This window comes from Aotus nancymaae, unplaced genomic scaffold (assembly GCF_030222135.1).
Source record: "Aotus nancymaae isolate 86718 unplaced genomic scaffold, 86718_ANA_hifiasm-v0.15.2.pri h1tg000016l, whole genome shotgun sequence".
NCBI lineage: Eukaryota > Metazoa > Chordata > Mammalia > Primates > Aotidae > Aotus > Aotus nancymaae.
In genome coordinates this window covers 61651636-61723724 of record NW_026988428.1, presented here as the reverse complement: position 1 = coordinate 61723724, position 72089 = coordinate 61651636, and the positions used below count along the sequence as shown (strand labels likewise).

General features: G+C 39.6%; 1 pseudogene; it reads left to right on the top strand.

Moving 5' to 3' along the window:
- Positions 1–32991: 32991 nt before the first annotated feature.
- Positions 32992–34797, top strand: LOC105721373 (guided entry of tail-anchored proteins factor 1-like; annotated as a pseudogene).
- Positions 34798–72089: the final 37292 nt, after the last annotated feature.

Sequence of the window (72089 nt, the reverse complement as noted above, 5' to 3'; positions counted from 1 at the left end):
TTGCCCACCCGTCTCCCTGGACAGATGGTGAGCATCCGGAGGGCAAGAATCTTTTCTAAATGTTGTTCCTCTGCCTAAAATGCTTTCTGTACTTGCACCTGCCTGGAAGACTCCTGCACACTTTATGTGCAGCTCATCAGGTCTTCACCTGGAAGAGGCTTTCCCTCCCTCTGGCAGAGTTGTTCTCTCTCCCCTTTGTGCCAGTTCTTTACCTTGTGGGTTGTATTAGTCTGTTCCTGTGCTGCTATAAAGAAATATCTGAGACTGGGTAATTTAGAAAGAAAAGAGTTTTCATGGGCTCACAGTTTTGCAGGCTGTACGGAAAGCATAGCAGCTTCCACTTCTTGGGAGGCCTCAGGAAACTTAGAATTATGGTGGAAGACAAAGGGAAAGCAGGCACGTCTTACATGGCTGGAGCAGGAGCGAGGGGGTGGGGTGCCACACACTTTTAAACACCCAGATCTCACAAGAAATCAACAGCACCAAGAAGTATGTTGTTAAACCATGAGAAATCACTCCCATGATCCAATCACCTCCCACAGGCCCCGCCTCTAGCCTTGGGGATTACAATTCAACATGAGATTTGGGTGTTGACACAGTCCAGACCATATCTCATGTGGCTCTACTATACCATCCATCACCCCAAATTATAATTCCACCTTTAACTGTCTGGGTCAGCCCTGGACTGTGAGCTCCCTGTGGACACACAGTGCTACATCATGTTACTTGGAGCCCTAGAACAGCTTCCATATCAGGTGATCCTCTTCCATATCAGAGGACCATCAAATGCTTGCTGAATAAATTGCCACCCTCTTTGGACTTTGAAAAACCAAGTATCCTTTTCTTAAAAATATGTAGGAGAATAACATTTATATCCTGTATTAGTTTTATAGAACTGCCATAACAAAATGCCATAGAATAGATGGCTTAAACAACAGAATGGATTTTCTTATAGTTCTGGAGGCTGAAAGTCCAAGATTGAGGTGCTGGCAGGGCTAGTTTCTCTTGAGGCCTCTCTCCTTGGCTTCCAGATGGCTGGCTTTTTGCTGCATCCTCACCTGGTCTTTCCTCTGCATGTGTGCATCTGATGTTTCTCTGTGTACCCAAATTTCCTTCTCTTGTAAGAAAAGCATCAGTCAGATTGGATTAGGGCCTATTCCAATTACAATTGTGTCATTTTAACTTAATCACTTGTTTAAAGCTGTTACTGTGAATATAGTTACATTCTGAGGTTCTGGGAATTAAGTCTTCAATAGGTGAATTTTGGGGGAACACAATTCAGCTTGCAACAACCCTCATCTGGAGAATACCCTAAATGGACTTCAACAGACCAGAGGATCTTGTCCTCTTAGGAAAAAACATGTTGGAATGAGAAGGAGAAGGACAGGGGAAACTGACATTTTTGCTGATAAGATTCTCTGTCTACTCACTGTGTGCAAGGGCCTCTGGGAAGTTCAGCCTCAAAATGAAGTACCGGAAGATAAGGGAACTTATGATATATGGCTAACGAGTGGTAGCTAGGAATTTGGGTTTAGAACCCACATAGAATGTGCCTCCACTCCCATCTCAGTTAAATGTCATCAATGCCTTATGAGGGCTTATATCCAGTTTTTCTTTTTAACTGATAAATGAGCAAGCATTTATACATAGCACTTTACATAACAGGTACCCTCTTAGGGATTTTACATATGTTAACTCATTTACTCCTCATGATCATACCATGAGGCAGATACCATTGTATTCATCACCCCACTGAGAGGTTACCAGCAAGGAGGTGGCAGAGGAGGAGTCAAGCCTGGGACATCTGGCTTACAGAATCCAGACCCTCCCACCACACTGAGCTTCCTCTTGGGAAGGAGCGTAAGTAATCTGGCCAAAGGCAATGTCACTTCGAAGGGATGAGACTGGGATTTGTACCTGGCTCCTCTGACTATAGACTCCAGCCTCCCTTGATGGCTTCATACCACTGTATCTGCCTGCACGTGATCTTGCTTTATCCTCACACCACATAGTCAGTGATGCAAAAAGGTCCTTTCTGCTCTGATTTCAAGAAAGAAAGACTGATGCTGAAGAATAAAGGTTTGGAGGAAATGCCCTTGTGCAATGTTACTGGATAAACTCTGTTTTTCCTTAGACTCATTAGCTGCATGTTTACAATTTCCAAACACAATTGTCTTAAAAAAAATCAGACTGGTTAAATCTGGAAGGAGGTGGGTATCTTCAGCAGGCTAGCAGTTGTGTGCAGATTGACATTTTTATATTTATAAAAGTTGTGTCTGCCACCAGGCCTCTAGGAACATTTGCATATTTAAAAATATAAATTAGAAAAATATGTTGACATAATTGTCTGCCCTAAGGAATTTTCCCCTCATCACTGTCTTAATGGAAACAATTCTCACTTGGCTCTCCCTCCCCAGGCAGAAGTTAGAGTGTGCAGATGAGACTTTCCATATGCTAAGAAGTTAGCAAGAAATGCTTTGTATCAACACGAAGTCATTTCAGATGAGAGTTCCCCATAGGCAGTGACTCCATCCTTTCTCCTGCTGTTCTCTCATCCCACAGCATCTTACTTTCCCAACCTGCAGGTGTCTATGGCTTTGCCTTGGCATCCTCCTGTTAAACATCTTCAGTGGCTCCTTTAGCCTGATTAAGACCCCCCTAGGATCTGGATCCTGCCAACTTCCTGGCTTCCTGTCTTTCCCTTCTCCTCTTATAGCCCATGTGCCCACCACGTTTGCTCTCCTCTGTGCCTGAGCACTGTCGACATCCTGCTGGTGCCTGGGATCTGCCCTGCCCCAGCCTCTGTTCCCATGCTGGCCATTCCATGTAGACTTGACGGAGCTCCCAGTCAGAAGTGACCTTTCCTGCTTCCCAAAGTCAGTAATGCTTTATCTGTGTCCTTGGGAGCCCGCATTATAAAGTCCTCAATGTTATTTTTGCACATTTTTTTGATTTCTACCATCTCAAAATCCCAAGGAAGACAAAAGATCTGAAAAGAAAGTAGCCAACACATCCCAAGTAGGCACTCAATCAATGATGGTCACATCTCTTTTTTTACTTGGAAAAATTTATCCACATTGCTTGGTTCATAGCTGATGCTTAATAAATATTTGTTAAATGAAAGACTACATTGAGACAGAACTTAGAAACTTAGAAAAATGAAAACTTTTATTGTGATAAAGTATACATAATTTACCATTGTAACCATTTTTATGTGTACAGTTCAATGACATTTAATGCAATTACAGTGTTGTGCTACTATCATAACCAGCCATTTCCAGAACATTTTCATCTTACAAAACTGAAACTCTATACTCATTAGACAACAACTTCCCTTTTTCCCCTCCCCTCTGCCTCTGGTAACCTGTGCTCTTTCTGTCTCTGTAATCTACCTGTTTTAGGTACCTCCCATAAGTGGAATCATTCAGTAGCTCTCCTTTTGTGTCTGGCTTATGTCCGCTTAGCACAATGTTTCCAAGGTTCTGCCAGGATGTAGCATGCATCAGAATTCATTCCATTTTAAGATCAAACAGTATTCCATTGTATATATATACCACATTTTATTTATCCATTCATCTGTTGATGGATATTCGAGTTGTTTCTATATTTTGGCTATTGTGAATAATGCTGCTATGAATATTGGTATACAAGTATCTGAGTTCCTGATTTCAATTTTTGGGGGTATGTAATCTAGAAGTGCAGTTGCCAGATCCTCTGATAAGTCTACGTTTAACTTTTTGAAGCACCTGCGTACTGTTTTCCATAGTGCCTGCATCCCTGTACATTTCCAACAGCATTGCATGAGGGTTCTAATTTATCCATGTTCTTGCCATTATTTTCCATTTTTTTGATAGCCATTGTAATGGGTGTGAGGTGGTATCTCATTGTGGTTTTCTTTAGAGTTCCCTAATGATTAGTGACGTTGAACATCTTTTTATGTGCTCACTGGCCATTTGTGAATCTTCTTTGGAGAATAAATTAAACTCTTTAAGTCCTTTGCCCATTTTAATATATTTGTGGTTGTTATTAACAATTGGTGTTTTGTTTGAAAACATCTGTGGAGTGTGCTTTCTTGAGCAGAAGTGCATGGCTCGATCTGAGGCAAGCACTCTTTTTAACACAACAGGCAGAGTGATCCTGTTAAATACTAAGTCAGATCAAGTTGTTTTTCTGCTCAGATCTTCCCAGTGAGGTTCAGCTCACTCAGAGGAAAAGCCAGAGTTCTTGAAGTGGCCTGCAGAGCCCTGCATGATTCACAGTCCCCCACCGGCTCTGAGCTCATCTTCGACTCTTCCTCCTATTCACTTGCACTGGCCAGCCCCAGGGCATTTACACTTGCTGTTTCCTCTGCCTGGAGCACACTTCCTCAAGAAACTGATGCAGGGCAGGTGAGCCCCCAAATTGGGGCTTAGTCCAGGAAGTCTTTTGGCTTTACTCAGGAAATAATTTAGGGGCAAGCTGGTGGTATTGTATTGAAGCAACTTGTATTGAAGCGACAGTGCACGGCCACGGCAGAGGTGCCAGCAGTTCCCTGTAGAGCGGAGCTAACTCCCAGGCAGTGTGTCCAGAGGAGCAGCCCTGAGGCAGTTTTGCAGTCATCTTTAGATCTACTTTTACTTTTATGTCAGTTAAGGAGAAGATTACAGACATTTCTAGAAATAAGGTGGTAACTTCTGGGTTGTCAGGCCACTGCCATGGAAAGGGGCGGTAATTTCCGGGTGTTGCCATGGCAATAAGCTGACATGGCACACTGGTGGGCGTGTCCTATGGAATGCTTCTTTCACTCTGCAGCTGTTTTAGCTAGTCCTCAATTTAGGTTGGTGTCTGAGCTCTGCCTCCAGAGTCTAGTCCTGTCTCCTACCTCAAAACTGTGTGGCTCTCTGCTTCACCACTGTCAAGTCTTTGCTCAAATGTTATCTTCTCATTGAGGCCTTTCTGGACTATTCTGTTTAAAATTGCAGCCCTCTACACTCTGCATTTCCCTAACATTCTTAATTTTTCTCCAAAGCACCAATCACCTTCAATCTGCTCTATAATGTGCTTATTCATATTGTGTAGCTGTGCTGGTCCTTACTCCTGCAAGGGTGTGGGCCCCATGAGGGCTTTGTTCTGTGCTTTATCCCTAGTCCAGCCCCTTAGATGCCTTTAACAAATATATATAGACTGAATGAATAAAAGCAATCACATGGCACATCCATTTCCTTGAATTCTCTCTTAATTAAATAATTCTCTATGCATGCTCATCTCATTTACCGCCACCTTGGCTTCCATACACTCCCAATCACATTGATTAACATGGTGAATTGGATGTTAACATTGTGAATTAAATATTTATGTTCATCCACTGTATGTTTTTTTTGTGTGTGGGAAGGTCAAAAAATATTTCCCCCTTTTTGTGTGTCTGGGAAGGTCAAAAAACCCCAAAAAGGTTATGAATTTAAAGAATAGTATAAAGCATAAAATAAGTACTTTCTTTTTTCACTTGTATATTCATTCACCCTTTCGATAAACATTCACCGTGAGTCCTTTATGTTCCAGGCACAGTGCTAGAGGCTGTCTCTATGAAACCACAGTCATAGACCGTGAACTTGTAAAGAAATACATACAAGACATACATAATTCAGATAGGGGTAAGTTAAACTAAGAAAAAGAAAACAGTGTAGAAGAATGGAAACAATGTGGGTAGTGTGGAGGGCTGTCTACTTTACACAGGGTGGTCAGGAAAACTTGAGGAAGCGACATTGGAGGAAAGATCTAGTGATGGGAGGAGGCAAGTCATAGATATATGGGCAGAAGATTTTTTTTTTTATACAGAGGAAACACCAAAGGTTTTGAGGCAGCAATGAGCTTGATGTGTTGGCAAACGTTATCTCATCTGCTGATCAAAACAGTTTTAGGCTACCATCTTCAGGGTACAGACAAGGAAGGAGGGTGGAAAGAAGGTGTATTAGTCAGGGTTCTCTATAAGGGCAGAACTAATAGGATAGATATGTGTATATATAAAGGGGAGTTTATTAACTTGCACAATCATAAGGTCCCACAATAGGCAGACATTTAAGCTGAGCAGTGAGGAAGCCAGTTTAAGTCCCAAAGCTGAAGAACTTGGAGTCTGATGTTCAAGAGTAGGAGGCATCCAGCACAGGAGAAAGCTGTAGGCTGGGAGGCTAAGCCAGTCTCGCCTTTTCACATTTTTCTGCCTGCTTTATATTCTGGCCAGGCTGGCAGCTGATTAGATGGTACCCACCCAGATTAAGGGTGGATCCGCCTTTCCCAGCCCACTGACTCAGATATTAATCTCCTTTGGCAACACCCTCACAGACACAACCAGGATCAGTACTTTGCATCCTTCAGTCCAATCAAGTTGACACTCAGTATTAACCATCACAGAAGGGAAGGTTTCTGACATAGTTTGGATGTTTGTCCCCACTTAAATCTGTTGTCGAAATGTAATTCCCACTGTTGGAGGTGGGGCCTGGTGGGAGGTGTTTGGATCTTGGGAGTGGATCCCTCATGAAGGGCTTGGGCCATCCCTTTGGTGATGAATGGGCTTTTTCTCTGAGTTCACATGAAATATGGTCATATGAAAGTGTGTGGCACCTCTTTTTCCTCTCTCTTTCTTGCTTGCTCCTGCTTTTGCCATGTGACATGCCTGTTTCCCCTTTGCCTTCTGCCATGATTGTGAGCTCCCTGAGGGTTCACCAGAAGCAGAGCAGATGCCAGCACCATGCTTCCTGTACAGCCTTCAGAACAGTGAACCAATTAAACCTCTCTTCTTTATAAATTACCCAGTCTCAGGTATTTCTTTATAACAATGCAAGAATGGCATAACACAGTCTCAGTCCCTCCTTTATAAAAGAAGACTAAATCTGTGTTTTTAAAAGTGTGATTCCAAAAAGGTCCACCTAAGTATCACCTGGGAGCTTGTTAGAATCATCTGGCACCACTCCGACCTACTGTATCAGAACTGGGGAAGGTGTGGGAGGGAATCTACCTTTTAATAAGCTCTCTTAGCAATTCTGACACACACTAAAGTGTGAGAAACACTGGACTAGGCAATTTCAGATAGGCCTTCTATACCTAATGTTCTGTGACTCGATGATGACATCTGGAAGCATGGACTGGATAGAGGCAGGCCCCAGGTTGGGACGAGAAGGACAAAAATGTGGAAGGCAGAGCAGATTCAATTCCCATTCAGCATTTTCCTTCTCCTGTAAGAGACATCCTTTAAATTATTTACAGCCAGAACACCTCCAGGGTGAAGCCAGAGGCTGACCCCTGTAATCCTTTTAGAAGCTTCTTTAAATGACACATGATTTTTCCACATGGTTGCTGAAGAAGAGATCTCATACCTCAGCACTTTGATTGTAACTTAATTATTAGACTTCTGCAAAGGTGAACTGTAAAAAGAAAAACATCAGAGAAAGTGGTGTCTGTGATATCAGGCGGCTGGTTGAGTAACCCTAAGATAAGTGCCTTCACGTTTCGTGCTTTAGAGCACTTTTTCAGACATGAGTCCAGGTAGTGCAGGGGCACCACAAACTCCATGAAATTGAATGCAAAATGTTGTCTATAGGCATATTTTGTAGAGGAAAGTTTCATAGCTTTTATAAAATATTCAAATACATACACAAATCAAAATCATTGACAGCAATTATATTAAAAAGGGCAGAGATGGAACTCCATTGACCCAATGTTAAATACAACTTGAGAACCCAAAAAAATGGATTGCTTGTTTTGTTTTTTTTTTTTTTTTGAGACGGAGTATCACTCTTGTTGCCCAGAGTGTGCAATGGTGTGATCTCTGTTCACTGCAGTCTCTGCCTCCCAGGTTCAAATGATTCTTCTGCCTCAGACTCCTGAGTAGCTGGGATTACAGGCATGTGTCACCATATCTGGCTAATTTAGTATTTTAGAAGAGACAGGGTTTCACTGTTTGGTCAGGCTGGTCTCAAACTCCTAACCTCAGGTGATCCACCCACCTTGGCCTCCCAAAATGTTGGGATTACAGGCGTGAACCCCTGAACCCGGCCCCTGAAATGGATTCTTACCTGGCTTTCTTATCCCAGAGCCTGCCTCTGAGGCTGAATCATACGTGAAAAAGAACTATTTCTGGTGGCAATTTTTCTCTGTATAAATAACATAATCTTAGGCCTTAACATCATAAATAGCAGTTCCATACCTGCAGTATTGCTTTGCTTTCACAGGGTGGTTTGGGTGTTTTGCTGATCTCCTTCCAGAGCCACCACCTTGCTTCCACAGCCTCTGTTGATTCTGCTTGAGGAACAACAGCGACAATGATAATCACATTTAAGTGCACAAAGATAAAGTATAAACTACTTTGTTTTTTTGGAGATTCCCAAAACAACATTATTTGAGCACTGTCATTATTTAGCCTGACAATTCCCTGGAAACCCTGATTCACAAGACTTGCCTTGGCCAGCCATGGTGGCTTATGCCTGTAATCCCATTACTTTAGGAGTCTGAGGCAGAAGAATTGTGTGAGGCTAGGAATTCAAGACCAGCCTGGGCAACATGATGAGACACTGTCCCTAAAACAAATTTAAAAAAATTAGGCATGGTGGCACACACCTATAGTCTCAGCTACTCAGGAGGCTGAGGCAGGAGAACTGCTTGAGCCCAGGAGTTTGAGGCTTCAGTGAGCTATAGTCACATCACTGCACTCCAATCTGGGTGACAGAGCAAGACCCTGTCTCTAAATAAAATAAAAATAAAAAAACCAATACTTGCCTTTATTTGACTCAACTCAGACCATGCTCAGTGAGAATAACCTTTCACCTGGGACATTTGTTGAAAATGATCAGTAGCCTGGTAAACATGTAGCTGACTAAGGCAGTGATGACAGTTGAGGCAAACAAACTGCCCCCACCCCCCCAAAAATCAAAACAAAACAAAACAAAAAACTACTTTGTTTTAAACTACTCCTTTGATTTTTTTCTTTCTTTATTTTTTGAAGTTTATTATCATTTTTATAATGTTCTTTTGGCAGAATTTTATAGAAAACACACTCCTGTGGTTTCTGGAGCATAGAGAAAAACTATGTATTACTTCATATAAAGATTTTAAGTTTTTCAGTTAATTAAAGTCATGAGTGTAAATGATTCTTTGTATACAAAGCCCTTCCCCTATTTTATTCCGTTGGTTTCCTTCTTAATTCTTATCTGTTCTTGGGGAGGTAGAATTTTCACCATAATAAGCTGAGGTTTGTAATTAGCAGTCTTGGTGCTGCTGTACAATCATTTAAAAATTTTCTTTTTGGTTCTGGAGTTAAGACAGAGGTGGAAGAACTATGGCCTGGGGACCAAAGCCATTTGACTCCCTATTTTTATGCAGTTGAAAAGTTAAGAATGGCTTTTACATTTTTAAATGGCTGAAAAAAAAATTCTGTGATGTGTGAAAAGTATGTAAGATTCAACTTCCAGTGTTTATAAAGAAAGTTTTATGAAACATAGCTACGCTCTGGCCAGGTGTGGTGGCTTACAACTGTAATCCCAGCACTTTGGGAGGCCGAGGTGGGCGGATCACCCGAGGACAGGAGTTTGGGACCAGCCTGGTCAACATAGTGAAACCCCGTTTCTACTAAAAGTATACTAATTATCTGAGCATGGTGGTGGGCACCTGCAATCCCAGCTACTCAGGAGGCCGAGGCAGGAGAACTGCTTGAATCCAGGAGTCAGAGGTTGCAGTGAGCTGAGATCATTCCACTGTACTCCAGGCTGGGAAACAGAGTGAGACTCTGTCTCATAAATGAATGAATGAATGAAATATAGCCATGCTTATTTGTTTATGTATTGTCTATGACTCTTTTCTTGCTACTGGAAGAATTGAATGGTTACAACAGAGACGATACTGCCCACAGGGACTAAATATTTACTATTTGACCCTTTACAGAAAAAGTTTGCCGACCCTTGCCTTGAATTAGGGCATCCCTATTCTATTGGGAGTCTGTTGGGAAAGTATTAATAACCTTTGCTGGCTGACTCAGGTGTCTGCCTGTTTGTTTTTTGTTGTTGTTGTTTTTTCAGAGACAGGGTCTTACCGAGGCTGGAGTTGCAGTGGTGTGATCATGGCTCACTGCAGCCTCCACTTCCCAGGTTTAGGTGATCCTCCCACCTCAGCCTCCCAAGTAGCTGAGACTACAGGTATGCACCAACATGCCCAGCTAATTTTTGTTATTGTTGTTGTTAGAGAGAGGGATCTCATTGTGTTGCCCAGGCTGATCTTGAACTCTTGGGCTCCAGCAATCCTCCTGTCCTCAGCCTCCCAAAATGCTGGTATTACAGGTGTCATCAACCATGCCCAGCCCCAGGTGTCTTTCATTTAGCATCTACACCTGGCAGAATTGACCCATCATTGTACCAATTTCTTCCCAGTACAGCAGCACAATGACCTCAATCAATGGGGGTTTATTGAAGGACTCGATGGAGAAGGAAAGCCAAGGGGAAAAAAAAAAATCTAACCTCCTGCACGTAGAAGCATCCTTTACTACCATCAGAATGCAGTGGCAGGTCAATTAGTCAGGTGGTCATTCTGGTAATCAACCCCAGATTTAGAAGTCACTTTAGTTGGACTCAATACTTGGATTCTCTTTCCTTAGCTTTGTATTTCTACTGGATTGCTGAAACCTGGCTCTCCAAGTCATGCCTTCTATTTGCCTTTCTACTCTATATTTTTTCATCTTCCTCCCTCTGTATTTCTGCCATTTAAGCACCCCAGGGGAGAGGACACAATTGATTGATAAATTGCTTTCTAATTTAGAAGGCCCTTAAACTCCCACAAGGGAGGTTCTGAATGGCCAGTTTTTAGAGCATCTTTGGTCAAGAGCCAGGTGTGTTTTTGTTCGTTGGTTTGTGTTTTGGTGAGTAGTGTCCATATTATCAGGGTTACATGATAAAACCACCTCTGAACACTTATAAAACCCCAAGAAAAGGGCTGTGGATAGTGCAACGCTCCTCAAAATTGGGCCATATGCCAGTACTCCAGGAATGATGGGTTTATAAGAAAAACCCCAGAGAGAATTCTAGGCCAGTGAGTCTTCCACCCTGAGCATAATGTATCGCCTTTTCCTACAGACTTGTTCTATGGTCTATCCCCATTTTTCTGTCTAGCTCTTCATGGCAAAGTTTGGTGTCATTTGGAAACTCCCAGGACTTCATTGCGCATTTCTTCCTGAAGCTCACATCCTAAAAGTCTTCACAAATCCTGAAGATTCATAGATAATCATGTCAAGTTCAGTGTATCAAGCAAATTTCAATCATGATTTAAAGATAAGAATCCCTTCTTTTTCCCTTTACAGCACAGCCACCTGTGCTCCTGGGAGGGTGATGCAGTTAGCCTCTTTACCCCCCAGTAACCTCCTGTCAAAACATGGGGAGGAAGCAGTGAAAGGGAGGCAGGAAGCTCTTACCTGAATGGTGCTATCATACGATGGCTTTGAACTGTCTGGCCTTGGCAGATATCTAAAATTGATTCTTACGGGCGTCTTCCTGTTTTTTCAGTTACAACTGCTCCATTACAACATTTTTGGCATGGGTGATGTGTTCACTTTGTTTTCCACAATTCTCTTTCTTAGCCTTCGTTTTTCTGACAGGTTCTTCTGCACAGATTTTCACTGTTGGATTTCCATTGACTACTGTCTTAGGCAGTAGTCAAAGTGACTTCAGGTCGCCCTCTTCTTCATGGTCTGCATCTGGTCCTTGGGAAACACTCTCGCATCCCTTTCCCTGACCAATTTCTCAGGCTGCTTTCCACGTAGCCCTCTGTTCTGGTATGCCAGGCCACTTGGGCTGTCCCTCTTGTAAGTCAGGCACAGTCCCTTGTGCCCTCACCACTGCAAGGAATAGAGAAAGTTCTTTGAGAGATGCTGTTAAAGCTTTTAGACCTAGGTTTGAGCTGAGGGAAGAGCATGCATCCCTCCTCCATAAGGGTGGGAGCCACAATGCACCGTTTTTTTCCTCCAAATAAATACACTGAGGGTCTCCCCTGCATCTGTGTACTTTCAACTCTTTGAAATTGCCACATTGTGATGGTTTGCCTGCAGTCTGTTAGAATCTGGTATTATATTTTGGTGCCTCAGTTAAAATTTTTAATTTATACTCTTTCACTGTTTCCTTTTGTCTGCTTTGCATCTAAAACATTTCTCAACCCATAATAAGGCTCTCCTCTCCCAACAAACTCCATGTTACTCCTCTTTCCAGTTGTTTTTGAGGTCGAACCCTGTCACAGGCTTGTTAAAAATCTAAATTGTTATGGCACAGTATGTAAGCTACCTCATATAGTGTCTGATATGTAGTGAGTACTCAATAAATGTTAGTGAAGTTTACTGAAAAGTTAAAAGGTGTTACTGAAAAGTTAGCGGCAGTATGGAATCTGAAACCATACAAATATACTTTTCATACTTCGTTACATTAAAAACCATTAGTTATTTTGCACTGTAAGTGCAGCTTTCATACATGCATGGATAAAACACCATGCATTGGTCATTTGGAAAATACCAGTTCACTGAATTATGCAGATTTTTGCAATGTTAGCACATTTTATTATTCCAGATTTTAAAAAATCACACATTGATATCACCATCAATCTCACTAAGAGTCCTTAAGCAATGAAAAGCTGATGATGAATACAAATAAATATGAGGATGAGTGTAATTTTTCCAAAATTCTAATTTTTGCTTGAAAACTAGAATTTTATCATTGGCAACAATACTATCAGTGATTTCCTTGGTGACAGGCTCAGTTCGCTTATTTTTGAGAATATGTCTGCCAAATATCTCAGTCCGAAAACCATGTGTGTGTCAGTAGTTCTTTCATATAAAAATTGTGTTCCATGAATACAAGTGGCTGGCTCGGCCAGCAGTTCAATTATGCAAGGATTTTTCCTTAGCACAACCATTGCTCTTTGCTTTGCAAAAGTGCTTTATGTGCACTTCTCACTTTACCACACTGAATGTTAAAAATATGTATACTTGAGTTAGAACCTTAACATTAGTATTTAAATAGTTTTGACCTTGTGTTCTCCCTAGTTTCAAGGACCTCAGGGGTCCACGGACTACACTTAGATGTTAAGTGAGATAAACCAGGCACAGAAAGACAAGTATCACATATTCTTACTTATTTGTGGGATCTAAAAATCATAACAATTGAACTCATGGAGAAAGAGTAGAAGGATGGTTATCAGACGCTGCGAAGGGTAGTTGTGGGGGTGGTGGGGGCAAGGGGAAGTGTGGATGTTTAGTAGGTACAAACAATTTAGTTAGAAAGAATAAGACCTAGTATTTGATAGCATAACAGAGTGACTATCGTCAGTAGTAATTTAATTGTACACTTTAAAATAATGAAAAGAGTGTAATTGGATTGTTTGTAGCACAAAGAACAAATGCTTGAGGGGATGGAGACCCCATTTTCCATAAAGTGATTGTTACACATTGCCTGTATCAAAATATCTCATGTACCCCATAAACACATATACCTACTATGTATTCACAAAAATTAAAAGGGAAAACAGAATTCATAACATTAACAATTTTGATTGCTTCAAGGAAATTCCCAAGTAAATATACATGTGTATATTTTTAAGTTATGAGTGCCTGGTGGTAAAGAATACAATGACTACTAGTAAAGTGTGTACCACGACCTTGGCTTGGTTCATGCTAAAGGTACCAGCAGTTTTACTCCCTTTGCTTCTGTACCATCACTGCAAATGTCCACATGGTGAAAAAGGCAAATAATCTATTAACCTTTCTTTACAAATAGCTTTGACCTTATGGGTTTTTTTAGTCTCATGTACCGCCAGGATTTACAGATCACACTTTAAGAACTGCTGATCTTGACAAACCTGACAAAAACAAGCAATGGGGAAAGGATTCCCTGTTTAATAAATGGTGTTGGGAAAACTGGCTAGCAGTGTGCGGAAAGCAGAAACTGGACCCCTTCCTTACACCTTACACTAAAATTAACTCCAGATGGATTAAAGACTTAAACGTAAGACCTGACACCATAAAAACCCTAGAAGAAAACCTAGACAAAACCATTCAGGACATAGGCGTAGGCAAGGACTTCATGACCAAAACACCAAAAGCATTGGCAACAAAAGCCAAAATAAACAAATGGGACCTAATCAAACTCCACAGCTTCTGTACAGCCAAAGAAACAATCATTAGAGTGAACTGGCAACCAATAGAATGGGAAAAAATTTTTGCAATCTACCCATCTGACAAAGGGCTAATATCCAGAATCTACAAAGAACTAAAACAGATTTACAAGAAAAAAACAAACCCATCCAAAAGTGGGCAAAGGATATGAACAGACGTTTTTCAAAACAAGACATATATGAGGCCAACAAATATGAAAAAATGCTCATCATCACAGATTATTAGAGAAATGCAAATCAAAACCACATTGAGATACCATCTCACGCCAGTTAGAACGGCGATCATTAAAAAATCTGGAGACAACAGATGCTGGAGAGGATGTGGAGAAATAGGAACACTTTTACACTGTTGGTGGGAGTGTAAATTAGTTCAACCATTGTGGAAGACAGTGTAGCAATTCCTCAAGTACCTAGAAATAGAAATTCCATTTGACCCAGCAATCCCATTACTGGGTATATACCCACGAGATTATAAATCGTTCTACTATAGAGACACATGCACACGTATGTTCATAGTGGCACTGTTTACAATAGCAAAGACCTGGAACCAACCCAAATGCCCATCGATGATAGACTGGACAGGGAAAACGTGGCACATATACACCATAGAATACTATGTAGCCATAAAAAATGATGAGTTCGTGTCCTTTGTAGGGACATGGGTGAATCTGGAAACCATCATTCTCAGTAAACTGACACAAGAACAGAAAATCAAACACCACATGTTCTCACTCATAGGCGGGTGTTGAGCAATGAGAACGCATGGACACAGGGAGGGGAGCATCACACACTGGGGTCTGTCGGGGGGGGCAAGAAAGGGACAGCAAGTGGGTGGGAAGGTCGGGGAGGGATAACATGGGGAGAAATGCCAAATGTGGGTGACGGGGGGATGGAGGCAGCAAACCACATTGCCATGTGTGTACCTATGCAGCAGTCCTGCATGATCTGCACATGTACCCCAGGACCGCAAGTACAATTGAAAAAAAAAAACAACAACATGCTGATCTTGAACATTCCTCCAATCTTTCTTTTTTAAAATAAATAATCTTTCATGAGATTGACATTTTGGCAAATTCGGGTCACTTCTTTTATAAAATGTCCCACAATTTGAATTTTCTGATCGTTTCCTTGTGTTTAGAATTCAAGTTAAACATTTTTGATAAAAACACCCAGGTGAGATTGTGTGTTTTTTATTCTATTACATCAAGAGGTATAAAATGTCAGTGTGTCCTATCATTGGTGGTATGTGCTACTGTTGTAGAATACAAATCTATTCTACATTAGATTTCTTTTTTGGGGTGAGGCTGGAAAGATCTCTTCATAGTAAGGGTAATATTTCATCTTTGAAATGAATAGTACTAATAAATTAATACATAATTACCTGTGAAATAACACTTGGAGAATGTTAATGAATATCCTGTTCTGCAAAATGGTTTTAGTATCCAGTCATCATCCTTGCCTAAATTAGTGCTTACATTGGAGACTGAAAAATGCTGATTTTTGAATTCTATCATTCCTTTTCCAGGAACGTGAAAGGTGTTATTCTGCTATGAAGTTCAAACTGTACTTCATCTCACTCCATTCTCTTTGTAGACTCTTGAGTACCTTTTAAGAATAATCCAGTGAATTAATTTGGCAAGGAGAACACTTCTAAAAATTTGAGTTCAAATTGGTACCCATAATTCAAAAAGATCTACTGGAAAATTTATTGGCTTTTGTCTTTCTAAATTTACATATTTGGAGGACAAAACAAATGAATAAATAGATTGATGTTATTGGCAACTACAGTGAGAACCTTGGTTCCCAAGTACATGTCATTGGTTCTAAAGTGAGTCTCTCGTAGACAGTATAAAGTTAGATCATGTTTTCCTATTCATTCTGTTAATCTCTGCCTTTTAATTAGAAAATATAATTCATCATCAAGAACGAACTGCCATTCACAATTGCTACAAAGAGAATAAAATACCTAGGAATACAACTAACAAGGAACGTAAAGGACCTCTTCAAGGAGAACTACAAATCACTGCTCAACGAAATAAGAGAGGACACAAACAGATGGAGAAACATTCCATGTTCATGGTTAGGAAGAATTAATATCGTGAAAATGGCCATACTGCCCAAAGTAATTTACAGATTCAATGCTATCCCCATCAAGCTACCAATGACCTTCCTCACAGAACTGGAAAAAACCACCTTAAACTTCATATGGAACCAAAAGAGAGCCCGCATAGCCAAGTCAATTCTAAGCAAAAAGAACAAAGCGGGAGGCATCACACTACCGGACATCAAACTCTACTACAAGGCTACAGTAATCAAAACAGCATGGTACTGGTACCAAAGCAGAGATATAGACCAATGGAACAGAACAGAGGCGTCGGAGGCGACACAACATATCTACAACCACCTGATCTTTGACAAACCTGAAAAAAATAATCAATGGGGAAAGGATTCCATGTTCAATAAGTGGTGTTGGGAAAACTGGCTAGCCATATGCAGAAAGCAGAAACTGGACCCCTTCCTGACACCTTACACTAAAATTGACTCCAGAGGGATTAAAGACTTAAACATAAGACGTAACACCATAAAAACACTGGAAGGAAACCTAGGCAAAACCATTCAGGACATAGGCGTAGGCAAGGACTTTATGACCAAAACACCAAAAGCATTGGCAACAAAAGCCAAAATAGACAAATGGGACCTAATCAAACTCCACAGCTTTTGCACGGCAAAAGAAACAGTCAATAGAGTGAATCGGCAACCAACAGAATGGGAAAAAATTTTTGCAGCCTACCCGTCTGACAAAGGGCTGATATCCAGAATTTACAAAGAACTAAAAAAGATTTACAAGAAAAAAACAAACAAGCCCATTCAAAAATGGGCGAAGGATATGAACAGATACTTTACAAAAGAAGACATACATGAGGCCAACAAACATATGAAAAAATGCTCATCATCACTGGTCATTAGAGAAATGCAAATCAAAACTACATTGAGATATCATCTCACGCCAGTTAGAATGGCGATCATTAAAAAATCCGGAGAAAACAGATGCTGGAGAGGATGTGGAGAAATAGGAACACTTTTACACTGTTGGTGGGAGTGTAAATTAGTTCAACCACTGTGGAAAACAGTGTGGCGATTCCTCAAGGACCTAGAAATAGAAATTCCATTTGACCCAGCAATCCCATTACTGGGCATATATCCAAAGGATTATAAATCGTTCTACTATAAGGACACATGCACACGAATGTTCATTGCAGCACAGTTTACAATAGCAAAGACCTGGAACCAGCCCAAATGCCCATCGATGATAGACTGGACAGGAAAAATGTGGCACATATACACCATGGAATATTATGCAGCCATTAAAAAGGAGGAGTTCACATCCTTCGTAGGGACATGGATGAACCTGGAAAACATCATTCTCAGCAAACTGACACAAGAACACAAAATCAAACACCACATGTTCTCACTCATAGGCGGGTGTTGAACAAGGAGAACACATGGACACAGGGAGGGGAGCACTATACACGGGGGTCTGTTGGGGGAAGGGGGGATAGTGGGGGGGTGGGGAGTTGGGGAGGGATAGCATGGGGAGAAATGCCAGATATAGGTGAAGGGGAGGGAGGCAGCAAATCATACTGCCACGTGTGCACCTGTGCAACAACCTTGCATGTTATTCACATGTACCCCAAAACCTAAAATGCAATAAAAAAAAAAAAGTAAAAAAAAAAAAATATATATATATATATATAATTCATTTATATATAAAGTAATTACTGATAAGAAGGGACTTCTCTCATTTTGCTGTTTATTTTCAATATTCCTTACAGCTTTTTGTGCCTCATTTCCTGCATTACTGTCTCTTGTCTTAGTTGATTTTCTTTGTGGTTACCGTAGGGATTACATTGAGTATCTACTGTATGCATTTGCGGCTCTGTCCCCTCCCCTTTTAGTTACTGATGTCACAAGATTTCATCTATGTACATTAGTTTTACAAAAACGTAAACTAGTAATTGTTTTTGTAAAATGCATTATCTTCTAAATTATGTAGTGCAGTTACAAATCAACATTACAGTAATCTAGATTTCAGATTAATTTTTTTAAAATATTAATTTCTTAGATTATGTAGGAAACAAAAAGTGGATTTATAAATCATTGTTACAATAATACCAGCTGTTATAATTGCCTATGTTTTCCTTTACTGAGATCTTTATTTCTCCATATGGCTTTGAGTTACTGTGTATTGTCCTTTTATGTCAACCAAGAGAACACCAGTTGGGATTTTTTCAGGGCAGTATATTGGTAACAAACTCCCTCAGCTTTTGTTTATTTGGGAATGTCTCAATTTCTCCCTCACTTTTGAAGAACAGTTTTTACGAGATGTAGGCTTTTTGGTAGTTAGCCCTTTTGCTTTAGCTCTTTGAATATATCAGTCAACTGCTTTCTGATCTCTGAATTTTCTGAAGGGAAATCTGTTGATAACCATATTGAAGATCACTTGTATATGATGAGTTACTTCTTCCTCTCTTGCTGCTTTCAAGATTCTCTCTTCATCTTTGACTTTCAACAGTTTAATGTAATAGGTCTCAATTTAGGTGTCTTTGAATTCATCCTACTTGGGGTTTGTTGAGTTTCTTAACTATTTTTATTGGTGTCTTTAATCAAATTTGGGAAGGTTTTGGCCATTATTCCTTCTACTAATCTTTATTTCTCTTATCTTTCTGGGACTCCCACAGTGCATATGTTGGTTGTCTTCATGGCATCCCACAGGTTCCTTAGGTTCTGTTCACTTTTCTTTAATCTTTTTTTCCTTCTATTCTTCAGAATGAATGATTTCAAATGTTTAATCTTCCAATTCACTTTTTTCTTCTTCCTCATCAAATCTGCCTTTTCTCTACTGCATTTTTCATTTCAGTTATTGTACTTTTCAGCTCTAGAATACCCTTGTGGCTTCCTTTCAGGTTTTCTATCTCTATCTCTTTATTGATATTTCCGTGTTGTTCATATATTGTTCCTTCCATTTTCTCTGCATCTTTCTTTAGTTCCTCGAGTATCTTTAAGACAGTTGTTTAAAAGTTTCTGTCTAGTCATTCTGTTTGGTCTTTCTCAGAGACAGTTACTGTTGATTTATTTTTTTCCTTAAATAAACCATAATTTTGTTTCTTTGTATACTTTGTGATTGTTTTCTATTATTGAAAACTAGACATTTGAATCTAATAATGTGGTATCTATGGAAATCATATTCTCTCTTTTCTACAGCATTTGCTGTTTTTTGTTTTGTTTTGGTTGTTGTAGATTGTCTGCGCTGAGGATAAGCTGAGGTGAAAATTTAGGTCTTCTCTGGTATGTAGTTGCTATTAAATGTCCTAGTCCTTAATGCCTGGCTCTCTAAAGGGGAAAAAGAAAAATGAAGTGGAGCAAGGGCACAGGCCCTTTAAAACCCCAGAAAATCGCTTCAGCTAGAGAAATAGGGGCTTGCAATAATAGGAGGTGAGGGAGGAGTACAGAAATGGCTGGCCACCTCTGTGTCTTGCACTCTGATTAGAAGCAACCATGTGTGATCTGATCACACTTTCTGATATTTGGAGGACAAGGTCCTTATTGCCCATCCTGCCTTCTGTCCTATAAGCTGCATGCAAGCTGTTGTAGGAACCTGTGCATGGCTGCCTGCCACAGGGCTGGGAGTCAGGGCGGGTAGCTTCTGCTGAACTAAGAGCTGAAATTGACCAAAATTAACTGCAGTTTACTGCCCATGTGGAAGTTGCAAGCCTTCCATTTGCTGTAGAGATCCAAAATTCATCAGGTATATACTGCTGGTGTGTTTGTTGTCTAGGTGAGAAATAGATTCCTTGTACTTCCTATTCCACAATCTTCCCAGAGTCCTTTGGCTCCATCTGATTTATTTAATTTTAACAGCTTAGCTGAGCTGGAGAGAGATGAGCTGCCAGGTATTGGAGTAGCTGATTATAAAAGTACTAGTCAAGTCTTTAATTGTTTATTGCTGTAGTATAATCAAGATGCTAAGCTGGAGAAAGCATGGCCTTCCCCCAACCTCCATCCACCAATCCCAGTTCTAGTTGTCCCCATAGAAGGCATTCTGGTTGAGGGTTAAGTGGATAAACATAGATTTTATTGATGAGCGGGCCATGAACAAAAGCTTCTGTGCTTTAGTGGAGAAGAGACGCTGGGATAGAGGATAGGGGAAGTGCTAGGAGTGGGAAAGTATTGAGTACCGAGTCAGAGAAAAGGAAAATGAATGAAAAGTGATTAATCTTTGCTTTTATTAGATAAAGTAAAATAAGTCTTAGTCCTTCTTGGCTGAAAAACTCATCAAGGGTAGTTTTTCTCTTGAAGAAAAGGAGAAAAAAAGAGCAATTTTATTTACCAGTAAAAGGTCAGGAAGAAATGTATTACATATAAGAAATAGGACAATAGTACTTAAAATAGTACTTTAGTTTTGACATCTGAGTAAACTGAGAAAAATGAGCCAAGTAAACTCTAACAGGAATTTAGTTAATGCAAATTAGTTCATTATTGCTGTATAATGATACTTCCTGAAAGTCCATATGATTCTATTTGTGATCAGTAAAATTATGGTGCCTCTTTATTATACTTTTTAAAAAAATAACAGAGGGATTTATGATATTCAACATCCAGATGGCACAAGGCAGAGTAAAAACTGCTAATTTCACTTTTAAACATCTATGTTTTTGGTTTTCAAATAATTTAATGAGTAGCTAGGCATGGTGGCTCATGCCTGTAATCCCAGCACTTTTGGAGGTCAAGGCAAGTGTATTACTTGAGCCCAGGAGTTCAAGACCAGCATGGGCAAGACGGTGAAACCCTATCTCTACAAAAAATACAAAAATAAGTTGAGTGTGTTGGCAACTTGTAGTCCCAGCTACTTGAGAGGTTGTGGCGGGAGAGTAGCTTAAGCCTCAGAGGCAGAGGTTGCAGTGAGCCGTGATTGCACAACTGCACTCCAGCCTGGGCAACAGAACAAGACACTGTCTCAAAGAAAAAAAAGATTCAATGAGGATACAGGTTTTTAATCATTTAAGAGTGAAGAAATATAGAATGAGAAAACACAAAGGGAAAACTCCATCCACATGGAAATGAATTGTGTTTTATATCCTGGTGTTTTGGATACTACCATGTTCATCCAGGCCTGTACTTGGTCTGGATTTAGTTCCATGGCTGCTTTATAGCTCTAAATAAAAAAGAAATATCTTCAGGTTAAGAAACAAGAACCTGTCTTTAACACTACAGGGTTGTGGAAATCACTCTCTTCACACACACACATAGAAACGGTTGATCCAGTAATTATCACTGTTATTTTCCATTATTTCCCAAATAACAGAAAACCAGTAACTAATTTTTCAAAATGCCATGCGAAGCACAAGTCGTTGATTTGAAAGTAAAGGAAACTGTATAATTTCCCTGCAGAGCTAATCTTGTAGACTTGAAGAGACTGAAGATATCCACAGAGTGTCCAGGGGATTTCTATTATACTGCATCATTTTCTGCTGGCCTTGACTGCAAGAAAACTGTTGTTCAGCTCTTATAAAAACTGATTATAATGGAGATGGTAAGAAAAACATTGTTTCTTCCCATTTTTTAATTGTGGTAAAATACACATAACATACAATTTGCCATCTTAACCGTTTTTAAGTACATAGTTCAATGGTATCATGTATATTTATAATGTTGTGCAACTGTCACCACAGTCCATCTCTTATGGATGATTTTTTTGCATGAAATATTTTCATCTTGCAAAACTGAAACTTTGTACTCATTAAATAATAACTCTTTATTTTCCCTTCCCCTCTGTCCTTGGCATCTAACATTTTACATTTTGTCATTATGATTTTGACTACTCTAGGTACCTCATCTAAGTTGAATCATACAGTATCTGTCTTTTTGTGACTGGCTTATTTTACTTTGCATAATGTCTTCAAGGTTCATCCATGCTGTAGCATGTGTTAGAATTTCCTTCCTTTTAAAGGCCAAATAATATTCCATTGTTATATATATACCACATTTTGCTTATCCATTCATCTGTTAGTGGACACAGGGTTACTTCCAGGTTTAAGTTACTGTAAATAATACTACCATGAATGGTGTATACAAAATCTCTTCTAGACCCTGTTTTCAATTCTTTTGAATATGTACCTAGAAGTGGAATTGCTTCTTCATATGATAATTCTATTTTTATTTTTTTTTGAGAAACTTCTACTCTGTTTTTCGTAGAGGCTACATCATTAGAATCTCACCAAGAGTTCACAAGAATTCATTTCTCCACATCTTTGCCAACACTTGTTATTTTCTATTTTTTTTTTTATTGTCATTGTTAGTGGTCATCCTAAAGGGTATGTGGTGGTATCTCATTGTAGTTTTGACTTGCATTTCCTCAATGATTAGTGAAACTGAGCATCTTCATGTGCTTGTTGGCCATTAATATATTTTCTGGAGAAATATCTGTTCAAGTTCTTTGCCCATTTTTGAATCAGGTTATTTGCTTTGTTGTTGAGTTTTAGAAGTTCATTATATATATATTTTTGATATTAATCTTTTATCAGATATATTATTTACAAACTTTTCTTTAATTCTGTGGGTTCCCTTCTTATTCTGCTACTAGTATCTTTTGATGCACAAAAGTTTTGATTTTTTTTTCTATTTTTTCTTTTGTTTTTAAGAAAACTTTTGTTTTAAGTTCCAGGGTACATGTACAAGTTTATTACATATGTAAACTTGTCGTAAGGGTTTGTTGCATAGATTATTTCATCACCCAGGTATTAAGCTGAGTGCACATCCATTATTTTTCCTGATCTTCTCTCTCCTCTTACTGTCCACTCTCTGATAAGCCCTAGTACGTGTTATGTCTCTCTATGTGTTCATGTATTCTCATCATTTAGCTCCCACTTATGAGAATATATGTATTTGGTTTTCTGTTTCTGCATTAGTTTGCTAAGGATAATGGCCTCCAGCTCCATCTATGTCCCTGCAAAGAACATGGTCTCATTTTTTATGGTTGTATAATATTCCATCCTGTATATGTATGACATTTTCCTTATCCAGTCCATCAGTGATGGTTTTTTTTGGGTTGATTTCATGTCTTTGCTATTGTGAATAGTGCTGCAATGAGCATGCATGTTCATGTTTCTTTATTATGAAATGATTTATATTCCTTTGGGCATATACCCAGTAATGGGATTGCTGGGTCAAATGGTATTTCTGTCCTTTATTTTTTATTTATTTTATTTTTTTAATTTTTATTGCATTTTAGGTTTTGGGGTACATGTGAAGAACATGCAAGATTGTTGCATAGATGCATACGTGGCAGTGTGATTTGCTGCCTTCCTCCCCTTCACCTATATCTGGCATTTCTTCCCATGCTATCTTTCCCCAACTCCCCACCCCCTGCTGTCCCTCCCCTATTTCCCCCCAACAGACCCCAGTGTGTAGTGCTCCCCTCCCTGTGTCCATGTGTTCTCATTGTTCAACACCCGCCTATGAGTGAGAACATGCGGTGTTTGATTTTCTGTTCTTGTGTCAGTTTGCTGAGAATGATGGTTTCCAGGTTCATCCATGTCCCTACAAAGGATGCAAACTCATCGTTTCTGATGGCTGCATAATATTCCATGGTGTATATGTGCCACATTTTCCCTGTCCAGTCTATCATCGATGGGCATTTGGGTTGGTTCCAGGTCTTTGCTAGGTATTTCTGCCTTTAGGCCTTTAAGGAATCTCCACACTGTTTTCCACAATGGTTGAAAGAATTCACATGCCCACCAAGTGTATAAGCATTCCTTTTTCTCCACAACCTCACCAGCATTTGTTATTTTTTGACTTTTTTTTTTTTTGGTTTCACTCTGTTACCTGGCTGGAGTGCAGTGGTACGATCTCAGCTCACTGCATCCTCCACCTCCGGGTTCAAGCGATTCTCCTGCCTCAACCTCCTGAGTAGCTGGGACTACAGGCATGGCCACCATGCCCAGCTAATTTTTGTATTTTTAATAGAGATGGGGTTTCACCATGTTGGTCAGGATGGTCTCGATCTCTTGACCTTGTGATCCACTTGCCTCGGCCTCCAAAAGGGCTGGGATTACAGGTATAAGCCACCATGCTTGGCCCTATTTTTTGACTTTTTAGTAATAGCCATTTTGATGGTTGTCAGATGGTATCTCATTGTGGTTTCAATTTGCATTTCTCTAATGATCAGTGATGCTGAACTTCTTTTTCATATAAGCTTGTTGGCTACATGTATGCCTTTTTTGAAGTGTCTGTTCTTGTTCTTCACCCACTAAAAAATGGGCTTGTTTGTTTTTTTCTTATAAATTCGTTTAAGTTTCTTATAGATGCTGGATACTAGAACTTTTTCAAATGCATAGTTTGCAAAAATTTTCTCCCATTCTGTTGGTTATCTGTTTATATTTTTTGTTTATATGTTTTTCTTTTGTTACCTGTGCCTTTGTTATAATATCCAAGAAATTATTGCCAAATCCAATGCCATGGAGCTTTTGTCCTGAAAAAAAATTTTGATCCTGGAAAAAATTTACATCATTATTGACTCCTCAGTAAGAATCTTAAGACTGCTGGGCGTGGTAGCTCATGCCTGTAATTCCAGAACTTTGGGAGGCTGAGGCAGGCAGATCATTTGAGGTCAAGAGTTTGAGACCAGCCTGGTCAACATGGTGAAACCCTGTTACACTAAAAGAAAGAAAAAAAAAAAAAATTAGCTAGGCACGGTGGCACACACCTGTAGTCCCAGCTATTCAGAAATGTGGGGCAGGAAAATCACTTGAACCTGGGAGTTGGAGGTTGCAGTGAGCGGAAATTGTGCCACTGCACTCCACTCCAACCTGGGTGACAAAGTGAGATCTTATCTTCAAAAAAAAGTCTAATCCAGTTCAACATCAATTTACATCTTTTATTTAATCATTAATGTGGTCATCTGGCTTATGCTTAAATATCTCCATGACAAGATGCCGAATGTTCTTAAGATTGGATCATAAATGAAAGAAAGTCTAAAAAGACTGGAAATCTATTTTAAGCTGAAATGTTTATTCCTCCTGTATCCACTATCAACTTTAGTTTTATACCCAGTCTATTTAGAGCAACTCAAAATGAATTTCTGTTGCCACAGTAAATATCTTCAAATATTTGAAGAGCATTATCTACCCTTCCCCAGGATTTTTTTTTTTGGTCAAAAAAGTATCCCACTGAGTATCATATTTGTGAGGAATTTAAAAGATGTTTTTTGTTTTGCATCAAAGGAATTTTCTTTTATTTTTATTTATTTATTATACTTTAGGTTCTGGGGTACATGTACAGATCATGAAGGTTTGTTACATAGGTATACATGTGCCATGGTGGTGGTTTGCTGCACCCATCACCTCATCATCTACGTTAGGTATTTCTCCTAATGTTATCCCTCCCCAATCTCCCCACCCCTTGCTGTTCCTTCCCTAGTTCCCCACCCTCCAGGCTCTGGTTTGTGATGTTCCCCTCCCTGTGTCCGTGTGTTCTCATTGTTCAACACCCACTTATGAGTGAGAATATGCAGTGTTTGGTTTTCTATTCTTGTGTCAGCTTACTGAGAATGATAGTTTCCAGTTTTATCCATGTTCCTGCAAAGGACATGAACTCATACTTTTTTATGGCTGCATAGTATTCCATGGTGTATATGTGCCACATTTCACATGATGATTAAATTATCAACATTTAATTAGTTAATACATATAAAGCTTTTATAATAGAGCCTGTAAGTACCCAACACATTTTAACTGTTATTGTTAACTCAATGTCCTATATATTTACCCTCCACATAATGACTATTTGATCCATTGGTCAATCAGCAAATGCCTTTTTTTAAAGTCTTTATAATTTTAGTAACATGTACATATGTATATATGCATATAGTATATATATTTATAAATTTATTATAAAATTATAATGTTAGTAAAAATAACTTATGAAAGTCAATGTTGAAAATTTTTACCGGATGAGAGAATATCCAGATAACTTCAATCTGAAATTTGGCATTGTTGTCTCTATTGAGGGTTCGACATCAATTTACTTTCTCCAGATTTCTTTGCATTTGTTTTTTAAAAGTCACTTGTTCATTTTCAGACAAAATTTTGTCACTTGGAATTTTGTCCAAAATATAATTGGCATGACTTGAAGACATCACAGAGTCCAAGGAGTGGCTTTGCCCAATAAAAGGAAAACATGGTGCCTCTATTTGTAAATGTTTATCAATGAGCAAACTGTATATACTTTTTATTTTAATGCTGTAGATATTAAACACCTACTGGATGCAAGACATAGTGTTTTAAACAGAAAAATCAGTCTTTCTTCTTAAAGAACTTCCAGTGCAGTAGAAGATGTAAAAACTTAGCTATAGAGAGGCCTAACACCACAATTCAACAGATTGCGACTTTCAAATAATGGATATGGACAGTGTTTGCGGAGTTCTGCAGAAGCAAGCTTAAAGTGGCTTGGGTAGTCAGAGAAAGCTTCCCAAGAAAGGAAGAAACAAGGTGCATCTCCATGAATAAGCAGTGGTCAAACCAGGGTGGGGTGGGCTGTACCAAGATCATGAACAGGCACAGAGGTAGCAATGCCCAAAGCATATTCAGGTGCTGCTGAGACAGAGATTTTGTAGGCAAAGAGAAAAAGAAAACTGAAAATGATAATCCTGAGATATTGTGGGTCCCTGAATAAAAAAAAACTGAAACCAAATTTAAAGCATCATGTCAATTAACCAAAAGATACATTAAACATGTCAATGATGTTAGATTTTACTATATATGTTTAAAGATTAAAGAATATTGATTCATAAATGTAATGCCTAGACTCAATTAAATGTTCATGCTTCAAGAGTTTTGTCAAGATTTTGCTTTATTAGTTTCTTTTTGTGAACCAAAGCTCAGATATGATCAGGGTCCTTTGATTTCAGCCAGAATGCCTGCAGAGGTTGCAAATTAAGAGAATAAAATCAGACTAAGGGAAAACCTGCTAAAACAATAAGATCTCTAATTCTTATTCCTATGTTTTAGCTGGCACAGTCTGTGAAATAGTATAGTGGGGTGAGCATCAAAACACTCGCGTTCTTTATTCTTCTTGACTTTCTCATTGAGAACTGATGTAGCCCTAATAAAATAATGCTCCTATACTCTAGGTTTCCTATTTATAGATTAATAACAATGAAATATCCCTGATCACTGTGCAGCAAGGTTGTATGAAAGAAATATTTGAAAGAAAACGCATTTGGGGTTAGCTTTGTCCTCTCTGGACCTCTCCAGCAGCGCCGTCAGGTTCCTGGTACCTGCTCTGTCCCCAGCACCCATTGCCCACATTATAAAAAGATATCCCTTCAAAGACAAACCTTACCACATTGCTCTTCTCTTTAGAATCCCAAACCTTGTCCTAGTAAAGGTACAAAACCCTTGGCCTGGCTCACAAGTTCTGTGGATCTAGTCCCCACCAACCCCCAACACTTGCATCTCCGACCATGCCCCTGCTCCCTCATGCCCATCTCTCACACAGAACACTTGCTGCTGCCACAGGGCCTTTGCATATGCTGTTTTGCCACCTCCTTACCCTAAAACTCTGACTCATATGCAGCCCTCACCTCCACATCACTCCTCAGGAAAAGCAGACCTTCTAGACCATTTAGGTCTCTTGCTTATATGCTTCTTCCTAGGAATCATGTCACCCTTTATGACACCAGTGAGCACAGCTATAATTCTGCATTTGTTTTGTGATTAGTTCTGTAATGTCTGGATCCTTCTGGACTGTAGGCTCCATGAGAACAAAGGCAGTATCTTTTTTCTTCTTATCAAATAATTCCTGGTATGCACAGAATGTCCAGTGGTACCCTGAATAATAAAAACTGAATGTAAGATATTCAACAATATTTGTTGAGTTTATTCACGAATTTACCAGTTGTGTGGCTTTTAAAACAGAGATAAATAGTAACAGCATCTACAGAAGGCTGTTCACCTACTTCACAGGAGTGTTATCAAGATTAAATGCATCAACATGAGATGGCAAAGCATGCTGTGCATGAATGTCAGTCTCTATTTATTAGAGATTGCTGAGAACAAGATGAGATAATGCCACATAAAATCTTTAGCTCATAGGTGAGCTAAAAAGCCTTATTATTTCAGAGGGAACTCCTAGTTTGATAGTATATCAGTGAAAAGCTCCTACAAGACAGAATAATATGCCAATCAACAATATTCAAGATTACTCAGCCTTTTCAAGGTGCAAATTTATGAATTATTTATGCTCACATCTTTGTCTTCGAGTCCAGACACACCACCATAGAGCGGCTTTCTTGCTGTGGTGTTGCTTGCTTGCTGTAGATTGCTGACAAGAGGCAATAGCATTTGAAGCATCTCATCTTCTCTGACACAATGTGATTCACTGTCTTTTATGCTGCTTTGTCTGACTCATGATAGTCAAGACCTGAGCCTGTAAAATCTCACGGACTTTGGCTTAGAAGACTTTATAATTACCTTATCAAATAAAGCATCCCTGAATAGAAGCATCGAGAAAGTGCCTCAGAGCACTATATTATATTGTAGTATATATGTAAAGTAGTAAATATAATATATATGTATGTGTACATATATATGTATATATAATACATTGTATTCTTTTGGCAAAAAGTTTCAGCATTTATTTAGTGACACATAGCTAGGGCTGCGTGTATCATAGTTTATAGTTGAATGTGTGTGTGTGTGTGTGTGTGTGTGTGTGTATGCATATGTGACTAGCACAGATGGCTAAAAGAAACCACAAAAATGATTTTTTTTTTTTGAGATGGAGTCTTGCTTTGTCACCAGGCTGGAGTGCAGTGGTGTGATCTTGGCTCACTGCTACCTCCACCTTCTGGGTTCCAGTGATTCTCCTACCTTAGCCTTGTGAGTAGGGGGGACTACAGGCGCGCACCACCACGCCCAGCTAATTTTCGTGTTTTTAGTAGAGATGGGGTTTCACCATCTTGGCCAGAATGGTCTTGATCTCTTGACCTCGTGATCCACCTGCCTCAGCCTCCCAAAGTGCTGGAATTACAGGTGTGAGCCACTGCGCCAGGCTTGTTCTTTTAAATAAAAAGTTGACTAAGTATATCAAATCATGACCCAGAGCCGTATTGTTGAAAGATTTCTTATGTTTTTAACTCAACAATGTGTTCGTAAGAAAAATTTCATGAATTACATTTCTAATGAGAAGAACTTATTTTAAGAGACTTTTTGTGAGATAAAGCTCTTTAAATTTTTTTGGTAACTATGACTTTGGTAAATAGATCTGACCTGGGGGTCATATTGATACAGTTGACCATTGAACAACACAGAAGTTAGGGGTGCCCACCCCCATACAGTTGAAAATTTGTGTATAACTTTTGACTCCTCCAAAATTTTACTAATAGCCTACTGTTGACAGGAAGCCTTACTGATAACATAAACAGTTGATCAACACATATTTTGTGTATGTATTATGCAGTGTATTTTCTAACAAATAAACTAGAGAAGAAGAAATATTATTAAGAAAAGCATAAAGAAGAGAAATAAGTTTACTATTCATTAAGTGGAAGTGGATTATCATAAAGGTTTTTATCCTCATCTCAGGCTGAGGAGGAGGAGGAAGAGGAGGGGTTCATCTTGCCATCTCAGTGGCAGGAGAAAATCTACATATAAGTGAGCCCTACAGTTCAAACCCATGTTGTTCAAGGGACAACTGTACTTGTAATATGGATGTACTATAGATATTCTGGTTCCATTTTGAGGATTATCAAAACTTTCTTATGTTACATGCCATGCTCATTTTCTTTGTTTTTTTTTCCTTTTTTTTTTTCGTATTCTACTTACTAGTGACAGGCAGAACTCCCTGTGGGAAGGCTGAAGAGTTTTAGTTCCCGGTAAATGTGCTAGCTCCTTCACACCATTGGTGTTGTTATATAGCGCTCTGAAGGGTGATAGCATCCCCCTTTGTGGGCCACTTGCTAAGTTTTAAGAACAAAGCATCACACCTTATTTTTTAAAAAGATAAATTTCCAAAGTGTCTAAATTTAGAAGTTGGAAGGATTGGATCTTGTGTCAAATGGTCTTTGAGATTATATCAAGAAATATATATATATTTTTAAAAAGGTCAGATATTTCCTTGTGTATAAAGAAATGCCTCCTTCTACCAAGACACTATCATGGGGCCAGAGCCCAAGATTCATTCTCTCTGAGGAAATAGACTTGCTCTGTCCTCTGCACAGTCCTTCATCCACACTCGTTGCTAAAGTTACTAGTTTCCATGGGAATTAATTCCACATTTGGCTCATTGACCCAATATTCTAACCAGTGCTTAATTAGAATATCATTAATGATGTTTTAAATATTATTTTGTTTGAGAAAGAAAATCAGTATCATCCAAATTGATGAAACTGGTGACTATCCTAAGAACACATCCTTTCCAATTAATTGAAAAGTTGATGGACCATTAGTGCTCAAGTCTCAGAGCAACCTGCAAAGTAAGGAAAAGGAATTTTACCATTTGTACCATTTTTCAGCCACACTTCTCTCTCCCAATGACCTGTAGAGTTTTCCCCAACTTCTCCAGGGCCACGTGATGACTTGGGCTCAGTTGGATGGCCTGTTAGTGGTGGGCCACTACCTTCTCTGGATCCCCTCTAACCATTGATAGGCTGGTAAGAAAAAAACAGTCCTTATTTATAAAACACTTATGCTAGATATCTTCCCTCCTGATTTGTAAGCAACATAATACAAGTTAAAAGTTACACACATTAAGTAATTAAAAACTATAATAGACCTTAGGAGAATGATTAGTCTAATCTTCTTCCTTCTACTTCAACAACAAAGGCAAATTTTCACATCAACCTGCTATCCACTCAGTTCATCTTGTCAGCAGTATACTTTCTCTTTGCCTTTGTTTTTTATACTCATGAAGCCCCTCCAGTTCCTCCCTGACACCTGCTATCTATAGATTTGTCTGCATAGTATCTCTTGTCCCCAGCCAATCAAACTTGTATTAGAATACAATACAGACTTCCTAAAAGAATTACTGTGCAAAGAATAATCATTCCATTAGGAAAAATGTTTACCTGATACAGTATTCAAGTTCAGAAATCTTACTTGGAAACTACTTGAAGAAAGTTATCCAAAGTAAAGAGACCTGATTCTATTGTTCTGACGCACTCTTGCCCTGGGATCTTTGCCAAGGTATTTAACCTCTTTTTGCTATAGCACAAGGTATCTGCACAAGATATTTAGCTTCTGAGTCTGTAAAGTGATCATTTTGTCTATTTATTTTTATCTCTTATAAATTAAAGGGGTTTTAGTAGCTAATTAAAACCCTTTCCAGGATCACATGAGATCATGTAAGCAAGAATCTTAATCCATGTACTGCACTAGACAAATATAATGTTATTAGTATACGTTAAAGTTCTGTTCAAGTAAATATCATTAAAATAAAACTGAATATTTAAAGAAATGTTCAAACTCTAACTGATATATATTTATTCAAAGCAATATCTTCAAAGTGTAGTAATTAAAAAGACCTTGAGAAATTGCTACATGATGATTTTCTTTGTGCAATAGTCAATTATTTTATTTCTCTTATAAGATACAGAGATGTTTGAATAAATAAGTGTTCCTGATCACCTCGAAATGTCACATTAGCTAGTATATTGGGCCACAAAAATGTTTTACTAAGACATCTCAAACAGCAAAAGAAATAGGTTTTAATATTCTTAATTATATACTAATATACATATGTATAATAATGTATAACTAGGTACAGTTTTATTGTACTTAAAAATTAACAACATTATTGTTGTTGCCTACTATTATTCTCTTTGCAAATAGAAGTAAATAATGAAATGGTCCAAAGTTAGGTAATGGCAAGAAGAAACAAAAAATTTTAAAGTATGCTTATGTACAAACTGAATAATTGATAACATGAGTCTGTAATAATAAAGAAGCTCCATATATCAGAAGAATGTTGAAGAACTTAAGTGTTTTATAAATAAGGAGTGTTTTTTTCTTTCCAGCCTATAAATGGTTAGAGGGGATCCAGAGAAGGTATGGCCCATCACTAATAGGCCATCCTATTTAAACATCATAAGTAATATCCTAATTTTACATATAAGAATAAAAGCAGATTTCTTAGGCTGCTCAGATTTAAATAAATTCATAATATAATTTATGTTCTAGAAAACAGAAAAACTCTAAATGTGTCAGAAAATACAAACTTCTTTGAATTTGTCATATTGAAAAAATAATTCAAACTGAATTTTATTGCACGCAGCCAGTCTGTTAGTCAATGAGAATGTTATCATGTTCTTGAAACCAAGAATCCTGAGAGGACCCACAGACCCTCTGAAAGTAACGGACTGCTCCTGCAGGACCTGGAGAGACACATCAAATACTGTAAGTGCCCCAACTGCAGAAGTGGGAAAAAGAGATTCTCCACATACCCACACTGGGGAAACTGAAGGTCTGTTTGTGGGAGAAGTTTTTGAACTTACCTGTAGCTGAGTCAATTTAGAGAGCAGACTGAAATACAGGGGTAGAAGAAGCAGCGGGAAATGCCCTAGGAGCTCTCTGGGTCCCTGAGCAGCTATTCCTGCCTGGCACCACAGAGGTCCTTCCAGAGGGCAGCTAGAGGCACAGGGGAAAATGCCACTGGGAGAAGGAAGCCTCCAGCTGAACTCTGTAACAATTTGAACTGGGTCAGAAGCCTCCTGGCCAGAACTTGGGGGAGGGCACAAATCCAGTGTGCAGACTCCACAGATTCGGGAAGAACCAAGTCCTTACCTTTTGCAGCTGGGAGGTGGGTACCCTGGGGCAGGTTCTCAAGTAGAAGAAAGAAATTCAGAGCTCAAAGATGAGGTCTTTGAATTAACCCAATCCAACAAAGACAAAGAAAAGATAAGAAAAATGAACAAAGCCTCCAAGAAGTCTGGGATTATGTTAAATGACAAAACCGAAGAATAATCAGTGTTCCTGAGGAAGAAGAGAATTCTAAAGCTTGGAAAACATATTTGGGGAAACAATCAAGGAAAACTTCCCCAGCCTTGCTAGAGACCTAGACATCCAAATAACAAAAGCAAAAAGAACACCTGGAAAACTCACTGCAAAAAGATCCTCACTTAGGCACGTTGTCATCAGGTTATCCAAAGTCAAGATGAAGGAAAGAATCTTAAGAGCTGTGAGACAGAAGCACTAGGTAACATATAAGATTCACAGCAGATGAAAATATCACAATCCTAAACATATATGCACCTAACACTGGAGCTCCCAAATTTATAAAACAATTACTAATAGACCTAAGAAATGAGATAGACAGCAACAAAATAATAGTGGGGGATTCAATACTCCACTGACAGCACTAGACAGGTCATCAAGACAGAAGGTCAACAAAGAAACAATGGATTTTAACTATACCTTGGAGCAAATGGACTTAACAGATATATACAGAACATTTCCTCTGACAACTGTAGAATACACATTCTATTCAACAACACATGGAACTTTCTCCAAGATAGACCATATGATAGGCCATAAAATGAACCTCCGTAAATTTAAGAAAATTGAAATTATATCAAGCATTCTGTCAGACCACAGTGGAATAAAGCTGGAAATCAACTCCAACTTCCAACTGGAAGGTTCCAAAACGAACCTTCAAAACCATGCAAATATATGGACATTAAATAACCTGCTGATGAATGAGCATTGGGTCAAAAAGGAAATCAAGATAAAAATTTAAAAAATTATTGAATGACAATAATGACACAATCTATTAAAATCTCTGGGATACATCAAAGGTGGCACTAAGAGGAAAGTTCATAGCCCTAAACACCTACCCAAAAAGACTGAAAGAGCACAAACTGACATAGTAAGGTCACATTTCAAGGAACTAGAGAAACAAGAATAAATCAAACCAAACCTAGCAGAAGAAATGAAATAACCAAGATCAGAACAAAACTACATGAAACTGAAAAAAAAAAAAAAAAAAATACAAGGCGCCACGCAGCAGTGGACCCCATGGAGCTGCCGTAGCAGACCCAGCACAGTCAGGAGCAACCCGGATGAGCTCAGCCCGGGCCCACCACTGGGCATGGTTGCTGGTGATCAGCTTCGTGTTTGGGTGCAATGTTCTTAGGATCCTCCCCCTGTCCTTCGCATCCTTCATGTCCAGGGTGCTGCAGAAGGATGCAGAGGAGTCACAGATGAGAGATCAAGGACATGAAGCAGGAGCTCTCCATGGTCAACATGATGAATGAGATTGCCAGATATGCCAGGCTGGAAAGAAAGATCAACAAGATGACAGATAAGCTCAAAACTCAGATGAAAGCTTGGACAGCTTTATTAGCCAAGATAAAATGGGTGATAAGTGTCGCTTTCTACATTTTGCAGGCTGCTCTGATGATCTCACTCATTTGGAAGTATTATTCTGACCCTGTGGCTGTGGTGCTGAGTAAATGGATAACCTCACTAGACTGCCTGGATATTCTTTCCTATTAGAGTAGCAGGTGGTGTTGGAATTACCTGCTGGATTTTAGTCTGTAACAAAGTTGTGGCTATTATGCCTCATCCGTTCAGCTGAACAGGAAGATGGATACAGCTATGAGAGTTTTACAGTGAATTTTCTCGTATAGGTTAAAAATCTGATTTATACTCTTTTTCTTTTTTAGGTTTTGGGGTACATGTGAATAACATGCAAGATTGTTGCATAGGTGCATACGTGGCAGTGTGATTTGCTGCCTTCCTCCCCTTCACCTATATGTGGCATTTCTCCCCATGCTATCTCTCCCCAACTCCGCACCCCCCTCTGTCCCCCCCCACTCCCCCCCAACAGACCCCAGTGTATAGTGATCCCCTCCCTGTGTCCATGTGTTCCCATTCTTCAACACCCGTCTATGAGTGAGAACATGCGATGTTTGATTTTGTGTTCTTGTGTCAGTTTGCTGAGAATGATGGTTTCCAGGTTCATCCATGTCCCTACAAAGGACGCGAACTTATCGTTTTTGATGGCTGCATAATATTCCATGGTGTATATGTGCCACATCTTTCCTGTCCAGTCTATCATCGATGGGCATTTGGGTTGGTTCCAGGTCTTTGCTATTGTAAACTGTGCTGCAATGAACATTCGTGTGCATGTATCCTTATAGTAGAACGATTTATAATCCTTTGGATATATACCCAGTAATGGGATTGCTGGGTCAAATGGAATTTCTATTTCTAGGTCCTTGAGGAATTGCCACACTGTCTTCCACAATGGTTGAACTAATTTACACTCCCACCAACAGTGTAAAAGTGTTCCTATTTCTCCACATCCTCTCCAGCATCTGTTGTCTACAGATTTTTTAATGATCGCCATTCTAACTGGTGTGAGATGGTATCTCAACGTAGTTTTGATTTGCATTTCTCTAATGACCAGTGATGATGAGCATTTTTTCATATGCTTGTTGGCCTCATGTATGTCTTCTTTTGTAAAGTATCTGTTCATATCCTTCGCCCATTTTTGAATGGGCTTGTTTGTTTTTTTCTTGTAAATCTGTTTTAATTCATTGTAAATTCTGGATATCAGCCCTTTGTCAGATGGGTAGGCTGCAAAAATTTTTTCCCATTCTGTTGGTTGCCAATTCACTCTATTGACTGTTTCCTTCACTGTGCAGAAGCTGTGGAGTTTGATTAGGTCCCATTTGTCTATTTTGGCTTTTGTTGCCAATGCTTTTGGTGTTTTGGTCATGAAGTCCTTGCCTACACCTATGTCCTGAATGGTTTTGCCTAGGTTTCCTTCTAGGGTTTTTATGGTGTTAGGTCTTATGTTTAAGTCTTTAATCCATCTGGAGTTAATTTTAGTGTAAGGTGTAAGGAAGGGGTCCAGTTTCTGCTTTCTGCATATGGCTAGCCAGTTTTACCAACACCACTTATTAAACAGGGAATCCTTTCCCCATTGCTTGTTTTTTTCAGGTTTGTCAAAGATTGGTTGGTTGTAGATATGTTGTGTTGCCTCCGATGCCCCTGTTCTGTTCCATTGGTCTATATCTCTGTTTTGGTACCAGTACCATGCTGTTTTGATTACTGCAGCCTTGTAGTAGAGTTTGATGTCTGGTAGTGTGATGCCTCCTGCTTTGTTCTTTTTGCTTAGAATTGACTTGGCTGTGTGGGCTCTCTTTTGGTTCCATATGAAGTTTAATGTGTTTTTTTCCAGTTCTGTGAAGAAGGTCATTGGTAGCTTGATGGGGATAGCGTTGAATCTGTAAATTACTTTGGGCAGTATGGCCATTTTCACGATATTGATTCTTCCTAACCATGAACATGGAATGTTTCTCCATCTGTTTGTGTCCTCTCTTATTTCGTTGAGCAGTGGTTTGTAGTTCTCCTCGAAGAGGTCCTTTACGTTCCTTGTTAGTTGTATTCCTAGGTATTTTATTCTCTTTGTAGCAATTGTGAATGGCAGTTCGTTCTTGATTTGGCTCTCTTTAAGTCTGTTATTGGTGTATAGGAATGCTTGTGATTTTTGCACATTGATTTTGTATCCTGAGGCTTTGCAGAAGTTGCTTATCAGTTTCAGGAGATTTTGGGCTGAGATGATGGGGTCTTCTAGATATACAATCATGTCGTCTGCAAATAGAGACAATTTGACTTCCTCCTTTCCTAATTGAATACCCTTTATTATTTCTTTTTCTTGCCTGATTGCTCTGGCTAGACTTCCAGTACTATATAGAATAGGAGTGGTGAGAGAGGACATCCTTGTCTAGTGCCAGATTTCAAAGGGAATGCTTCCAGTTTTTGCCCATTCAGTATGATATTGGCTGTCGGTTTGTCGTAAATAGCTTTTATTATTTTGAGATACGTTCCGTCAATACCTAGTTTATTGAGAGTTTTTAGCATAAAGGGCTGTTGAATTTTGTCGAAGGCCTTCTCTGCATCAATTGAGATACTCATGTGGTTTTTGTCTTTGGTTCTGTTTATGTGGTGAATTATATTTATAGACTTGTGTATATTGAACCAGCCTTGCATCCCCGGGATGAATCCTACATGATTAAGGTGGATAAGCTTTTTGATGTGCGGTTGTAATCAGCTTGCCAGTATCTTATTGAAGATTTTTGCATCTATGTTCATCATGGATATTGGCCTGTAGTTTTCTTTTCTTGTTGAGTCTCTGCCGGGTTTTGGTATCAGGATGATGTTGGTCTCATAAATAATTTGGGGAGGATTCCCTCTTTTTGGATTATTTGGAATAGTTTCAGGAGGAATGGTACCAGTTCCTCTTTGTATGTCTGGTAGAATTCGGCTGTAAACCCATCTGGACCTGGGCTTTTTTTTGGGTGGTAGGCTCTTAATTGCTGCCTCAACTTCAGACCTTGTTATTGGTCTATTCAGGGTTTCGACTTCTTCCTGGTTTAGGCTTGGGAGGAGGCAAGTGTTCAGGAATATATCCATTTCTTCCCGGTTTTCTAGTTTATGTGCATAGAGTTGTTTGTAATAATCTCTGATGATGGTTTGAATTTCTGTGGAATCTGTGGTGATATCCCCTTTATCATTTTTTATTGCATCTATTTGGTTATTCTCTCTTTCCTTTTTTATTAATCTGGCTAGTGGTCTGTCTATTTTGTTGATCTTTACAAAAAACCAGCTCCTGGATTTATTGATTTTTTGTAGGGTTTTTCGTGTCTCTATCTCCTTCAATTCTGCTTTGATCTTAGTTATTTCTTGTCTTCTGCTAGGTTTTGAGTTTTTTTGATCTTGCTCCTCTAGCTCTTTCGATTTTGATGATAGGGTGTCAATTTTAGATCTGTCCTTTCTTCTCATGTGGACACTTATTGCTATATATTTTCCTCTAGAGACTGCTTTAAATGTGTCCCAGAGATTCTGGTATGTGGTGTCTTCGTTCTCATTGGTTTCGAAGAACATCTTTATTTCTGCCTTCATTTCAGTGTTTATCCAGTCAACATTCAAGAGAAAGTTGTTCAGTTTCCATGAAGCTGTGTGGTTCTGGGTTGGTTTCTGATTTCTGAGTTCTAACTTGATTGCACTGTGGTCTGAGAGACTGTTTGTTATGGTTTCCGTTCTTTTGCATTTGCTGAGGAGTGATTTACTTCCAATTATGTGGTGAATTTTAGAATAGGTGTGATGTGGTGCTGAGAAGAATGTATATTCTGTGGATTTGGGGTGGAGAGTTCTGTAAATGTCTATTAGGTTTGCTTGATCCAGGTTTGAGTTCAAGTCCTGGATATCCTTGTTAATTTTCTGTCTCGTTGATCTGTCTAATATTGACAATGGTGTGTTGAAGTCTCCCACTATTATTGTGTGAGAGTCTAAGTCTCTTTGTAAGTCTTTAAGAACTTGCCTTATGTACCTGGGTGCTCCTAGGTGCATATATATTTAGGATCGTTACCTCTTCTTGTTGCATTGATCCTTTTACCATTATGTAATGTCCTTCTTTGTCTCTTTTGATCTTTGTTGCTTTAAAGTCTATTTTATCAGAGATGAGAATTGCAACTCTTGCTTTTTTTTTGCTCTCCATTTGCTTGGTAAATCTTCCTCCATCCCTTTATTTTGAGCCTTTGTGTATCCTTGCATGTGAGATGGGTTTCCTGGATACAGCACACTGATGGGTTTTGGCTTTTTATCCAATTTGCCAGTCTGTGTCTTTTGATTGGGGCATTTAGTCCATTTACGTTTAGGGTTAATATTGTTATGTGTGAATTTGATCCTGTCATTTTGATGCTAGCTGGCTGTTTTGCCCATTGGTTGATGCAGATTCTTCATTGTGTTGATGCTCTTTACCATTTCGTGTGTTTTTGGAGAGGCTGGTGCTGGTTGTTCTTTTCTATGTGTAGTGCCTCTTTCAGGAGCTCTTGTAAAGCTGGTCTGGTGGTGATGAAATCTCTGAGCACTTGCTTGTTCACAAAGGATTTTATTTTTCCTTCATTTATGAAGCTTAGTTTGACTGGATATGAAATTCTGGGTTGAAAGTTCTTTTCTTTAAGGATGTTGAATATCGGCCCCCACTCTCTTCTGGCCTGTAGGGTTTCTGCTGAGAGATCTGCTGTGAGTCTGATGGCCTCCCTTTGTGGGTAACCCGACCTTTCTCTCTGGCTGCCTTTAGTATTTTCTCCGTCATTTCAACCCTGGTGAATCTCATGATTATGTGCCTTGGGGCTGCTCTTCTAGAGGAATATCTTTGTGGTGTTCTCTGTATTTCCTGGACTTGAATATTTTCCTGCCTTGCTATGTTGGGGAAGTTTTCCTGGATAATATCCTGAAGAGTATTTTCCAGCTTGGATGCATTCTCTTCGTCACATTCGGGTGCACCTATCAAACGTAGATTAGGTCTTTTCACATAGTCCCATATTTCTTGTTGACTTTGTTCATTCCTTTTACCCTGTTTTCTCTAATCTTGCCTTCTCATTTTATTTCATTGAGTTGATCTTCGACCTCTGATATCCTTTCTTCTGCTTGGTCAATTCGGCTGTTGAAACTTGTGCATGCTTCGCGAAGTTCTCGTGTTGTGTTTTTCAGCTCCATCAATTCACTCATATTCCTCTCTAAGTTGTCCATTCTCGTTAGCATTTTGTCAAATCTTTTTTCAAGGTTCTTAGTTTCTTTGCATTGGGTTAGAACATGTTCTTTTAGCTCACGGAAGTTTCTTATTACCCACTTTCTGAAGCCTGATTCTGTCATTTCATCACACTCATTCTCCTTCCAGTCTTGTTCCCTTGCTGGTGAGGAGTTGTGCTCCCTTGTAGGAGGAGAGGTGTTCTGGTTTCGGGTGTTTTCATCCTTTTTGCACTGGTTTCTTCCCATCTTTGTGGATTTATCAACCTGTCGACTTTGTAGTTGCTGACTTTCTGATTTTGGTAAGTTTAAGTCTGCAGCAGCAGAACTCATAAACCCCCTTTTTTTCCCCCAGGTGTTCTGTCCCAGGGAGTTAGGGCTTTATGAATTTCCGCTGTGCTGCTGCCGTTTTCCCTGCCCACAAGGTGGCAGCCTAGTCACACTCAGCCTGCAGAGGCTTCGCTGAGCTGCTGTGGGCTCCGCCCAGCTGCCATGTGAACTTCCCTGCAGTCCTGTTTATATGGTGTAGTTAGAACTGCTTCCACTATGTTGGCCCGCCTCTGTAGTGACGGACTCTCTCTGTGATGGCGCGTTGCCTTGGCGACGGCAGATTGCCTCAGGAACTGCAGGGTGCCTCTGTAATGGCGGACGCCCCTCCTCCACAGAGCTGGATCATCCCAGGTTCAGTTGTGCTTGCCGTAAAAGTCTCAACCCAGAGCGTTTCCAATTGCTTTTTTTTTTGTTTTCGTTTTTGTGGGGGTGGGACCAGCCGGGCCTGGTCACCTGGCTCCCTGCCTCAGAGCCTTTTGTTATTTAGTTGAACGGTAGGCTCTCTACCAGGTGACCTTGTCTCCTGTTGAATAGGTGTCGGGATCTGTGTGATTTCCCGTGCAGCGACCCACTGTGTGGCTGAAATCGCGGCTCTGAGATTCGTGGCACTTTTTTGCCCGGGAATCTCGTGGCCTGGCTCCCTGCTTCAGCTTCCCTTGCTGGCTAAGAGGGGACACTGTTTTGTTTACTCTGCACCGGGAGCCACTGCACCAGGAGCCGCTGCACCGGCTGAAACCGTGGCTCTGAGATTCATCGCACTTTTTTGCCTGGGAATCTCCTGGCCTGGCTCCCTGTTTCAGCTCCCCTTGCTGGCTAAGAGGGGACTGTGTCTCGTTTGCTCTGCACTGGGAGCTGCTGCACCTGCTGAAACCGCGGCTCTGAGATTCGTGGCGCTTTTTTGCCCAGGAATCTCCTGGCCTGGTTCCCCGTTTCAGCTCCCTTTGCTGGCTAAGAGGGGACGCAGTCTCGCTCACTCTGCACTGGGAACCACTGCTCCAGGGCGCTTGCCAAACAGCCGCGCTGGCGATCCGTGGGGCTCCTGTGCCTGTGAATCTCCTGGTCTATGGGCAGTAAAAATCCGTCTGGAAATGTGGCGTCCACTCACCCTCTGCGCTTTCACTCGGACCTGTGATCCCGAGCTCCTCCTAACTGGCTATCTTGTCTCCAGGATCTCTTTTGTTTTTTAAGAAACAAAAGGGTACAGTTTAGATTTTTTGTTGTTGTTGCTTATGTTTGTTCTTGGACTTTACGAGAGATCTTATAAGAATCATGATTTTCTATACCTGTCTTTGAGCCAAGAAAGTCCAGTTTATGACACGTTGTATCAATGAACACTGTCCTAGGTCCATCCGAAATGTGAAACATTTAGGGGCATCTCTGTGCTATCACTTGTGATTTGTACTCTTGTATATTTTGGTCATATTGTCAGCTAGAAAGTCAAAATTTTCTTTCAGCTAGAATGTCAAAATTAAGTTCTTTGAAGACTCAGTGTCATTTTTAATCCAGTTTAAAAGTGACTTAATTTTAATACCACTACCAAGAATTTGAAAATTTCTTCTTTAATCACATTAAATACAGCTAAAAGAACAACACTAATTGATATTGCTTGGGTTTTTTCTCCCTTTGTTTAAAATGTCATTTGTTGAGCAAGAGTTGTATAGTATTATCAACTTACTTGAGGTTGTTAACTTTTCATTACAGTGTTTTGTAAATGTATCCATGAGACCATAATGCATTGTTTTGTGCTCAAATTGTGTTTTGTATTTAAAGCATTTTGAATGAAGTGTATTTTATAAGCATTTAATAGTTATGCTCTTTAGAATGGAACACAGAAAACAAACCTTATAAGGCCTGATTGCATTAACTTGAACCAATAACCTGTGTGGCCCACAAAGCATAATTCTGCTAAATTTTTTTTAAAACACTTTTTTCAGGGGAACAAGGTGGCTGAATAGACACAACTCCAGTGCACAACACCCAGGAAGAGAGACGCAGAAATCGAGAGATCTCCTAGCTCCAACCAAGGTACCAGGTGCATTTCAATGGGACTAGTTGGACAGTGAGCAAAGCCCAGGTGGAGCAGACCGAGGCGGGGAGGGGTGCTACTTCACCCGGAAAGTGCATCTGACCAGTGAGTTGGAGGCTCCCCCTCCAGCACCCTGGTCCAGATACAGCACTTCCCCCAAAGCCTCAGCAATACACAGAACAGGGGATCTTTCCCAGTCAAGTGCTGGGAATTACAAGCACAGAGTTAAATAATAATCTGGGATGGTGTCCTGGATTGTCACATAGATCTAAGCAAACACATAAGCCCATAAGCCGGCCGGGAGAGCCTGTAGACCGAGCTATCGCCCCCTCCTCCTGCCCAGAGAAAGAGAGAGCTGAAAGCAGGGAGACAGACAGTGCGGCTAGGCGAGTCCCAACCCTCCAGCAAAAACCCCAGAGGGCTGAAGCAGTAACTCTGGTGGGTTGCGCAGTCACTGCCTCAGTCTGAGCTGAACCCTGAATGATCCAGCTCCATGGAGGAAAGGCCAACCCACCATTAAAGAGGTGGGACTAGGCTTCATGTTTTAACAAAAAACACAGGAAGCCTATGTAGCAACTGGACGGTGTTCTTGACCACCCAGCACCACCTCTAGGTCAGTGGAAGAGGTGGGCCTAACCTCCCAGTGTAAACAAAAATGACACAGGAAGCCTACCTAGTAACCTGAAGGAGTCCCTGGAAACCCAGTATCTCCTCCACAGGCTGACAAGCGACCTCATCAAGCAGCTCCCTGAGACCACAGCCAGGTAAATCCATGAAGATGGGAAAAAACCAGCACAAAAAAGATGCAACCATCAAAGACCAGAATGCCTCTTCTCCTTCAAGGCATCACAACTCCTCATCAACACGGGATCACAACATGACTGAGTAAGAGTGCAATGAATTGACAGAAACAGGCTTCAGAAGGTGGATAATAACAAATTTTTCTGAGCTAAAGGAACACCTTTTAACGCAATGCAAAGAAATGAAAAACCTTGAAAAAAGGTTAGATGAAATGCTAACTAGAATAACCAGCTTAGAGAAGAACATAAATGACTTGATGGAGCTGAAAAACACAGCACGAGAATTATGTGAAGCAAACAGAAGTTTCAATAGCCAAATCGATCAAGCAGAAGAAAGGATATCAGAAACTGAAGATCAAATCAATGAAATAAAAAGAGAAGTCAAGATGAGAAAAAAGAGTGAAAAGAAATGAACAAAGCCTCCAAGAAATATGGGATTATGTGAAAAGCCCTAATCTATGCTTGATCCGTGTACCTGAATGTGATGCGGAGAATGAATCCAAGCTGGAAAACATGCTCCAGGATATTATCCAGGAGAACTTCCCCAGCCTAGCAAGGCAGTCCAACATTCAAATCCAAGAAATACAAACAACTTCACAAAAATATTCCTCAAGAAGAACAACCCCAAGGCACATAATCATCAGATTCACCAGGGTTGAAATGAAGGAAAAAATGCTGAGGGCAGCCAGAGAGAAAGGACAGGTCACCCACAGAGGGAAGCCAATTAGACTCACAGTGGATCTCAGCAGAAACCCTACATGCCAGAAGAGAGTGGGGGCTGATATTCAACATCCTTAAAGAAAAGAACTTTCAACCCAGAATCTCATATCCAGCCAAACTAAGCTTCATAAGTGAGGGAGAAATAAAATCCTTTATGGACAAGGAATTACTGAAAGATTTCATCACCACCAGACCCGCCTTGCAAGAGCTCCTGAAAGAAACACTAAACACGGAAAGGAACAAGTACCAGCCACTGCACAAGCACACCAAATGGCAAAGACCAAAAATGCAATGAAGAAACTGAGTCAACTAACAGGCAGGAAAACCAGCCAGTAACAAAATGGCAGGATCAAATTCACACATAACAATATTAACATTGAATGTAAATGGCCTAAATGCCCCAAACAAAAGACACAGACTAGCAAACTGGATAAAAAGTCAAGACTCATCAGTGTGCCTTATTCAGGAAACCCATTTCACATACAAAGATACACATAGACTCAAAATAAAGGGATGAAAGAAGATTTACCAAGCAAATGGAGAACAAAAAAAAAGCAGGGGTTGCAATCCTAGTCTCTGATAAAACAGACTTCAAACCAACAAAGATCAAAAGAGACAAAGAAGGGCATTACATAATGGTAAAAGAATCAATCCAACAAGAAGAACTAACTCTCCTAAATATATATGCACCCAACACAGGAGCACCCAGATACATAAAGCAAGTTCTTAATGTCCTAAGACGAGATTTAGACTCCCACACAATAATAGTGGGAGACTTCAACACTCCACTGTCAATATTAGACAGATCAAAGAGACAGAAAATTAACAAGGACATCCAGGACTTGAATGCAGAGCTGGACCAAGCAGACCTAATAGACAGATACAGAACGCCCCACCCCAAATCCACAAAATATACATTCTTCTCAGCACCACATCACACTTACTCTAAAATTGACCACATAATTGGAAGCAAATCATTCCTCAGCAAATGCAAAAGAACAGAAATCATAACAGTCTCTGACCACAGCACAATCAGATTAGACCTCAGAATTAAGAAACTTACTCAAATACGCACAACTATGTGGAAATGGAGCAACTTGCTTCTGAGTGTCGTCGTCTGGATAAACAATGAAATGAAGGCAGAAATAAAGATATTCTTCAAAACCAATCAGAATGAAGACACAACTTACTAGTATCTCTGGGACACCTTTAAAGTAGTGTTGAGAGGGAAATTTATAGCAATAAACGCCCACATGAGAAACAAGGAAAGATGTAAAATTGACACCCTATCATCAAAATTGAAAGAGCTAGAGAAACAAGATAAAAAAAAACCAAAAACTCAAAAGCTAGCAGAGGACAAGAAATAACTAAGCTCAGAGCAGAAATGAAGGAGATAGAGACACAAAAAACCCTTCAAAAATTAATAAATCTAGGAGCTGGTTTTTTGAAAAGATCAACAAAATAGACCGCTAGCCAGGCTAACAAAAAAGAAAAGAAGAATCAAATAGATGCAATAAAAAATGATAAAGGGGATATCACCACAGATCCCACAGAAATACAAACTACCATCAGAGATTACTACAAATAGCTCTATGCACATAAACCAGTAAACCTGGAAGAAATGGATAAATTCCTGAAGACTTGCACTCTACCAAGACTAAACCAGGAAGAAGTTGAAACCCTGAATAGACCAATAACAAAGGCTGAAGTTGAGGCAGCAATTAATAGCCTACCAATCAAAAAGAGTCCAGGTCCAGACCGGTTCACAGCCGAATTCTACCAGATGTACGAAGAAGAGCTGGTTCCATTCCTTCTGAAACTATACCAAACAATACAAAAAGAGGGAATCCTCCCTAACTCATTCTATGAGACCAACATAATCCTGATACCAAAACCTGGCAGAGACTCAACAAAAAAGAAAACTTCAGGCCAATATCCATGATGAACATCGATGCAAAAGTCTTCAATAAAATACTGGCAAACCAAATGCAATAGCACATTAAAAAGCTTATTCATCATGATTAAGTAGGCTTCATCCCGGAGATGCAAGGCTGGTTCAACATATGCAAGTCCATAAATGTAATCCATCACATAAACAGAACCAAAGACAAAAACCACATGATTATCTCAATAGATGCAGAGAAGGCCTTCAACAAAATTCAACAGTCCTTCATGCTAAAAACTCTCAATAAACTAGATGTCAATGGAACATATTATAAAATAATAAAAACTATGACAAACCTACAGCCAGTATGATACTGAATGGGCAAAAACTGGAAGCATTCCCTTTGAAATCAGGCATGGGACAAGGATGCCCTCTCTCACCACTCCTATTCAGTATAGTATTGGAAGTTCTAGCCAGAGCAATCAGGAAAAAAAATAAATAAAGGTTATTCAATTAGGAAAGCAGGAAGTCAAATTGTCTCTATTTGCAGACGACATGATTGTATATTTAGAAGACCCCATCGTCTCAGCCCAAAATCTCCTGAAACTGATAAGCAACTTCAACAAAGTCTCAGGATACAAAATTAATGTGCAGAAATCACAAGCATTCCTATACACCAATAACAGACTAACAGAGAGCCAAATCATGAGCTAACTCCCATTCACAATTGCTACAAAGAGAATAAAATACCTAGGAATAAACTAACAAAGGACGTAAAGGACCTTTTCAAGGAGAACTACAAACCACTGCTCAAGGAAATAAGAGAGGACACAAACAGATGGAAAAACATTCTATGCTCATGGTTAGGAAGAATCAATATCGTGAAAATGGCCATACTGCCCAAAGTAATTTACAGATTCAACCATCTTGGTTTGTGTAAGTGCACTCCATGATGTTCGCACAACAATGAAATCTCTAAATGATGCATTTCTCAGAACATATTCCCATCATTAAGCAGTGCATAAATGTATTACGTACTTGACATTTGCTAAGAAAGTAGATGTTAAGTATTCTTACCACACACAAAAAGGTAACTGTGAGGTAATGGATATGTCAATTAGCTTGATTGTGGTAATCATTTCATGATATATATGCGCATTAAATCATCATGTAGTACACCTTAAATGTATACGTTTTTTATTTGTCATATAAATATTTTGAATATGAAAAATATTTTTCATATTCTCTTTTAAACCTACACTGCATAAATCATTTGGGGAGGTTTTGTGTGTTTATGGGAGCTGATGCAGATTATGGGGAGGGCTTTTGTTTATTTTTTTCCATACTTGAAAGATTTCCACAGCCTGCAGCTGCTAATACACTGAACTATTTGCTACTCAAAATGACCAATCTGGGCCAGGCGCAGTGGCTGAGGCCTGTAATCCCAGCACTTTGGGAGGCCGAGGCAGGTGGATCACAAGGTCAAGAGATCGAGACCATCCTGGCCAACATGGTGAAACCCCATCTCTACTAAAAAATACAAAAATTAGCTGGGTGTGGTAGTGCATGCCTGTAGTCCCAGCTACTCGAGAGGCTGAGGCAGGAGAATCACCTGAACTTGGGAGACAGAGGTTGCAGTGAGCCGAGATCGCACCACTGCACTCCAGCCTGGTGACAGAATGAGTCTCCATCTCAAAAATAAATAAATAAATAAAAATAACCAACCTGTATTTCCTTACTCTGGGCAGGAGACGCTGGTCCACCTCTAAATCCTACCGGTGTTCCAGGGTCCAGATCAATGCCACTCCTGCGTGCATTGCTCCTCTCATTGCCCCTGCCTGAGGTCTTGGGCATTTGCATGACTCTAGGCATTATTGCTTTCTAGCTTGGATAACAGATATTGATGTTCTGTTTCTGCACTAAGAGCACAATCAGGCTTACACTACCTAAGCCAGTGAATGCACACTACTAAACAGATTCTGTTTAGCTTTCCCCACAAAGTAAAATTATTTAATTAGTTGCAAACGTTGAGAAATTTTACAAAAAAACCCCTCTAGTCTTTTGGCTTCTCTTGGAAAATGGGAAGATCTGGCGTCTCAAGACTCACACTCCTTTAAGAGATACAATGAGCAGAAACCTATTCCTCGTTGAATGAGGACTCACCCTCTTCATTTCTCTTGAATTCCCATCTGCAGGCATTTGAATGTGCTACTGCTTCTTTTAGGCCGTACTTGGCACAAGATGCCCAAACTCATTGTGGAATGAACCACACAACTAACAAGGCAAGCATGTCTTCTCACTTAGCAAGTTGTCTTATTTATTTCTGGTACCTTCCCCATTCTTAAGGGCTTTGGTACAGCCTGAATAAACAGTTGACAACCCTGTGTCTTTCACTCCTACTTTGATTCATTTGCGCAGCATGTCATATTCTCACATGTTAAACTGAGAGCCTGCCCCTGCCACTGCCACTAATTCATTTCTGGTCATGGTCCAGCAGGGATCAAGAGCAGCCTATTAACTTTCATAGTTGTTTTTAACATTGTTAGGGTTTCTGTCTCTGTTCATTAATTCACTTTTGAGGGGAAGTTTTGAGTCCATTCACGTGAGGCATTTTAATTAAGTAGCTCTGATTTCGACATGTGCCTGGTGAGCTTGTCTATGCTGCTGTGCTCTTGTCATCTTAACTTGTGGCAGGATCATGTTACCTGCTCGCAGACAGACCAGGGTCAGTAGGCCATAGCTCCATGCGTTGTCCTGAAGCCACCTGAGACCACCACTTGCACCCACACCTGAAGTCAGGATGAAGCCAGGTGCCCTGGAGAAGTCTGCTTGAATTATTCCTCAGTAGAAAATTATGCCCTGTAGAAGCTGAGTGCCGCTCCTCACAGTAATCCAGACCGCACCCACAGCTACTAGGTGAATACACCATAAGAACACTTACTTTATAAGCTTTTAGATTTCAAACTACACATTTTTACAACTAAAATCATCTCATCAGATTTTCACCTTTACATTATAGCTGGTGGAACTGAATTAATAAATGTAAACTACAGAGATTCGGGCATGATAAAATATTTTCACGACTTCATAGCATAGCTATGAAGATCAAGTAAGTGACCCAGCATAAATCTCACAGCAATACTTTAAGATGTTCTGACTATAGACATTTTTCATAACTGTCTGCCAACTTGCTACTACTGAGTATTCAACCGGAAAAATGAAAAAGAAATGTAGTGGTAATTAACAATTTCTCAGAGACCTTTAGCCTGTGAATAAAAATGTTAGAAATTTGTGTCAGGTGCTGTCAAGATCCAAACGCCATCCTATCCTACACCTGCTATCATTGGGTCCAGCAGCACGTCTACCATAGGCGGGTGGATCAAGAGGTCAAGAGATGGAGACCATCCTGGTCAACATGGTGAAACCCCGTCTCTACTAAAAATACAAAAAATTAGCTGGGCATGGTGGCGCGTGCCTGTAATCCCAGCTACTCAGGAGGCTGAGGCAGGAGAATTGCCTGAACCCAGAAGGCGGAGGTTGCGGTGAGCCGAGATTGTGCCATTGCACTCCAGCCTGGGTAACAAGAGCGAAACTCCGTCTCAAAAAAAAAAAAAAAAAAAAAAACGGTCTGTGAATACCTTAGATTTCAAAAGCATCATTTTAACCAGACTCTGTGAATTGAAAGTATTTTTCCTGAAAAGATATATTAAAATCCATTCCCTCACATTGTAAGTTTCAGAAGTAAAATATGACTGTAAACAGCTTTTCCAAAGTGGAATTACTAACTTTTTAACTCCCCCTACTTTTTTTGCCACCTACAATGAGCAAAGACATCATTTTTTTTTTTTTGGCCTAAAATATTTTACTCCCATTTCTGCATTTCCGAGCTGGATTTCAATTCCAAGTCCAAAAAGGTATCCCAAATGACCATGTGTTTCAAGAGCTAATCATCTCTTTAACAACTTCAGCCTCAAGAATAGCCTTATAAATCTGGCTTAATGGAAAGTGTTCTCAGTAACTGGCCTTCCCTTTCTCTAATGATTCTAGGTTTTGCTAACTTAAATCACACAGCCAGGCGTAGTGGGTCACGCCTGTAATCCCAGCACTTTGGGAAGTCAAAGGGGGCAGATCACAAGGTCAAGAGGTTGAGACCATCCTGGCCAACATGGTGAAACTCATCTCTACTAAAAGAATGCAAAAATTAGCTAGGCATGGTGACGTGTGCCTGTAGTCCCAGCTACTCGGAAGGTCGAGGCAGGAGAATCACTTGAACCTGGGAGGCGGAGGTTGCAGTGAGCCAAGATTGTACCACTGCACTTCAGCCTGGCAACACAGTGAGACTCCATCTAAAAAAGAAAATCACACAATTATAAGTTTGGAAAGGAGAGAAAGAGATTATTTTTTATAAAGGGTTTCAGCCTACACGGTGGTCATCCTGAGGGCTGGAAAGCATATGCCTCAGGCCAAGACCAGAAACAAGCACTTCGAAGGAGGAGGGGAGGGATATGAGCTTTATATTGAACTGGTTGGCAAAACATACATATTCAACAGGTTACAGGAGGAGCTATGAATATTCATGAAGGTGATCTTGGCACATGCGTATTGAACAAACATGCATGTAACATATGACCTATGTTCACTTTAGGTGGCGACTGAACATTTAAATGTATTATAGTTAGGCCTTCATATCAAAAGGTCTTTTCAGGACGTGAAGGCAGGCAAGTGCAGTCTCTGTAAACTGGCCAAGAGCAGTCCGTGGTTGGTGGTCTTCTCATCAGGAGAAAGTTACTGAAATCAGTCTCTTGTCCAATCAGAGCTGTATTTTTGTCTAATGAAACAGGGCATTAGTTAATGTCTGGGAACTGGATGAGTTGTAGCTGTTTTAATATTCCTTGAGGCCAGTTCTTGTTTAGCTGCTAGAGAAAAAGAAAAAGTTTGTGGCCATTAGAACATAGTTTATTCTCTAAGTGTAGGGGTGCATGACTTAATCCTTGCCTGGCATGGCCTTTTTATAATTTCACATCTGTCCTGTTTATAATTTCACATCTTATTGTTACAAAGAATCTGTTCTGTCAGCCTTATGATCTCTATTTTCACATTAATGCTGGTCAGCTGTGTCTCAACTCCAAAAGAGAGGGGTATAATAAGGCACATCTGACCTCCTGTCATATTTTTAAGGTTTTTCTGGGGTCCTCTCAGCCAAGAGGGGGTGTCTCTTCAGTTGGTAGGGGGCTTAGAATTTTATTTTACTTTATGGTTTGACAAATGATTAAGGCTCTACTTATAAAATATATGAAAGGGAAGCACTGTAGAAGGGAAATTTGCAAAATCTTATTTTCATATTCTCTGGGAAGACTGCATTATTTTTAAGTGGTCTAATCATTGAAGCTCAGTTTCAAGCAGTTCATCTTCTATTAAATTCATCAAGTTACAAGGTTCTGAACTAAGCCTGGCCATTCGTGGTTTCTGTTGACTTCGTGAGTTCAGGAGGAAAAGAAGGCAAAGCATACAGAGGAAATCTTTAATTTAAAAAGCACGCTTCCTGGTGGTCAGCCCTGCCTGTCACACTGTCTGCTGTATACCCAGGTTCCCAACCAGTCACTGGCTCACCATGCATCAGCCTTGTAGGCAGCAAGTTGAGGGGCAGCATTTCACGGTGGGGTATTCTCTGCAGATCACAAACATTTGCAGTGGCGTGAAAATGCAAGTGAGTCACAGTGGGAGAACAGAACACACAAAACATCCCCTTCTTATGTAAGGGAGTTACCTGCTTTGGCATGCTTTTTATCTTGAGAAAGAAAAAGTGAAAAGTTGATTTCTGAAGAACGTGAAGGACACTTGAAGAGTATGTTTCTCTTGGCATGACTAATACATTTAGAAAACTGTCCTTGTGACTTGGACGGCAATGGCTTGGAGGAGAAATGGCATAAACTTAATGGATGGTCTATAATACTGTATACTGTGACTGTTTAGAAGAGATAGGGTGGGGTACACTAAGTGGTGAAGCAGATGTGGAAGGGGAGGTGGACCTGGAGCTGCTACCTCTGGAAACTTGCCTGGTGCTCTTACCTCACAGTCATGGGCCTGAGCTGCTTTCTGGAAGTCCCTTCACTCTTGTCCCTGATGTAAGGACATGTCCTGAGTTTTGTCCCTGACAGACACCTCTAGAAAGTTGAGGACCAGGCCGGGCGCGGTGGCTCACGCCTGTAATCCCAGCACTTTGGGAGGCCGAGGCGGGTGGATCACGAGGACAAGAGATCGAGACCATCCTCGTCAACATGGTGAAACCCTGTCTCTACTAAAAATACAAAAAAAATTAGCTGGGCATGGTGGCGCATGCCTGTAATCCCAGCTACTCAGGAGGCTGAGGCAGGAGAATTGCCTGAACCCAGGAGACAGAGGTTGCGGTGAGCTGAGATCGCGCCATTGCACTCCAGCCTGGGTAACAAGAGCGAAACTCCGTCTCAAAAAAAAAAAAAAAAAAGAAAGTTGAGGACCAATGGGAGTGTAGGCTTATACTAATTGTTTTCCTAAGAAACATGCAATCCAAAACACACTAATTCAAAAAACAAAGCAGAGATACCTCTTCCTTTACACTCTCTATGAAACAGTTCTCCCACTCATCCATCATCCTTGTGGATATTTATAAGAAACACTTTTCAGCCTTTGCTCTCTCGTTCATACTTCTTGTATAGTTTAATCTGGCATTCTGTCTACCCACCCACCCAACAAATATTTTGTTTTGTTTTTCTAATTTGGAGTTTTCTCAGCACCCAGCAGGGTGTGATCAACATAACGTGGTGACAGTTTATGGAAGAGTGAAAGAGGAAATACAAAGAATTGTAAAAGTTAAAGAAAACTATAATGTGAACCATGAGCTACAAAGACAGGTACAGCACTGCCAGGAGAACATAAAAATGGCCACATGGGAGGCGATAGTAGCTCCTGTCTTTCTACTCCACACTCGCTCTCAGCTATGTTTGCTTTCCTTCTCTGCACTTCCAGGAACTGACCTTTCTGTTCCTAGAATCTTTAGGGTAAGGTACAGTTTACTTTGACGTGCCCACTCACGTAGTGGCATGAGTGAAAATATCCAAAAGATTGTACTTGTGAAAAAGAAAAAAACGGATTCTGGATTCTTCAGTCTTGGTCTGTACTGCAAACTTACATTTTATTGACCCAATTTTCTTTTTATTCTTGTGCTGGGTGAAGACATAGACCAAAATGCATGAAAAGAAATATTTTATTGGATGTGCTGTTAAATTAATTAGTGTGTCTTTTTCAATAGTTCACAAACCTGAGGCTAGTGATAACTTATAGGCAGTCAGAATCATAAAAGAATATTGATTTTTAAAATATCTTTTACTGCCTGTGACTATAACCTGGGGCAGAACTAGGCAGCTTATAACGTTTGTGGGCTTGTAAATGTTACAAGCCTATCTGTAAAGCTGGGTAATGGCCAGTTCTCAGTGCCAGAGTATCAGGGAATCAAGAAGCCAGAGACTACCCCCTTTCCAAATCCAAGCATTTCTCTTTGTTTCTCAGTAAAAAAAAAAAAAAAAAAGGCTTTGCTGCTTGACACAGTGAGGCTGTTACCTTCTGTTGGACAAGGTTTTTATCTTTAACTTCTGTGGCACTGCATTCCCATTGTTTTCTTTATTACCCACTTTCCCTTCCCTTCCCTACTTTCTGCTCAGCCTCATTACCTATTACTTATAAGACCTTGGACAACCCTCTAAAGTGTGCACTTCGTCTGTAAAATAAGAACGTTAAAAATATTTCATTAAGGTTCATCTTTCAACATGATCCTCTATTTTTATTCACTCTCTTGGAGAATTTACCTGTTAGTTTTGTTTATGATCTATATATTAAAAAGTCCTAAAACTATATTTCTAGTCCCAATTTCTCTCACTCTAAACTGTCCAGATGCCATTCCAATATACATGTTCCATTAATATTCAAGACTTAGATGTTGACCACTGCCACTGAGAGTAGATAGAAGTTGGTACCCTCTTTTGGAAGTAAGTTATAATATGTCTTAAGAGTCATGAAATGTATTCAGACTTGAATTCTGCTTCTATGACTCTATCATAATAATTAAAAAATATGTTTTTGGAAAACCATAAGCATAAATATGTTCATTGCCCTCTTCCACAAGTGGAAAGGAATATAAATGACCAATAGAAAGAGAGTTAGGTAATGTGTAATATATTAACTTAATAAATACTAAAACATTCTTAAAATGGTTTAGCTCCACGTACAATATTATATATAATATACTGTAATATAATGGCATGTGAGGGAACTAACTATAGCTCCTACAAAGTTCTTGCAGAAAATATACTAAAATCACAATACTTGTGTGTTCAGGCATCAGATCATACATTAGTTTATGTTTGCTCTTTATCCAAGCCTTCATGTGTATTTTTTATACCTCTTGCATAATTGAAGAAGAGTCAGTGCTGAAAGCTGATCTCATTTCCTTTTTTTTCTGAAACTTTGCCTCTCCCTGGCCCTGACGGAAGTGGCCACAGTTCTTTTCAGTCCTCCAGGTGCTCTGCCCTAAAGTTTGTAATTTTTAATGTCTCTTTTCTTTTTACCTCTCAGATTCAAACTATCCCAGAATGCAGTGGAATCATTTACAACAGATTCTGTTCATTACCACACCCTTCCCAAATCTGAGCTTTCAGCCGCTACGCAGCGTGTACTTATTATCCCCTAAACAGCCTACATTTTCCCTCTTCTCACACGTACCTGCCTTTGCTCTCTATTATCTACTAATTTTAAATTTGGACTCCAGTGTTGGGCTGCTAGCATCTTCTGTATAATCTCTTTAACTTCTTACCTCCTTTTGCAAACATCTCCATCTCAGATCCTCTACCCTTGCCAGAAGGCTCTGCTGGGTTTCAGTTCCATGCTTGGTACTCATTAATCTTCCTGGGTCCTCTTCGTACTATCATATCCATGTGTGGGGATGCTTTACCTCATGTATCCTCAATACTTATTGCATAGACTTTCTCAGCATCCTAGGGAAATTCAAAGGTGATAAAGTATTTGAAAGTATTACAGAAACATTAGGTTGTATGTTATAACATAATCCTTAAAGAGTTATGGTTAATGGCTAACATTCAAATTATTTTTTAATATTTGGAAAATGGAATTTAGAAATAACAGACTCTCAGTCTCAGACAAAATACTAGAAAGGATTATGACACCCATGGATTTGTTGTCACTGAAGGCAAGAAACAGTGGTTAATAGAAGCAATGAGACCAAGACATTCCAGACTCATTTGCTAGAATTCGTTAGCTTTGATCAGGGGAATGGTTTTTGCACAGTATTTGTCAAAGCATTTTTGTCAGCCTTGCAGATGAGACTGTGAAATGTGAGCTGGATAATAATAACTTGAGTAAATTCATAGCTGGTTGAAAAACACGAAGAATCTTGATTAAGACATAGATCAACTTGAGAAGAACGTTCTGCAGACATACCACTGGGTACTGATGATCTATCTGGTGCTGATCTCTTTAGCATTTTTGTCAATCACTTAAATAAATAATCAGAAGGTATTCTTGTCAGATGTGTCCAATTAAAATAGCTAGAAAGGATTTTTTTTTTTACAGTGAATGTCAGAAAAAGAAGAAAAAAGTCCTTCAAAGCCTAAAATTTTAGACTAATATCAAGAAGATGAAATAAAGTACAGGTAAATATGACTCCTTCAACCCATATTTAAAAAGCTGGCTGCTCTGGGAGGCCGAGGAGGGTGGATCACGAGGTCAAGAGATCGAGACCATCCTGGTCAACATGGTGAAACCCCGTCTCTACTAAAAATACAAAAAATTAGCTGGGCATGGTGGTGCATGCCTGTAATCCCAGCTACTCGGGAGGCTGAGGCAGGAGAATTGCCTGAACCCAGGAGTGCGGTGAGCTGAGATCGTGCCATTGCACTCCAGCCTGGGTAACAAGAGCGAAACTCCATCTCAAAAAAAAAAAAAAAGGGCTGGCTGCTCAACTCTTGGGTGGGTGAGACTTTGTTTAACCAAAGTTCATGTGAACAAAAAAGATTGCCAGAGGTTTTCATTGATTGTATCTCCAGTATGAGCTATACAGTTATATGGAGGAAAAAAACCAGAAAAAGTCGTTTGGGGGTAGTATGGTAGAGTCCAGAGCAAAGGAAGTAAATATTCTTACCTTACCCTCAACTTCTCGAACCAGAGCTTGGGAAACCTGTTTAATTCCAGGTGTCTTATTTTAATGAGGGAAATGGTCAATACAAAGCTAATGCAAGCAATACGACCAGAAAGAAAAATGCAAGGATACCAGGACAAATGAGGAAGAGGTGAAAAAATGGGGCGTTTAGCTTAAAAAAGAGATCATACAAGAAGTGTTGTGACAGCTGGGGTGTATACATAGTGGGCTCACAGGTGAAAGAGGACGGAGGCCTAACAGAGGAGTCAGTGTTTGCCAACAATGCTTTCATGTGTTGTCGTGCCAGCAATAATGAGCTGCTGCACAAAGTGGGGTCACCGTGAAATGAATTTCTTTGCTGCCAATGAATGAGTCAAATTTACTTTTCCTTACTAGCATCTCTGTGCCCGATATGTGTGTCTAAAGCATTCTACAGAAATCAACACATGAAGAGGGAATCTTTTTTTTTTTTTTTTTAATTTTTTACTTTAAGTTCTGGGAGAAACGTGCAGAACATGCAAGTTTGTTATATAGTTATGCATGTGCCATGGTGGTTTGCTGTACCTATCAACCCATCATCTAAGTTTTAAGGCCCACATGCACATTAGGTATTTGTGCTAATGCTCTCCCTCCCTTTGTCCCCCACCCCCCACAAGCCCCCGTGTATGATGTTCCCCTCCCTGTGTCCATGTGTCCTCATTGTTCAACTCCCACTTATGAGTGGAAACACGCAGTGTTTGTTTTCTGTTCCTGTGTTAGTTTGCTGAGAATGATGGCTTCCAGCTTCATCCATGTCCCTGCAAAGGACATGATCATGAAGTCAGGGAAGGGGAAGGCTGCTCTGTGTAGTTCGTCCTGAAATAAATAGCCCAAGGAGGTGAAGTGAGAACTTTTCAATATTACAACTGTACTTATAGATCTCATGGCATTTTAGAGTCAAATTTAAGGTATGAAAGATTGGGAAAGGATGTGTGACCTTTGGATTTAGGAAAAGGTTTAGTCTTACTAATGTGCTGTTTTTCTTACAAACTGTTCATAATGTCAGCTATGTGAAATGCAAAACTGCTTGTCAATTTACCCTTGTGATTTATTTAGCTGAAACCTATCTTATTATTGATTCAAAAATATGGCATCTGCCATTTCTTAAAGATAAATGAGGTAGAAAATCTATTTTTTAGTCCATTTTTAACTTCCATCTCCAACTGAAAAATGTCGAGAGTAAGAATGAATGTAAAAACATAACAGAGATGGACTAAACTCAATTTCAAGGTTATTACACATCTCAATCCTTTTTTCAAATAGTGACTTCTCATACACTTGAAGCTCATTAATTTTGAATTGTTGATCATATCAAGGCTAAAATTCAGCTTTGACCCCTTTCAAATGAAAGTTAAAACTTCAGAGTATTATTAAAAAGATAAACTGCTTTTTCAAAAAGTATTAATGTATTAGTACTAATTTCGAATACCAATTTCAACAGAAATTTGAATTTATGGATACACAGTAGTTGTACATATACATGAGGTGCATATAATATTTTGATCCAATCATATAATGCATAATGATCAAAACTGGGTAGTTGGGATATCTTTCACCCCAAACATTTATCATTTCTTTTTGTTGGGAACATCTCAAATGTTCTCTTCTAGCTATTTTCAAATACACAATAAATTATGTTTAACTGTGGTCACCCCATTATGTTAGTGAACCCTAGAACTTATTCCTTCTATCTAGCTGTATGTTTGTACCAATTAATCACCTTCTCCTCTTCCCTTTCCAGCCTCTGGAAATCAGCATTCTATTCACCACCTCCAGGAGATCAATTTGTTTAGTACACAGAGGAGTATAAACATTTTATTTGTCTCTGTGTGCCTCGCTTAGGAACTTGAAATTATTGATTTAAAGTAGTGGTTGGTGGTTAGTTGATGTTAGGGATACTAAAAAAATATTAAAAAGAAACATTAAAGATCATTTAGTTTTATTTTTCAAAATTGGAAACACGCCAACAAGAGAACAGGCAAGGTCTTGCCTAAGCTAGTGCTGCCGCTGTAGGGTGGGGTCTAGAACTCAGGTCTCCTAGTTCATGGTCAGATGTTCTTTATATAACACCACTGGCCAACAGAAACCCACAGGAAATTAAGTCAAAGAATATTGCACTGAGTGCCTGGTTTATACAATGTACCATACTAAGTCCTGGTAAGAGGACTGGGTATACAAAGAGGACATAACACTTTTCTTTTTTTTTTTGAGACAGAGTCTTGCTCTGTCACCAGGCACCAGGCTGGAGTGCAGTGGTGCAATCTCGGCTCACTGCAATCTCCGCCTCCTGGGTTCAAGCAATTCTCCTGCCTCAGCCTCCCAAGTAGCTGGGACTACAGGTGCATGCCACTACGTCCAGCTAATTTTTGTATTTTTTTAGTAGAGATGGGGTTTCACCATGTTGGCCAGGATGGTCTCGATCTCTTGACCTTGTGATCCACCCACCTTGGCCTCCCAAAGTGCTGGGATTACAGATGTGAGCCACCGACCCTGGCCACAACACTTTTCTTAAAGAAACTCAGCCTTAGCTAGGAGATAAGTCTGAAAACCTAAAAAATCAATAAAGGCACAGCCCAGTAAAAGCTGTTCTGTTATAGCCAAAGCAGAGAGGACTCTGTGTCCAGTTCTCTGATGATCTGTCTTGAAAAGAGTAAAATTTAGAACACCGGTAGGAATGGTGGATAACCTATTTTTCATATTCTTTATCTCTTAAAAGAGTAGCATGTGAGAATGGAGCAGCAGAGAGTTCTAGGGTTTAATTCTCTGGTGAGAATGGGTAGGTGGTCTGTGCTTGGTTGGAAGTTAACAGGAGTTTAATGTGCATGACAACCAGGCAGACAAGTCAACAGGTGGACCCTTTCATGAAAATAAAGTGCTCAGGACTGGGTGAGCTAAGGAATATAAATGGATAGAGTCCAGATTTTCTTCAGAAAACCTGTGTCTGTTTCAGCACACAAGACAAGTAGGTGGGTGAAAACTGATAGTATATATCTTAAAGCATAATCAGTATTTTTTAATTTAAGTATTTATTTTAACATGCATTAAATTAATTCATCATAGCCGTGGAAAAACTCACTGAAATATCTATTTACTTCCTGATGAATTCTCCATGATTAATTAAGTGCAAATTGTACCCTTAGGTCACTGACCTGCTGTATAGAATTACTCGTTAGATACAGGCTAATTGATTCATTAGATAGATATCATCAGATTTAAGCTGTAGGGCAGTTGCAAAGGTGGTGGATTTGATTCTAAAGACACTCTATGTGGCATAAGCATCATAAAGAATCTGTTGTTTGTTTATATCTATCTATCAATAAAAGTATATATCAATTTAGAGAGAACAACAAACTTAAAAAATCTCATTTGCTTTTTAGCACAGATTTACTATGGATTTTCACTGAAAGTTGATTAAATCAGACTTTCTCAAGGTGCTGACAGATAATCTGCCTCTGAATCCTCAGCAGAAAGGGATGTTAAGATTTAAGTGGGGCTGCAGGTAATTCTGTAATTTTTTTTCTACTGCATTCCTGCCGTGCTGCTTGGGAATTTATTTAGTACTTTACAAGTTGTTCACAAGACCTTCACTTTCTGCAGCAGAGCATCTTCCAGGGCAATACCAGTGGCCTGGGAGCCTCAGGAACTGGTTTCACAATGATCTGGAGGAAGATTGGGACTCTAAGGTACTAGTCACAGTGCTGCAGCCTGTGCTCCAAGGGTGGCCAAGGCACCTCCAGTGACAGGCCTGGCCATGTATCAAAGACAGAGGAATTTCATGCACTACTTATGAAACTGTGAGCCATGTGCAACTTCAGCAGAAAAGAAAGATCGGCTATTCTAATGCTGTATTTGTACCTGAAAAAGCTGGTTTTGTCTTTGACTGCTGGCTCAGAAGGACCCCAGGGCCTCAAAGTTATTACTTTCTTGGTGAAGATTCTCTCCTATTGGTGCCACATGGAGCCATTGGGTCACCATCCAGGCGTTAATATCTTTATAGCCAAAGTGTTCAGGTATTAATCCACGGTGCTACTAACTGAACTTCACAAATGCAGCCTGACCCCTCCTCAGTGCTGGGCACTGTTTTGGAATGTAGCGGGGTGAGGAGTGGAACCCTCTGAACTATGGAGAGCACCCAACCTGGGCTTGCTATTTACAGTCAGCAATCATCTACTGAGCATCACTCTGTACAAAGTATGCTCCTACATTTTTGAAGAAATTCTATTCATTTTTAATTGACATAATTCTTCTACATATTTATGGAGTACAGTGTGATGTTTCAATACATGTATACATTATGCAATGATCAAATCAGGTAATTACCATATCTGTCACCTCAAAAATTTATCCTTTCTTTGTGGTGGGAACATTCGAATCCTCTCTTCTAGCTCTCTTGAGATATACAATAGCTTATTGTTGGCAATGGTCAACCTCGTGTGTAGATTCTTCCTTTCTGATTGTAACTTTTGCTAAATTAAGTTTAGCCTAAAACTGCTCCTTACATATTTTAAGTCCAACCTAAAGGTTTCTCAGGACCTAGTGAACTGTAACCTGACTGGTTGTGTAAACAGATAGTAGCGTACTCCTGTGCCAATTAAAGACGACCAGCTGTTCAAACTGAGGCTGTTCCTGGAACCAAGCTGGTCCAGCTGCGTTTTCTCAAGGCCCAATAAGCAGACAAACTAGTAAGGAAGGGAATTTATGCCGTAACCCAGGGAGCAGGCCGGAGATAATTCCGCTAGACCAACTCAAAGTGTTACAGTTGTCTTAGTGCTTATATAGGTTGAGGTTATGTGCCTACACGCAGTATAGCATTCACCTGTCTATTGGTAACTAATTTGGTTTCAACTAGAAGATAAGAGACAAACTAATGTTTGCTAAGTCTGATTAAAAGGGCCCCAGTACCTTCAAGGCCTGTCTACTGTGGTACTGGAGTGATTATTTCTATCTTGCCTCCTTTATAGCTTGGTCCGGGAAGCTGCCTTAGACTCTCCAATGAATCTATTCACACAGCTGCCTCTGTTACCCTGACTCGTCTCAGATTTTGTTGACATGAGACGGGTCCTGGCACTAGGAATTTAAGACTGTTTCTGTTATTTTGTTTGCTCCAGGTTAGGGAGAAGCCTCTGCAAAGCTCCTACTGAACATATGTTTCATTTTTAGCTCTGCTGTCTGGGCACCAATTTCCCTGGTTTAACTATTTGCTCAATGTTAAGGCAGCTCTGTGGAAATTTGTCTGTGTAACTGAAGTGCTATGCTGTAGCAGGAAATCAGAGATTTGGAGAGACCGATGGGGGCTGCAGGAGGATTTTATCTAACGTGATTACGGGTTTAGCAGAATTGCTTTCTAATTTTGAGCAAAGGACAAAGAAAATGGGGTTCCTTTTATGCACCTAGTTGGTAAAGGATGATGAAGCCAGAAGCAGAAGAACAGTTAATTAACTTATGACATGTTTTGTGATGCACTTTACATTTGAAAAGTAACATTTTGAGAATCACGTTTTGCAGTTTTGAGCCTATTTGCTTTGCGACTTTGCAGCTAGTGATCAAGAAACACAGGAACTTTTAGATGCCTGAGAACTTTGCTAAGTATATGGGGAGGATAATAAGGTTAAATGGTTTACAGGGAGGCAGTTAATATTTTGCCTTAGAGTTGGGGAGGTATTATATTAAAAAGCACACAACACCGCAAAATTTATTATATAGCAACTACAAATTGTAAGGTTTTATTTTACTATTATCAATTATTGCTATTATTTAATTTCCCTCTTCAATGCAGGCCTGTTTGCGTGACTGTCATGCAGGCCTGTTTGCGTGTTTGTCAGGGAGAACTGGCCTGCCACAAAATCACATAAGGCAAACGCCGAGCTGTAACCTACCTGGCCGCTGCTGTACCTCACTTCCATTTTCTGTACATCACTTCCTTTTTTTTTGCCTTTAAATCTTCCACCACGTGGCTGCATTGGAGTCTCTCTGCGCCTACTCTGGATCGGGGGCTGCCTAACTCGTGAATTGTTCTTTGCTCAATTAAACTCAGTTAAATTTAATTTGCCTTAGTTTTTGCTCTGAAGTGGCTGAAGCAGCTTGTTACAAGGGATTTCACGTAGAAGGCAGTTTGCTCTCACAGACTTGAAAAAAATTGTGTTTCCCACACAGACCTTACTTGTAATGACTCAGTTTAGCAAATATTTGTCTATTCTGTGCCAGGCACTGTGTGAAGTGCAGGTCTTAGTGATTTCCCTAGGGAAGTGGCCAAACATGTGATCCCTTGCTTATTGTGATTCAGCTGATCCCTGGTCTTAAAGTTGCATGTCTATAATAAAATTGCAGCTGTACTTTTTTCTTTTGAGACAGGATCTCGCTCTGTCACCTAAGCTGGAGTGCAGTGGTGCCATCATAATTCACTGCAGCTTCAACCTCCTGGGCTTAAATGATCCTACCACCTCAGCTTCCTGAGCTGAGAGTAGCTGGGACTACAGGCACACGCCACTGTAGCCAGATGTTTTGTAGAGACAAGGCCTTGCTGTGTTACCCAGGCTGGTCTTGCATTCCTGGGCTCAAGCAATCCTCCTGCCTTGGCCTCCCAAAGTGCTAAAATTACAGGCTGGAGACATCACACCTGACTGTACTTCTTTTTTTTTTCAAGTATATAACACATAATTATTACCTATAGTTAACCTGCTGTCCAGGAGGTCCCTGCACTTCTCTTAATGCTGCTTTCTTGTTGATTCATTCATTTACTCAAACAACATCTAATTCATTTAGATAATAAAGACCTTTAGGTGGTATGCAAAGCATTGTAGAGGGCTGTTAGGTATAGATGTGTGCCTTTATGTGTGCATATATATTTGTGTTTTCACACAAAATTATGTCTGGAAGAAATTCTTTAGTGGGAATTTTTTAAAAGGAGGATTTAAAACATTCCTGGTAATTTTACTCCCAGTTTTATAATTAGCAGGAATCCACTTCTGAAATTTCCTAAGTCTTTTTTTTTCTTTTTTTAAAGACCAGTTTCACCATGTTGGCCAGGATGGTCTCGGTCTCCTGACCTCGTGATTTGCCCGCCTCGGCTTCCCAAAGTGCTGGGATTATAGGTGTGAGCCACTGCGCCCAGCTGTTTTCTAAGTCCTTATCAACATTACCTTGGGAATGATCTCAAGGACAAATGCAGACTTAGGAAACCAAGGCTGAAATTTGAATCCCTCAGGACGTGTGATCTCCACCCTAATTTGACTTGGATGCTATTCAGAGTCTGCTGAGGAATACATTTTTTTTTCAATATTTTCAATTTTTATTTCAAATGGAAGTTTGTAAGACTCTGTACCAAGTCTCTAGAGTAACTGGCATTTAAGACAGTCAGTGAATTTAAATATTTGGGGTCCTCCATTAATAACAAAGTCACACTCTAGGAACTCTGCTTACAAAAAACAACACCTCTTGAAATCCCTTGAGGGGATAACATATTCCCAGGAAATTAATCTTGTTAGGCAATTTTGTTTTCCATGGGACTATTAAAAGATGCCTAGACTTCAGGCATAAGACCGCTTAGCTCTGCATTCTAGGATAATCCTACTTTTTCTTGGGGATCTTTTGGGGGTAATTAGTCACTGAGAGTTTAGGCTGACTGGTTTGTTATACCTTTAAGGTTTAAAACCTTTTATAGGAAGTATTTGATGTGGAGAAATCGATCAGTAATAATTTAATATTTTAAAATCAGCATGAGGTATAATACACACACAATCAAATACACATTTAAAATGCATAATTCAATACGTTTTGATGCATGTAACTACCACTACAGTGAAGAAGATACAGGACATTTCCATCATCCTAGAAAGTTTCCTCATTTATTGAGTACTAATTCTCTGCCAGGTACTTTACTAAATGATTTATTTGCATTATTGCTTTTAATTTTCATTAAACATTAGTAACAGCTATTATGGGCTGAATTTTGTCCCTCACCTCCAAATTCATATGTTAAAGCCCTAACTCCCTAATAACTCAGAATGTGACTGTATTTGACAATAGGGCTTTAAAAAAGTAATTAAGTTAAAATGAGGCCATTAGTATAGGCCCTAATTCAATCTGACTGATATCCTTATAACAAGAGGAAATTTAGATGCACACAGATACAGGGACATGGCACACACAGAGGAAAGACCATGTGAGCATGCAGTGAGAAGGCAGCCATCTATGAGCCAAGGAAAAAGGCCTCAGAAGAAACCAAACCAGCTGACACCTTGATCTTAGACTTCCAGTCTCTGGAACTGTGAGAAGATCCATTTCTGTCGTTCCCATCACCTATGCAGTCAGTGGTATTTCATCATGGCATCCCTAGCAGACTAAGACACAGGAATTAGCTAAGCTTTCCTTTTTAACAATGAAAGATGCAAAACAGGGTGTAGGAATGCCACAGAATTTGCCCACAGTCACCCAGTTAGGAACTTTACTTAGGGTAGAGCAGTGGTTGCGTCCTTCATGTATCTGGCTCTAATTCCATGCTCTTCATCACGGTAAATACCGACTCCCCACGTACCCAAACACACTAAATAGTCTGAAAACTTCTGGTAAAGGTTTTCAGTTGACACTGATAGAACTATTAGGGGTTCTGGGTTAAATGCGATAAGCACCTTAGAGTAACAGTGGCTCCAGGATCAGCACCATCATCACATTTTGGCATCCTGTATTTTCTTGTCTGTTCAATAAATGTCAGGTGATGATCTATAATCCTCAAGGATAGAGGGTCCCAAACTTTGTTACAGATTAGAATCACCTGGAGAGCTTTTAAAAATATCATTAATTGGGAGGCTGAGGCAGGAGGATGGCTTGAGCCCAGAAGTTTGAGTCCAACCTGGGCAACCTAGTGAGACTCCCATCTCTAAAAAGAAAAATCAAAACCTAAATGACCCGGTCACACTCCATACCTATTAGTAAGAGTGTTTGGGCATGGGAGCCAGGCATCAATAATTTTAAAGGGGTCCCTACATTATCTTACTGTGTAACAAAGTTTGGGAAGTGGTACCAGTGGCTGGTTGACTTGCTCTATCTGACAAGACACTTTGAAAAAGAATTTGAAAAACACCGGTTACAGAGTTAAACAGATTTTAGTAAACCACTTGGTGGCAGTAAACTCCCGATTAACCACAATACGAGTCTACACTGCTGGGTGGGCTTAATTTCTATTCTTTTGTGGGAATCTTTAAAAATTTTTTCTTTTCTTTTTGATCCCAAAGCAATGTCAATTCTCAAATGAAAGAGGGTATGTTTTTCTCTTTTTTTTTCTGCCAGACTAAATTATGCATAAAGACTAGACATTGCAATCTCTTATAAAAAATTGACTTTTGAGAGTAAATTGTGAAAAGTCTGAACTAGGGAATCTTTTAGGAGCACCTATTTTTCTATGGCTATGTCATCCAGTGTGAATAAACACAAACAATTGAATTGTATTTTGTATACTCCCTTATATGTTCAAGATGTCACAATAACTTGCAAAAAACATCTAGTATTCTATAGAAATACCTTTAAATGTTCTCCACAAAATTTGTCATGGTACTTTCTTCATCTTTTATCCATTTAAAGGAAGAGGAAAATGCCTAAAAAAGCAATTCAACAATAATTATAAGTAACTAGATTAGGTGTTTGCATATTTGGAACCCAAAAATCTGAGCTTGGTCAATGAAAAACCCCAACAGGCTAGTTAATGATGATGTAAGTAGATTTAGTACTTATGTTAGTCCTGGTGAAAAACGACGGTCGTATGAGTTTTTAGAACACTGAATTGCAGTCCAGGGTTTGTCACCAACTGCTGTGCAAGCCTGGGCAGGCTGTTTAGACTCCCTGAGCCTCCCTGAGCCTCAATTCTGCATCTGAAAATGATTAGATTGTCAGAAAGACCCCCCAGGGCCTTTTTTCTTCCCTCTAGAATTTAGTAAAAAATTATATAAAGTGCCAAGTTTTCCAAGTGCATCCTTGGGAAATTCAGTGGTAATATAACATCATCTCTTGGGGGTTGGGAGGTGGTCTTCTGAATCGACTTTATACACAAGCCATATATAAAAACTTTCTGGAGGATATAAATTCATATTACACGGTGGTGGTAAAAGAAACTTTCTTCAATTCACAAATCAGAAAGGAAATCATTTGTTCCCCCTTGTTTGGCTAATTAGTCTACAGTATCAGATTTGGGAGCCTGGGAACCTCTCCCACATGGTGTGATTAGAAAACCTTTGCTTGCCTTGGTGCATTTTACACTCCCCTGCTGAAGATGGAAGAATAAAATTATTCAAAAGTTCTGGCTCTGTATAGATAAAGAAGAAAAGAAATGGAGATTACTCACATAAGAGGCCTCACACAGGGTCTGGCAGAGAGTAGGTGCTAGTAATTTTAGTTTCAACCCTCTTTGCATTTAGTCCTTTGAAATATCTTGTATTCACCAGCTCTTTGAGGCAAAGGCTTCTGAACTCCAGCAGGCAGCTGTTTCCCACATTATGGGGATTCTTCTGCATATTTGGAGCGAGTTCCATGTTAACGGTAACTCAACTTTAGATGGGAATTTAGTACCAAGTCTAAATCATTTCAATATTTATGCAAATACGTATGCCAAGCCATTACCTGATTTGATGGATAGCATCAAATATAATGCTCTACACATCGATGGAAAACATACGACTAAAATTATACTTGATCAGGTGTGGTGGCTCACACCTATAATCCCAGAAGTTTGGGAGGCTGAGGTGGGAGGATTGCTTGAGGCCAGAAGGTCAGGACCAGCCTGAGCAACATAGTGAGACCCCATCTCTACAATAAATAAAATAATTATCTGGGTGTGGTAGCGTATGCTTGTAGTTTCAGCTACTTGGATGCTGAGGTAGGGCGATCACTTGAACTCAAGAGTTCAAGGCTTCAGTGAGCCATGATTGTGCCACTGCACTCCAGCCTGAATAACAGATCAAGCCCCCATTTCTAAGACACACACACACACACACACGCACACACACAAATTAATACTTGCTATGGTCTGAATGCTTGTGTTCATTCATACATTGAAATCCTAGCCCCTAAGATGATGGCATTAGAAGATGGGTCCTTTAGGAGGTGATTAGATCAAGAGAGCAGAGCTCTCATGAATGCTATTAGTGCCCTTACAAAAGAGGTCCAAGGGAGTGCATTTGGTCCTTCCACCAAGTGAAAACACAGCAAACTTGAAGTGCCATCTATGAGCCACAAAGCATGCATGCCCTCACCAGAAACCAGATCTGCCACGATCTTGGATTTCTCAACCTTCAGAACTGTGAGAAGGAAATTTCTGTTCTTCGTAAGCCACCTAGTTGATGGTATTTTGTTATAATAGGGAGGCTGAGGCAGGAGAATTGATTGAACCCGAGAGCTGGGGATTGCAGTGAGCCTAGATGGTGCCACTGCACTCCAGCATGGGCAACAGGGCAAGACTCTGTCTCAAAACAAAAAAAAAGAGACAAGGAAAAAAATTGTATGTATACAGATTGAATAAGAAGTAAAATAATCTTTATTTATAGATGACATTATTATATATGTAGAAAATTCCAAGTGCTCTACCAAGAAAATAATAAAATCTACTATAACTAGTAAGTCAGTTTAGCAAAGTTGCTAGATAAAAGGCCAAAGATTAATTATTTTCCTATATACTAACCATAGACAATTAGGAAAAAAAATTGTAAAAGATACCATTTACAGTAGTACCACAAAAGCATGAAGATATTTAGGAGACATTTTAACAAAGTATTTATAACATCTCTATGTTGAAACTATAAAACATTCCCACGAGGAATTAAGGAAGAGCTAAATAAATGGAGAGATAAACCATGTTACTGAGTTAAAAAACTCAAGTTGTTAAGATGTCATTATACCCAAATTAATGTATAAACTAAATGAAATCTCAATTATAAATTTGAAGAGGTTTTGTAAAAATTGACAAATTGACTTTAAAATATAGACATATACAGAATGGCCAAACATTTTGGAAAACTTAACTACCTAACTTTGAGATTTAATATAGAGTTACAGTAATAAAGACAGTGTAGTCTTGTCACAAATTCAACATTTAGATGAATGAACATAATAGAGTCCAGAAATTGGCTCACACAAATAAAGACAATTAATTTTTGACAAAGATGCAATGGTGATTCAATCGGGTAAGGATAATCTTTTCAGCAAATGGTGTTGAAACAATTGGACATCAGTATGTGGAAAACTAAAACATTCAACTTAAACTTCATTCCTTAGACAAAAGTTAACTAAAAGTGGACCATTGATCTAAATATAAAATTTAAAACTATAAAAGGTTTAGAGGAAAACATACAGAAAAATCTTCCTTGTCTGGTGTTAGGCCAATAATTCTTAATTATGACATCCAAAGTACAATTCATAGAAGAAAAATTTGAAAAACTGGACTTGACCAAAATTTAAGCTGTTGTGCCTCAAAGGACACCATCAAGAAAGTAAAAAGGCAATCCACAGAATATTTGTTGTGGGAGAAAATATTTGTAAATCACATGTCTGATAAGAGACTTATATCCAGAATAAAGAACTCTTACACTGCAACAATCAAAAGACAAGCTCCTCAAAATCTCATAATGTTACCATATGACCCAGCAATTCTATTCCTAGTTACTAAAGAGAAATGGAAATATATTGTTCCACAAAGACTTTTCCCATGAATGTTCATAGCAGCATTGTTCATAGAAGCCAAAAAATGGAAACAATCCAATGTCAATTAACAGATAAATGGATACAAATTGTGGCATATCTATGGAATGGACTATTGTTTTGCCGTAATAGGGAATGAAGTACTGATACACACTATAACATAGATTAACCTCGAACTGACCTCAGGTGATCTGCACACCTCAGCCTCCCAAAGTTCTGGATTTACAGGTGTGAGCCACCACATCCTGGTGGGTACAGAGCTTCTTTTTGGGGTGATGAAAAGTATAGCATAAGGTCATGGGAATGGTTGCACAATTTTGTGAATGTACTAAAAACCACTAAATAGTACTTTAAAATACCCTAAAAATTGACAAGGATTACTCCTGCCTATAACCGCAACAATTTGGGAGGCTGATATGGTAAAGAACTCTTGAGCCCAGGGAGTTTGAGGTTATAGTGAGCTATGATTGTGCCACTGCACTCTAACCTGGGTGAGAGAGCAAGACTCTGTCTCTTAAAAAAAAAAAAAAACAAAAACTATTAAAAACCCACCTATGCACCTATATAACATTGATATAGTTTGGATGTGTCCCAGCCCAAATCTCCTGTTGAAATGTAATCCCCAATGTTGGAGGTAGGGCCTGGTGGGAGGTGTTTGCATCACGGGGTTGGATTTCTCATGAGAGGTTTAGCACCATACCCTTGGGTGCCGTCCTCATGATAGTAAGCGAATTCTTGCATGATCTGGTCGTTTTAAAGTGTGCAGCACCTTGTCTCTCTCTGTTGTTCTGGCTTTCGCCATGTGACGTGCAAGCTCCTGCTTCACTTTCTGCCACAATTGTAAGCTCCCTGAGGCTTCCCTAGAAGCAGATACCAGTGTTATGCTTCCTGTACAGCCTGCATAACCATGAGCCAATCAAAACTTTTTTCTTATAAATTACCCAGTCTCAAGTATTTCTTTATAGCAGTGCAAGAACAGCCCAATTGAAACACCATGTAGCTTTCAAGGAGATGCACCTATCTAAGGTACACTTAGACATATTACAGTAAGTGCCCTTGGGGTGAAGGGGAAAAATAAAACAAAATCACAACAACAACAACAACAACAACAAAAAAAAAACCACACAAAAAACTATAAAAACAGAATACATCAGTGGTTGCCAGAGGAGTAAGTGTTGGGCAGGATTTGACTAGAAAAGAGCATAATGAAGAAGTCTTTTGTCCAATGATAAAATTGTTCTGTATCCTGATTGTTGTGGTGGTTTCACAAAACTGTACATGTGTTAAAACTTATTTAATTGTATACTAGAAGAAAAAGTCATTTTTTTAACTGAATGCAAAGTTTTTCAAAAAAGTGTACTGAAGCACGTCTGTTTTTGTATTTATTATCTCTTATCCCTTTTCCATTTTTTCATAAAATTCCTGTCTTACTCTATGTGAGCAACCTCCCTTAATTTGTTTTTTACTAAGGTGAGCTTTTATCAATTTGTTGGTTACTTCTCAGCTCATGTAAGATGAGCTGCATAAATATTATTCAAGCTTTTGTAGGCAGAATTTCAGAGATGGATGGACCTTACATATTATTTACCTATTCACGTGTAAAGATGTAAATTGCTTTGACATTAGAAGCTGCCTTAAAATGTTTTCAGCATTAGGCTTGGATATAGTCACTTGCCAGCAAAAACCCAGGGCCTGTGTTCAAAGGCAGAAGGTAATGATGTGCAGGAGCTTCCACACCGGTTTCCAATGTAGCTGAACTCAGGTCTGGGCCCCTTGTTGCTTCAAAGCCAAACTTTAAGGGACAAGCTGTTGGTGAAAATGAAAGTTAGCTTTATTCGCAAAGCCAACAACCTGTGGGGAAACAGTGAACTTGTATTCAAAGACCACCTCTCTGAGTTGTGCCTTCAGATCAGGGGTTCTTAAGGCAAATTAGCAGAGTGCAAATGATGATCGAAGCATTCTTGTGAAATGTGCACAGTCTCAGGCAGCAGTCGAACCATTACTTTCTTGGTTAAGGTCTTGTGGCCTTCTGCAGGTGCTGTCAGCCCAGTCTTATCAGGCTGGTCAGCCCATTCCCAGAGTCATTGGTCAGCGTATTTTCTTTTATCTCTGTTGACGGTCTTGTTTTCCTGATGCTGTTTATAATGAGCAATCTACAAACTCAAGGAAAGCAATAATTATACTCCAGCAAACAAGCTTTTAACAAGGAGTCAGTACGGTTACAGTAATGCTTGCTGTGTCATATTGACCATGAGAATTACAGGTGGTATTACCACTTGCATCAGGCTGTGTTTGCTGTATATATTTGAAGTTGTTTTTCAGAACATTGACTGTGTTTGTCATTTCTGCCATATGTCAGTGGTGATCATCTTATTTTGGTTCTCCCTCTAATGTTGTAATATTGAAAAAAATGATATTGCTCTTCATCCTGTTTCCTGATATATTTTCAAGTCAAAGTAAAAATGTAGAGATGAATCTCTAAATTTAATGTTTTATTTGGGAAGAAAGAATTATGGCTTGGGGTATATACACAGACTGGGTGGTCTTCAGTGTGTCCAAAGAACAAAGAAGAGGATGGAGGTTTTATAAAAAGGAAAAATGTTATGGGTTGCTCTTTGACAATGTTCATTGGCATAGTAAGGTTCTGGGGAGCTGGCAGGTATTAACTGGTGAATAATGGTGGTGGGTAAAATTTGCCTTAGAATTATAGGTCATTTCAACAGCTATAGATCAAACCGGTTTCAGGTTATAACAGGCAGTTTCAGTGGCTGGACTTGAGAGAATTCCATTTGTAGAGCAATGTTACATGCCTCCAGTGCTTTTCCCTGCTTCTCAGTGCTGTTTTAGTTGGGTATGACAAGAATGACCCAATTTGTATGATCAACTTTTATATGCACAAATCCTAAAATCCTTAGAATCTCCAAAGCGATGTCTTTTCTTTCAATGTGAATGAGTTAACTGATGGGCAGCAGCTCTAAGTAGCTTCAGGATGGGGGCTGAGCACTGGAAAGATCAAGGCAGGGTTAGAGAGTTGGGACTTTCAGCCCCAACCCCAGCCTCCTGGGAAGGGAGAGGAGAAGGGCTGAAGGTTGAGTTGATCACCAAGGGCCAGTAGTTTAATCAATGATGCTTATATAATGAAGTGTCCATAAAACCCCAAATGGACAGGGTTTAAAGAGCTTCCAAATAGCTGAACACGTGGAGGTTCCTGGAGGGTGGTGCACACTGGGAGGGCATGGAAGCACTGCACCCCTGCCCATATCTTGCCCTATGCATCTCTTCATCTGTATCCTTTGTAATATTCTTTATAATACCCTTTATAATAGAGCAGTAAACATGGTCCCTGAGTTCTGTGAACTGCTCTAGCAAACTAATCAAATCCAGGGAAGGGGTCGTGGGATCCCTGATTTACAGCTGGTCAGTCAGAGCATGGGTAAAACAACCTGGGACTTGAGATTGGCCTTGGAAGTTGGAGGCAGCCTTGTGGGACTGAGCCCTCAACCTGTAGGATCTGATGCTATCTCCAGGTAGACAGTGTTGGAATTGAATTGGAGAATGCCCAGCTGGTGTCTGCTGAAAAATTGATTGCTTGCTTGTTGGTGGGGAGTCCCTTCTTCAGTATTTGGTCACAAAAGTCTTCTGTGTGGATTATGGTGTAAAA